This window comes from Panthera uncia, chromosome B1, assembly GCF_023721935.1.
Source record: "Panthera uncia isolate 11264 chromosome B1, Puncia_PCG_1.0, whole genome shotgun sequence".
NCBI lineage: Eukaryota > Metazoa > Chordata > Mammalia > Carnivora > Felidae > Panthera > Panthera uncia.
The window spans coordinates 128,539,660-128,606,933 of record NC_064811.1 but is presented as its reverse complement, the minus strand read 5'-3'; the positions used below and the strand labels follow the sequence as shown (position 1 = coordinate 128,606,933).

At 40.8% G+C, this 67,274-nt stretch overlaps 1 long non-coding RNA gene across 1 annotated transcript; it reads left to right on the top strand.

Annotated features, from left to right (window-relative positions):
• Positions 1-17,896: 17,896 nt before the first annotated feature.
• Positions 17,897-37,438, top strand: LOC125923791 (uncharacterized). Its single transcript, XR_007458163.1, has 4 exons — positions 17,897-18,679; positions 24,353-24,572; positions 35,520-35,542; positions 37,102-37,438. It is a non-coding gene; the product is annotated as an uncharacterized LOC125923791 (long non-coding RNA).
• The last annotated feature ends 29,836 nt before the right edge of the window (positions 37,439-67,274 follow it).

Here is a 67,274-nt window from a genome sequence, read left to right as displayed (position 1 = left end):
ATACACACACACACACACACACACACACACACACACAATGGAATGCTACTCGGCAAAGAGAAAGAATGAAATCTTGCCATTTGCAACAATGTGGATGGAACTGGAGAGTATTATGCTAAGTAAAATAAGTCAGTCAGAGGAAGACAGATATCATACGTTTTCACTCATATGTGGATTTGAGAAATTTAACAGAAGACCATGGGGGAAGGGAAGGGAAAAAAATAGTTTCAAACAGAGAGGGAGGCAAACCATAAGAGACTCTTAAATACAGAGAACAAACTGAGGGTTGGTGGGGGGAGCAGGGGGGTAAATGGGTGATGGGCACTGAGGAGGGCACTTGTTGGGATGAGCACTGGGTATTGTATATAAGTGATGAATCATGGGAACTACTCCCACAGCCAAGAGCACAGTGTATACACTGCATGTTAGCTAACTTGATGATAAATTATATTTTAAAAATATATTAATAAATAAATTAATAAATAAAAAGTTTTGAGGAAAACAAGGAAGTTGAAGATTTCTACATAGGAAAAAAAAACTTAGCTGAAGGAAGTAACTCGATTGAGGGTCTAGGGGACCTCACTTTGCAAATATAAAAAGTGATTTAAATATCATAATTAGTTCTGTGGAAAGGAAAACCAAGTCTAATTTCGGTCCATATTCACTATGAGCCCTCCTTGCCATCCAAAATAGGCAAGATGAGAATCTGTGATAAATGACAAGCTCAGAAGGCAATGCTTCCTTCAGATTTGAATCTTTCCACAGAAATTCTGCTGAGTCTGTTATGAAATTTTCTAGTGTCTCTCATTTTTTTTAAGTTTATTCATTTATTTTGAGACAGAGAGAGAGAGAGGGAGACAGAATCCTAACCAGGGGCTCAAACCCATTACTGTGAGATCATGACCTGAACCAAAATCAAGAAAAACACTTAACTGATTAAGCCACCCAGGCACTCCAGCGTCTCTCATTTTTGTTTTAATTTTTTTTAATGTTTATTTTTGAGAGAGACAGAGAGACAGAGCACGAGCAGGGGAGGGGCAGAGAGAAAGAGGGAAACAGAATCTGAAGAAGCCTCCAGGCTCCAAGCTGTCAGCACAGATCCCCACTCAGGGTTCAAACTCATGAACTGTGAGATCATGACCTGAACTGAAATCAAGAATCAGACACTTAGCTGACTGAGCCACCCAGGCACCCAAGTGTCTCTCATTTTTAAAATAGCGACAACTAGCACCCTTTATTGATATTAGGAGTAATTATTTTATTTATTTAGTTATTTAGTTAGTTATTTGCCTCAAAGAAGCAAATAAGCTCTATGATTAAGAAGGAAAGTTGATCTTAAACCATCTCCTAAAGCTAAGGACCCACAGCCCAATAATGCCATTAAATATTTCATGCAAATGATAAATTTGAAAAGACTTAATTTTGTGCCAAGCCATGATGGAGAACTCCTGAGGTGGTGTCCTCAGAGAAGGACACAAGGTATATCATTGCTCCTTTCTGGAAGTGACTAATTGAGATGATTTGCAAATCTTACTCTACAGAAATCCCTCTCCTTGAGGGCAAGACTCTTCCTCTCTTGCATGCTATGGAAGGAACACAACAAAAGCAAAACCAAGTCTGGTAGGGAGCTTTGATAGAAGGGTGGAGAAGCATGCTGTTCCTATGACGGCCAAAGCCCACCAAGCACCACTGCACCTCCTCTCACCAAAGCCCGAATATGCAGAATCAGGACTTCCAGACCCCACCCAAACAACTCTCCCTTCCCCAAGCCTGGCTTCCCTGCTCCAGCAGGGCCAGGCCCCACAGAGCCCCCTAAACCAGTGTAAGCCTCCTCACCTTTACTTCGCTGTTCCTGTGTCTCCTTTGTCTCGGGACACAGCTGAAACCCCACCTCCTCTGCACAGCATTCTCTAACCTGCCTGTGCACACTCCTCTCATCTTTCTCTCAATTCCATCCATGCCCAAAGTGTGATCTGTGAGCCTGGCATTAAATCTCAAAGTACCTTTTCTGTTTCTCTATATCCAGTATGTTCGTTTTGCTCTCCCATTCAAATGGCCAACGAAAAGACAAGCAGGCATCTCATATCTTTTGTTGTGCTCCTGATCTTAGCATAAGCCTCACTCAGGAATTACTTGCTGAGGTGACTCCATTCAAACTGAACAATGAGGTCAAGGGTGAGGCAAAAGCAAATACCTTCCAGACAGAGGTCAGAACTCTTTCTGTTTCCCAAGCTTGCAAAGGGGGTAACAGACTTCCTCACCAAAGTCCCTCTATGCTCACAGTTGGGGTCAAACAGTAGCATGTGAACATGTGAGAAGTACTCAGGGGGAGTAGAGTTTTGAGAGTGTATTGTTTTCCTCCTAGCTAATGAAGGTCTTTTCTCTCTCCTTGGTATTTCCCAATTTAAAAAATTGTCTGATTTTAGAGAAAACTAAAAGAATGTGTGTGGTTTATTAAAGCCAATTTATAAGCCTTAGAAATCTGATATTTTTCCTTTTTATTCATTCATCATACATTTATGAAAAATATTTAGTTACTGAGGGGCAACTCTGTTCACTACAATAAGTGCTAGTTGTACACCGATAAATAAAACATGCAAGGTTGTTACCGTCACAGAACGTGTTATCTCTAAGTGAGACAGATTCTGAGCAAGTGAACAAACATAGAAACATTGGATGATGTGTGAATTATGTCTCAATAAGACTGTTAACAAAAAGGTAAAGACTACAGAGAGGGGCTTTTAGAAGAAATTTTTTAAATGTTTATTCATTTTTGAGAGACAGAGAGAGACAGAGCGTGAGCAGGAGAGGAGCAGAGAGAGGGAGACACAGAATCCGAAGCAGGCTCCAGGCTCCAAACTGTCAACACAGAGCCTGATGCGGGGCTCGAACTCACAAACCATGAGATCATGACCTGAGCCGAAGTCGGACACTTAACCTACCGAGCCACCCAGGCACCCCAAGAGAGGGGCTTTTATAAGCTGAGCATCAGGGATACCTGTTTCTACCATGTTCTGAGTGCACATGCCCGGTAATTATCATCTGTATGTCCTCACGGGATACCCGGTCCACACTAGGTGCTTCTTAAAATATCTATGGCCCAGACAAAGCATGCTGAGCCAGGATTGAATCTTTCCTCATTGAAGATTATGGAGAACAGAAGGAAACACACATGTAGCTACTACCTCCTGTCACAAACGTTCTGGTCACATTTTAACTTGGCTAATTGGATCGGCTGTTCCTGTGGCCACTCCTCTCCCCCGCTTTTGGGGGATAACTTTAATCTCCAACTGCTTCATTTTCCACTTTGGTGAGTCACCAGGCAGAGGATGGAGAATGTAAGTCATTACTTTCCTCATCTTCGCAGGTAATTTGATACTGTACATGGTCCTTTAGAATGTTTCTTCTGTATTTAAATCTTGGCAAGGGCATGCTACATTGTTTGCAATTCTTCTATTCTCATTGCCAACTTTTTCTGGAAAAATCATAGAAAATAAGATGCAGGATACATCAAGCCACAGCCACTTGGCTCCCTGAAGTTATAGGGTTTTTCTCATTCCCTTGCACCCCTCATTGGTTTCCAGCACTGGCTCGCTCTCTCTCCTCCCCTGTTTTTTATCTCTCCCCCGCCCTCTCTCCCTTTCTGTCCCTCTGTCTCTCTGTCTCTCTCTCGCTCTCTGCTAATGCTTCTGAAGAGACCCTCTGGAAACTCTCCTGAGACCCCCAGTTGTACTCAGGGGCTGCTTGAGAACATGCTAATCCCCTTCCTCTTTCACACCCTGAAAATTAAACATTCCAAAAGTGCCCTTCTTGCAGGTGACATTGACTGGCTTAATCTCTGACAGGTTTTCTACTTGTGTTGACATGAGAGGCAGAGAAAAATTAGGTGTTCTCCAATGGGTTCTCTAAGAATACACTGAAAGGAAGCTCCTAATATAAACCAGCCCAGAATTCCAATGCTTTGGACATGTCCTACAATCTACACATTGTTAGAGCTAGCTCCTTTAATAACAGCAGGGACTTGTTGGACTTCCAAAGGATAAATTAAGTTACCATTTGCTGCCCAGTGTATCATTTAGGGAGGTTTTCCCTTCAGGGCCAAACCCATGGTTACAGACATGAGAGTGTTTCTTTGGTGAACAGATAATGAAACTTGAGAGTTATTTACCATCGTTCATTACTAACTACATTAAAATATAAGCCTTGGCCCTTGAGTCAAACTTTGTTTTCTCAACATTTGGGCTTGAATGTTTTCAATATATTAAACAAGATTCTGCAGTAAAACATTGACTCTGTACTGGTCAGCTTTATGTTAGTCACGTGTCTGAAGTATTTCTTCCGAATAGTTCAACCCAGGTTTATTTGTGGATGGTAGTGGATCTTTATCCCCAATGCATCTATTGAGGATCAGCTGCCGTGGGGACACGCCCAATTTTAAGAAGAGACTGGTATGTTGTGAATAGACAATGAAATAGGGAGTTTGAACCATCCAAAATGGAATATCCAGCAGCAAACTGAATAGCATTTTTGAGCCAATTATCGCAAGAGGGGTGGCATCAACAATTCAAAGATTCAGTCATGTGTTTGGCAACAAACCTGAAAATGCTCAATTCCTTATGCCACATAGGCACAGCCAAAGGATGTATCACTTCAGTATATGTTTAAGACGACAACTCAAGGGGCACCTGGGTGGCTCAGTTGGTTAAGCATCGGACTCTTTGATTTTGGCTCAGATCATGATCTCATGGTTCATGCATTCAAGCCCCATCTCAGGCTCTGTGCTGACAGCATGGAGCCTGCTTGGGATTCTCTCTCTCCCTCCCTCTCTCTCTCTCTCTACCCCTCTCCTGCTCATGCATGCTTTCTCTCCCTCCCTCTCTATCTCAAAATAAATAAGTAAACATTTTTAAAAAGACAGCTCAGCAATTATAACATTAATATAAACACAGTAGGGAGCTCAATCAGGGGGCTGAGCACACAGGTAAATGTTTTCTCTTAAAAATTTTGGAATTTGACAAAATAATCAATTAGATGATTAGGTCTGTTATGTGTGTCTCCTTGAGTCTTCTTTACAGACTTAACTCCAGGAACATGGAGCTGCTATGTGTTGTCACTAGACTGAAAGCTACATATTTTGTTACCTGAAAGTTTTCCTTATATTTCTGAAAAACAAATATGTAACTAACAGGGATAACTGGGCCAGTGCAGACTTGGTTGTTCCTTCCAGTCTCAGGTCAATGGAATCTTCACCCTTACCTCACCTGCAATTCAGAGCAAGCAAAGAAAGGACTAAAGAGCATGTGCCAAAATATAAATGGAGCATGCAGCAGATAGTTATCCCTCTCAGGGATTTAGATCTGATTTCCTTTTAATATAACTTAGGTCATATTTTTCTGTATTAAAATACTGAGGTGTGTTGTGGGTTAAATTATGTCTCCCAGAAAGATATATGGAAGTCCTAACCCCTGGTATCTGTGAATGTGACCTCATTTGGAAATATGGTCTTTGCAGACACAATCTCATTAAAATGAGGGCATCCTGGATGAGAGTGAGCCCTAATCCAATTACTGGTGTTCTAATAAAGAGAGGGAACTTCAGACACAAGGACACAGAGAGGAGGAGGCCATGTTAAAAGAAGCAGACATTGGACCATTGCATCTACAAGCCAAGCAACATCAACAATTACCAGCAACCACCAGAAGAAGCTGCAACAGGCAAGGAAGGCTCTTAGAGCCTTCAAAGAGAGTACGGATCCTTCTGGACTTCTAGCCTCCAGAACTGTGAAGGTACATATTTCTGTTGCTATCAACTACCCAGGTTGTGGAAGGAAACTAATACAGACTGATTTTCATCTTTTTTCTTCCATTTTAGTTACTTAATCTTTAAATCTTCAATTTTAACTTCTACAGGGTTTGCCTATCAGGATTTGAAGATGACATTTTTGTTTAAAAACCTGTATCTGGACATGGCAGTTTTCCTTGATGACTTTGCTGTGGAATGTTTGCATTTCAAGGGGAAAGAAAAGGAAATGCTTATTTGTGTGTTTAAACACAGTGTTCCTGCCAGGATAAAATAAATGTCTGTCCATGATATGACAGTTAAATGGGGATTCATTCTGCCGCAGAAAATCTGCAGAGAATGAGCTTTCCAGCAGCATTGCTCCCATAGGTAAGTGGACACAATTCTATTGCAGGAGAAAACTAGGGCTCACCAATGGGTTTCTTGGTGAATTGTCTCTAGTTCACTGCCATGCATATTTACATAGTTAAGTGCTGATGGAGTGACAAACAGAGAAGATTCGAATCTTCCTCATAAAATGACCCTATCTCTTAGAGTGGTAGTGAGTATTAAACAGTAGAACATAGTTCCTACTATGCCCTGAAAGCCCAATGAAGAGAAACCACTGTCATTATTAGTAACTGTAAAGATACTTAAGGTTTTCTTATTGCAAATTACTCTGAATCTTTTGTGAAAGGAAGCAAACTCTAGAAAAACAGGTAAAGTATATTTAGGAGGTAAAATTTACTAGTTCTTTTTCCAGAACACTTGAAAATTTCTTGATACCCCAAATTCTCTCACTTCTATAGCCTGGCTGAAAATCTGCCCAAACCCCTCCCCACACCCCTCCCCCAAATGATAGCGGCTGATGTTCACCCTAGCTTACACTGATAAGTTTAATGTTAGCTATTGACCTGGACAATGATCTGACCTACAAATGTTGTATCTGCTCAACAATAACCAATGAATTGGAAAATATTCTATTGTAGGGCTTAAGGCCAAGCCAATACTGCATTTCAGCTATGCTCATTCTCTTTGATCCAGGATAACCCTTAAATTCATTGATACCTATAGATACTAAGTTTTAAGTAAGGAAATTTATTTTTTTGTTTGTTTCAAATTTTTATGTAAATTCTAGTTAGTTAACATATAGTGTAATATTGGTTTCAGACATAGTTTCATCACTTACATACAACACCCAGTGCTCATCACAAGTTCCCCCCTTTAATACCCATCACCCATTTAACCTATCCCCCGCCCACCTCCCCTCCAGCAACCTTCAGTTTGTTCTTTATAGTTAAGAATTTCTTATGGTTTGCTTCCTTCTCTCTTTTTTTCCCCTTTCCCCTATGTTCATCTGTTTTGTTTCTTAAATTCCATGTATGAGTGAAATCATATGGTATTTGTCTTTCTATGACTGATTTATTTCACTTAGCATAATATTCTCTAGTTTCATCCACATCATTGCAAATGTCAAGATTTCATCCTTTTTGATGGCTGAGTAATATTCCAGTGTGTGTGTGTGTGTGTGTGTGTGTGTGTATACACACACACATATATATCACATATTTTTTATCCATTCATAAGTTGATGGACATTTGGGCTCTTTCCACAATTTGGTCATTGTTGATGATGTTGCTATAAACAAGGTGCATGTACCCCTTTTAATCAGTATTTTGTCTCCTTTGGGCAAACACCTTAGTAGTGCAATTGCTGGGTTGTAGGGCAGTTCTATTTTTAATTTTTTGAAGAACCTCCATACTGTTTTCCAGAGTAGCTGTACCAGTTTGCATTCCCACCAACAGTGTGAGTGTTCCCCTTTCTCCGCATCCTCAATAACATCTGTTGTTTCCTGTGTTGTTAATTTTAGACATTTTGGCAGGTGAGAGGTGGTATCTCATCATGGTTTTGATTTGTATTTCCCTGATTATGAGTGATGTTGAGCATCTTTTCATGTGTCTGTTAGGCATCTGGATGTCTTCTTTGGAGAAATGTCTGATCATATCTTCTGCCAATTTCTTCACTGGATTATTTATTTTGGGGGTGTTGAGTTTGGTAAGTTCTTTGTAAGTAACGTAATTTCATTTTGTGGAAAACAGTAGTTTGAATTCAGGCACAAAAGCTACGTTTGAGTATGACTGCTTTTAGAGATAACATCTGTAAGGTTTGGTGGGTCATGTGTCCATATGTGATTTTTGCCTGATGAATGACTGTTTGCCCTTGCCAAGACCCAGCTGGGACTGTAAGCAAAAACCCTTGGAGTACTCTGTCTAGAGAGCCTATGCCCTTCTGTGGTTGCTGTTGCCACCTCCTGTCATGATTGCTGAGCCTTCCTTGACTGGGCAAGTTAGACCCAGCATTCCTCGGGGGCCCACAGACCACCAGAGGGTGCTCCCACCTCTGTCATCAGTGTGTGATGTCTTGCCTTCAGTGGTGAGAACCTTTCCCTCCCATGGGCTAGGGCCTTCTCCTTCCTCACTGCTGAAGTGAGGAGACAAGAAGCGCCAGGGATGTTTGCTTTTGTCTTACTTACACAGATGAGTGTATGGTTTCAGTATAACAACCCATAGTTATAGTAAAAGATTTCACTCTGGCTATAAGCACCAAGCAGAGAGTTAAGGAAGTAGCCAGTATGTTCAGATAGAAAGCAAATGTGGAATAGCAGTGATTTTCCCAAGTTGTTTGTCGATATCAAATTAATCAAGTTTATTCTTATAAATATTTTTGTAACTTTATATTTTAAAACGATTTGAAACTTAGGTTATAAAATCAGCACAAGGTGCACCACATATACCCTTTTCCTTGAGTCAACAACTGTTTATTTTATTCCATTTGCTTTATAATTCTCTCTTTTGATAAGTTAGATAGATAAATATGTGTATCTATATGCACAAATGCATGTATATGTATATATACATATATATGTACATTGTACAATGTACATATATGTACATTGAAAAATAATGAAAAATATATGTACATTATTTTTCAATGTACATATTTGTACATTGTACAAATTTTTCATTTGAGAGTAACCTGAAGACATCATATACCTTTGCTCCTTAACGCTTCATTGTATATTTATTGGGAACAAGGACCTTGTTACAAAACCACAGTGCAATTTTCAAAATAGGGATATTTAATTTTGATGTAATTCTATTATTTAACCCACAGCCCTTTTTCAAAGTGTGTCAAAGTCCCCCCTAATGTACTTGATATCTAATTGTTTGCCATTCCAGGATCACTCCGGGAACACATAGTGCATTCGGTGGTCCTGTCTCCTTAGTCTCCTTCAATCGGGAGCAGTTCTCCAATCTTTGTTTTTATAGACCTGATCACTTTCAAATATTACAGGGAATTATTTTACTGAATGTTCTTCAATTTGGGTTTGAATGATGTTTGCTTATGAAAAGATTCAGATCACTCATTTTTGGTGGAAATGTCACCAAGTGGTGCTGTGCCCTTCTCAGTGCGCCATATTAGAAAGCACATGCTATTAGTTTGTCCCATTATTGGTGACATTGATTTTGATCATTTGGATAAGGTCATGTCCACCAGATTTCTCCACTGTAACTATTTGTCCCTATGTAATTAATAAGTAATTTGTGGAGAGATACTTTGAGATCATGAAAATATCCTGTTTCTTACTAAATTCACTCGCTAGCTTTAGCATCAATTGTTGATTTTCTGCCCACCATTCTTTATGTATTTACTACATGGCATTCTGTTTTATTGTTTCTTGATTGTTTGGGTTCTATAATTATTAGTATGTATTTTCCCTTATTTATTATGTTTACTTCTGTCAGTATGAACTTGTAGAGTTTTAAAGTTCTTTTTTTTAATTTCTTTTAACGTTTATTTTTTGAGAGAGAGATAGAGTGTGAGCAGGGGAGGGGAAGAGAGAGAGGGAGACACAGAATCCGAAGCAGGCTCCAGGCTCTGAGCTGTCAGCACAGAGCCCGACGCAGGGCTCGAACCCACGAACCATGAGATCGTGACCTGAGCCGAAGTCGGACACTTAACTGAATGAGCCACCCAGGCGCCCCTGAACTTGTAGAGTTTTTAAAAAAAGTGTTTATCTTTCTGGAGAGAGAGAGACACTGGGGGAGGGGCAGAGAGAGAGAGAGAGAGAGAGAGAGAATTCCAAGCACGCTCTGTGCTGTCAGTACCAAGACTGACATGGGACTCAATCCCACAAACAGTGGGATCATAACCTGAACCAATATCAAGAGTTGGCAGCTTAACCAACTGAGCCACCTAAGAGCCCCTGACTCATAGATTTTTATTTTACCCAATGTGTTATAATCCATTACTGTCATTATTCATGATTATGATTAAATTCACCCTTGTCAATCAGTAGGAGCCCTTTCAAGCTGGCTCCTCTGTCCTCTTGGTATATCTCCATTAATCTTCAAGCACTTCCTTACTTTTTAGCAAAATAAGAGGCTTATGAGCACTTCTAACAAAATAAGTACATGTTTGCACTAGCTACAGCCACAAAAATATACCACTGAAGTCAGCTTCCCTCTTGCTTGCCCTTGCCCTGGAAGGCCTATGGTTGGAAGGGAGGGGCTATACCAGGCAGGGAGGCTGACCCTGGTACCTTGTGTCCTTCAAGGTGATATATAAGCATGTGGTGGCAGAAGATTCTGTATGGGCTTGGGGCTTGGGGGCCACTGAGTAGAAGGAAAATGTGCTTATTTCATTAATTTCTTATTCAAGCATCTTTGAGTGTCCTTTGTCATAGTCTTATGACAAATTCTCTGCTCCTGCTATGCAGGAGGGATGCATAAGAGAAAAATAATCAGATTCAAAATGAATCAAATATTATAGATACACAGTGCCCATGTCTTGGCTACCAGTATGCACAAACTATATTCAGATCAGGCATCTTGGCACCAGGAGACAAGAGCAAGAGGCAGCAACACAGAGCGTACGTGGGTTTTAGAGGGAAGTGTTCATGTGGCCTCAGACACTTCTCAGTTGGCTCACAAGTATAATGGGATGGAGAAGACATGAATCCTGAAGGAAACATGGATGGAAGTTTGTATTTCATACTTAAACCTAAATTCCCATTCCCCTACCACAAAGGGTTAAGGTGGTTAAATTATTCTCCACTCATAAAGAAAAGAACGTTAAAAGATTTATTTTAACCACTAATCCCTGCTCAGACCTTAAAAGAAGATTAATAGTATGAGTGGAGGATCTAGTTCATTGCAAATTTTGTCTTAAGATCACACTGGCCTAGCAGATTATATGATTACAGAGTATTAATCATAATACAGACAAATTACACCTTCTCTTATTGGGAGGCAACAACACAATTGGGAGTTGAGTCCTGGAAAGTTGAGTTCTCCATAATGCTTACTGAAAGGAAAAGGGAGTAGTAAGTTAGTCACAGATTCAGCTAGAAAATCCAATTCTGTGAAATTGTAAACAAATTGCCTCGGGGACATTTCATAGATGGCCTTAAATCTGTATTTGCCAGATATAAACCTTACCCCTGAAAGTGGGAAAACACAGTATCCCAAATCTACACGCATGATGACAGACTTGAGAGAGAAATAAATTATACCCATAATAGCCTTGATTTCATCTTTTGGGCATGGTTAGAGCAAGCATACACGTAAGGCCAAAACATGTCCTCACATACCTCATAACAAAGTAAGCTCTTTTAAACGTCTTTTGCAATAGACAATTTTATGGTTTGGTTAGGCACCGTCACCCTCACCTCTCTGCTTAGAGAGGAATTTCCCCTCAACTGAAATCCAGAGAACGGGGCGGGGGGGGTTGGGGAGAGAAGTGAGGCCGCAAGAACCAAGTGGTCCTTCTGCTATTTGGACATGTGGTGACTTTAAAAATGATGTAGAAATAAATGTGTTAGCATGTGGAAAGTTAGCCTTAACAGAACGTATAAGGGGTCTCTTGGCACTCAAAAGGTGTCTGATAAAGTGTGTTCCAGACCAAAGCTCCAAATTAAGTATTTGAGAATGTCATCCAAAAGAAAGTGGTGGGGGACAGGGGGCCAAAGAGTTGGCAAAAACACAGCTGAATCGTGAAACTGTACCCCAGACTGCCAAGTCTCAAAGAATACTCTTAGGTACAATTTACTAAACCAACTAAATAAGAGGCAGTCATAAATTACCAATGAACGCAGATGTTGGTAGACTCCGCAGTCACCTCTAAGCCTATTAAAACTTTAAACACTCCGGTGCCTGATAGCCTGACAGGCTGGAAATGGTGCTTTGGTGAACTGCTTAAAGACGACTCTGTGTATGTGTATGTGTATGTGTGAGAGAGACAGACAGACAGACACTGAGACAGACAGAAAGGTCTGCTACCGGGCACACATTCTACCCTGCTGGTCCCGCCTCCTGGTACCTCAGAAAATAAAAGAAAAATGCCTGTGGAAACAACCACATGGTGCCAGTGGAAAATGAAAACTGCTCCAAGAACAAAGGTGCCAACAGAGCTGTTGAAGTCACAGACTCAGTGCTTTTGAGAAACAAAATGCGTTCCTTGGGGGCTTATGCGAAACACAATTCCACGGAGATAATGCGTGAGGAAACGCAAGCGCGCGAACCTTACATTAGGAAACCGGCTCCTACACTTCCACCCCACAGAGGTGAGACTCTGTCGCAGGGCCAAGGAGACACTGTTTCCACAGCATGAGGTCTCCTCAGACTAAGAGGTACACCTCTGTTCTATTTGCCTCAGAATAGCGATGATGGTTTTGACACCTGTTAGTGCTACATTTTACAATCTACAGAAAGCTATCATATACATTTAAACCTCTAAAGATCCAAGTCTCTTAAAATGCTGAATAGCTTTTATTCTGAAATATGTGCTTAAGGAATGCAAAAGGTAGTTCCTAAAATGCTGCCTAAAATTTTGGCCGATAGTGAAGTTATGGGATCTTCCTTTGTTGTTTTGAGATGATGATCAGATAAAAAGGAAAATGGTCAAGAAGCAGACAAACTGAATCACTATCTGTCTGGACAGCAAGCACCATTCATGCAACTTGCCTAAACTCTTTCAAAAGTCCAGACTGGGACTCTACATGGCACATCCATCAGATGGGCAGATTCAGTCTACTCAAAACTGACAACTGAAAACATAAATAATCCAGCAAAAAATAATAGACATATAAAGACTGATAAACAAAACAACTTTGAATGCAACATAAATGGCATGTATTTAATCTCATGGCAGAGAGTATATACCCAAGTCGGACAGAATCTCAATTGTATCACATACTAGTACTGATGATTTGGGTAAGTTACCTAACTTCTCTGTGTCCCAGTTGTCTCATCTGTAAAATAGGATAATCATTAAAATACAGACTGGTATCAGTCAGGGTTCACCAGAGAAACAGAACTAGTAAGATATGTATAAATCCTATTTCTATATATAGAAAGAGATTCTAAGGAACTGATTCATGCAGTTCCTTAGCCTCATGGAGGCTAGCAAGTCCAAAATTTGCAGAGTGGGCCGGCAGGGTACGCATGAAAGAGCTGGTGTTGCTGATCATATCAGAAGACTGTCTGCAGGCAGAATTCTTTCTTGCTTAGAGGAGGTCAGACTTTTGTTCTGTTCAGGCCTTCAACTCATTGGATAAGGTCCCCCTCCACATTATGGAGGGCAATCTGTTTTATTCAAAGTCCACTGATTTAAATGTTCATTTCATCAAAAATACCCTCACAAAAACATCCAGGGTGATGTTTGACCACGTATCTGGGCATCCTTGCCCAGCCAAGTTGGCACATAGAATTAACAATCAATCCACCTCAAAAGATTGTTGCCAGAATTGTATCAGTTAGTGTACGTAAAACGATTAGTTTAGGGCTGTGATGGGCACATAAGTGCTATTTAAGTGTTAGCTATTGCTGTTATCATTACCATTATCATTCTTATTAGGTAAGAAGTAATGAGCTGTAGAGAAGCCACTTTGATGACTTTCCAGGAGAGAGAGACATTCTGCTCCCAAGCAGTTAGGAAAAGCCTCATAAAGAGATGGAAGGTTTCTGGAAGTGTGGGAAGAAGGCAAGAGTGGCTGGAACACTATGAGACTAGGTGTGCTTTCAGGGAAATCAGACTCAGAGCAGAGGAGACTGTGCAGGAATAAGAGGAAAAGGGTTCAGAATAGAAGGTGAGACCCTCAGGTCTCGTTTGCAGAACCACTGGAAGTCTCCCTAAGGCCTCTGGGTGGGGGGCGGTGAATGAATTGAGTGAGGGGGGAGCATAAGATAACTTTGGCAGGAAAGTTGGAGGAATTGCTGAGCAGGAGATGGGGACTCTTTTCTGAGAAGAAAAGATCATAATCTTCCCCGAAATAATGAATGAAGAATGATCATTTTCTCCACTGCCCCTAAGGACTATAGAAATGAGGAGGAAGGCATATAATAGAGTTGAAAATATGATCAGGTTTCTTGCTTAGGATATTGACAACTGCCTGCAGATAGATCCTGGGAAGGAGGAAAGCTTGGCCCAGTGGGAGAGTGGCAGAAAATGAAGAAACTTCTTTCAACAAGTGGCATTTTCATTCAGTCTTTTCCCTTATGATGCAACTTATCTCTCACTTTAAATAAACCTACTCTTCTGAACTTGTACTATTAATAAAACAAGACACTAATTTATTCTGCTCACTCAAAAGGCTCAGACATAACACTGCATGTTAGACAGGGACAAATTATGTTCCTGCAGCCTAACTCCATTAAACATTAGAGCCCAAAAGAAAACGAAAGGAAGAAAGTTAACTTATGAGATCAGGACACCAGTAAATCCTCATGTATGGAAGGTTAAGAGGGGACCACTCAGAACCAGGAACTAAGAATGAGATGCAAAATTAATTGTTCAAGACCAAGAAGACTCCCTCCATAGATGTCACTTCAAACCCTTTGTTTGTGTAGTTTTTTGACTTAACCGAAGACTTTTTTCACTTGTGAAAGCCATGCACATCTTATAACAGGTTTTAGTGAAGAAATCAAATTCCTCTTATATAATTTTATATAATTCATCTTTTCCATCTTATTCTCTCCACATCTTAGTGGTTAAAAGAAGGGAACTGTGATCTGAGTCCCACCAAAGTGCCTGAAAACGATGATGGCACTGAAAGAACCAATGACCTGACATTCCAGATGTCATCGTTTAAACAAAATAGTGGTTATCATCCTCTGACTTGTATTCATCTTGGTCTACAACTGCCTAAACTACCTTGAAAATTCTCAAGTGCCCAAACTAGAAAGCAAGGAGGCAAAGCCATAGGAATAAAGGCAGCCACAGCTTCCCTTTCCACCTTCTTTGAAAAAGAAAAAAGAACAAGGTCAAGTTTACTTCTGTTCGATGTATACTTATAAAGTATCTATTATTGAAAAACTAGACATTGTGCAGGAACTAACCATTGAATACCTTCTATGGGATAGTCACTTTTTATCCATCAATTCAAGAAGAAACAAGATCCTTTTATTAAAGAAAACTGATATAAAGATATTGGGACCCCCTCCCACAAAAAAATGGTTAAGTAATAAAGCATATTAGATAGTTGCCCTAACAGGTAGCAGAGATGGCATGTTCAATAGGGTTTCTGTAGATAAGGAGGGGGGTGAGTGTTGGGAGCTGAGAGCTGAGAAAATACATAGGTTTTCAGCTGACTTCCAAAGATAGGCAGTATCTGGATTGACAAAGAAGAGGGGTTATCAGTATTGGTGGAGGAGGAGAGTAATGGAGAGTTGGATAGTAACAGTGAGAATGGTGGGTTTGGGGTCCTTCTAGGATCCCCTGAGATGAGTCTTCCTGAGTAAAAAGTGTGTATCAGTGAGCAATGAAATACAAGGGCAGAGAGGTCATATGGTCACAGTGTATCAGACTGACCTCTGGGGAAACCCATACTTGCTTTCTTCTCTTGCCAAGATCACAGTCCAGCTGAATCACTTTGGTGACTTAGAAGAACTGGCCTTGTGCTCAGCACATAGTAGGTGCTCATTTAATGTTTGCTGAGTGAATGGCCAATGTGCTTTGCTAATGTCCATTTCTCCCATCATGGTGACCCACTCCATAGCCATTCTGACTATGGACATGAAATGAAGAGGTAGGTCAGACCCCTGAAAGCATCTCACTTGCCCAGGTACCACACACTGATAGCTTGGGTTGAATGTGGGAGATGATCACATGCCAACTGTACTCAGGTTTTTGTAGTAGGTGATGATGACAGAGTGTGAATCTTCAGACATTTTTCTTTCCTTGAGGATTTCAGCAAAGCAGGAATTTGGGAAAACAATATGTCGAAAGTGAATGAAGAGGGAGAAACTTTAAGAAAATAAAATACTTCTTCCTCTCACAGTGCCAAAATTCCTTGTAAGAGTAAAAAGGGCCCTGGTTTAATGATTGCAAAAAAATTACCATTAGCCTATTATTTACCATACTTTCTTTAAAACCCAATTCAAGAAAAGGATGAGTGTAAAATTGTAAAAAAAAAAAAAAAAAAAAAAAAAAAATCATTATTTAGAGAAGGAAGATTCAAGAACTTACTAAAGTAGTTCAGCTTCAGAGAACTGCCCTGGCATTACATCAGTGGAAGCTTAAGAACCAGTGCATAATTTGGCCCATTCCTTCCCCCAACAGTGGTGAACATGGAAACACATCAAAATGAAGCCTCATCTTGGGTTTCTGAGAGACTGATGTGCAGCAAACCTCTGCCAATTCACATAGGACATATCATGGCTATGAAAAATAAACTTGTGTTGTGTTAAGCTAAAATTCTGGATTATTAATACAGCAACAACTAGGCTCTATTGAGACAAAAATCTAGAATAAAAATAGAAGAATAAAGAAGGAGAATAACAATCTTAAAATATGTAATAAGTGTCAAATCCTAACATCTACAATAAATTATTTTGTTTGTGTAGGAAACAATAGTGTATCACTATCTGGTTTATTTCCCTTACCTCTAACACATATACCCACAATACTTTAAAACAAATAAGGCAAGATGTTAGGATTCCCACAAACAGTCATTATATATTAAAGACATTGAGCATGCAAAACAAATATAAAAGTATATGAGCTATGAGATATATGAGATAAAGATAAAAATATTGTCTGTGTGCATTCCATTAGCCTACCCTGGAGCCTACCCAATAGCTAATATATTCAACATTTAATATGTGCCAAGCAAGTACTTTGCTAAGTGCTTTATGTACATTATTTTGTTTAAATCTCATGACAACTCTAATATTCCCATTTAAATGGTGAGGAAACTGCAGCTCAGAGAGGATAAGTTACTTGCTCAAGCTCACACAGCTAATAAATAGTAGACTAGAGATGAATCCAGAGTTTGGCCTTAGAGCCCACCTGCTTAAGGTATATGCTATATTGTTTCTTCACTTTTCCCAAATTCAGAGGGATTAAAGAGTTCTCCCAAGGTCATAAAATTAGCAGCAGAGCCTCAACTAGAGTCTAATTTTCTTCTTCCTCTTCATTGCCCTGTCTCACCACAGCCTCTTCCGATTGTCTTTATCTCCTCTTCTCTGCCAGATCCCCTGCCCCTATCCAGAACTTCCTGTTGGAATCCTGGGTATTTCCTAGCGTGTAGAGGAGGGGTGTTACTTTAGAAAACTATCCTTCCCTACTAAAAAAAAAAGAAAGAAAGAAAGAAAGAAAGAAAGAAAGAAAGAAAGAAAAAGAGAAGAGAAGAAAAAAATGGCAGTGGCACAGAAACACCAACTGACTGAATTAAGCCAGTTCATCCTCCCAGCCATCTCCAGGTCCATCACCTGCTGTTGGGATTTATGCAGTTTTAATGATTGTTTTAAGCTTCCCAAATGGACAGTCAGAATAGGGAACGCTGCCCAAAGGAAAGGTAAACACCGAGGAATTAACTATGGTCCACGTGCTCCTCCTGTGGGGAGGCTGTCCGCACTCCGCCAGCTGTGAGGGACCCAAGAGACACTCTCTGGGGCCAGTGGTCCTCCGTGAAACCAGCTTCCACTTTGGGGCAGTGTCGCCGTCCAGAGAGGGTCGGAGAAGGCCTGTCGTGACATGCAGTTCCAGTCAAAGACAGCAGGTAATGTTTCTTGTCAACACTCTTTTAAAAAAAAAAATTTTTTTTTTATTACATTTATTTTTGAGAGACAGAGACAGAGCACAAGTGGGGAGGGGCAGAGAGAGAGGGAGACACAGAATCCCAAGCGGGCTCCAGGCTCTGAGCTGTCAGTAGAATCCGACCTGACCTTGAGATCAAGACCTGACCCATCTGAGGCTTAACGTACTGAGCCACCCAGGCTCCTCTTGCAAACACTCATCTTAAGGAGATTTTAAGGGTCAGGGAAATCCTCTAGAACAACTTTTTCCGCAGTTGAAGACCAGGAAGCCGTGGAAAGGAAGGCTTGGCTGCTCTGTGGCAGCCGGCTCGGAACCGAGGCGAGAGGAGCCGTTGTAAACATTGCCATAGCTCATCGTGGCAAAACAGAGGATGAGCCCGCAGGGCCCGGAAGGATTTGACATATCCTGTCCCTCAGGGTTTTTGTGGGAGGGTTGGGGGTTGGGGAACGGTTTTATTTTCTTTCAGACTTAGGTAACTTGGATGGTGGTTGAGGGAAGGCAGAGAAATCAAGATCTCCATTTACAAAAGAAATTTAGAGCCTGGGAAGGCGGCTTGGGAGTGGTGGCTACCACACTTCACTGACCACGCTACACCCCCTCCCTGGCGGGGCGCCCTCCCTGGCTGGCGTCCCCTTGAGGGGGAACACCCTCAAGCTGAGCCCCTGCCAGGAGCCCGCCCCAGCCTCTCGCTGAGGAACAAGCAAGATGGCCGCCGCCGCCACTTCCGCGCACGCGGAGGGGAAAGCCACACATTTCCGGGCAGAATTCCTGACGGTGCTCTGGGAACGCCGGGTGGGAGTAGGTAAGAAAAAGTGGGTAAAAAACCAACGGTTTTCTCCCTTTGCCTCCCCATTTATGTATGAACCCACAGCGTGGGGATTCCCAACAGACTTCTACCGCCATAGCTCTTCCCCCCCCCCCCCCCGCCCCTCCTGAAAGTTAGTAGATGTGAGCCAAGTTTTCTCTCTTCTTTCCCTGGAGAAAACTGAAAAAAGGCCTGTGTCCTGCATTTTAAAACATCTGGTGGGGCCATCAGGAGAGAAAAAACGCAAAGGCTGTGTATAATTTAACTTACCTTTTGGGATAGTTTTTATTACAATTACACTCTTGGATACACAAAAAAGTTTGGCATTTCCCCCATTAGTTAATGGGTTCGGAATTTTATTAATCAATGTCTAAATGTTCATAAAATAATGCCACCTTTTAAAACCAGGGGCAAGGACCATTTCCAAATGCTTCCAGTCAGAAGGAATAATATTAAAATGCAGGTTGCATATGTGCTAAAACCAGTCTTTGGGGAGTGGGGCATAAGCTCTCAATTATCCCAGCCACCTCCAGAACCATAGATCAAGGCCAGAAACGTACCCTAGGCCTGAGGACCGGGCCTGCAGAGCCCTCAGGCAGCCACGCTGAACGCCTGCCTCACTTCCTTCCACCCAAGCCCTACTCAAAACCCACATCTAGGCTAGCCATGACAACAGTGGGTCACCAGTCACTGGCTTCTAGGGAGTGTGTTGATGCTCAGTGTCATGTGGTTCTCCCTAGAGATCACATGCTGTCCTCTGGGTGCTAGCAAAGTTTAAAGTTCTTCTTACATCTTCCCTTTTTTCAGAGTACTTATTCCCTCTATCATTGAGCACGACTATTTATGTCAGCTTCTCCCACTGGTTGGTAAAATTAATGAGAGCAGTAACCATGTTTGTTTTGCTCACATTTAATATCAAGCACCCAGCACAAACCCTGATACATAGTTGATGATTAATAAATAGTTAATAAATACCCAGTGATTCCACTCCTAGGTAAACACCAAAGAGAAATGAGTGTATTTGTCCTTAAAATATCATGGATGCAAATGTTCACAACAGATCTGTTCTTAATAGCCCCAAACTGAAAACAACCCAGATGCCCACCAGTAGTGGAAAGGATAAATGGAATGTGGAGTATTTGTGCAGTGAAATGCCTAAGAATAAAAAAAAAGAACCTACTACTCCATTCGACAACACAATATTGAAACATAATAAGCCCCCAAAATGTGTGATTGCATGTATATTAAAGTTCAAAACCAAACAGAACAAATCTACAATGGCAGAACTGAGACTAATAGTTACTTCTGCAGGGGGATGGATGGCTGTAAGCGGTTGGGCAGGTGCCAGGGGTGTTGACTGGGAAGAGTCCAGAATTGCTTGAAGAGCTAGAAGTCCTTCCTTCAGACTGAGATGCAACAGATGCTGAATTTTCCCCCATTGAGAATGATAAGTACTGAAGGAAAGCTATGGTTTAGGGCTCTGCCTAAGTATTTGGCCTAATTAATTGCCCTATAAAAAGAGAAAGCTCCATGAAAGCAGTGACTTGTCCTTGTTCATCCTGAATCCCAGCATCTAGAAGAGGGCCCATCAAAGAACGAAAGTATTACATAATGAAGTAAAACTTTGGACCCTTCTACCTTCCATGACCATGCTTCTCTCCCTGGTGCTCCCAACCAGTGCCCTGTTATGCTCATTCAGCCCGTGAGAACCTGCTGGGCCTGGAGGGCCAGCTGCTACCTCCAGCCAGTGTGTCTAAATGGCACATCTCAGATTCCTACCTTTAGCCAGTTCTTTCTCCTGGGCTTCATCTTTCTCTTCCACACTCTCCCACTTACCCAGACTTGATGCTTCAGCTACCTTTAACATTGCCCTCTCCTTCACATAGCAAGCCAAAGCCCATCTCATGCATCTGTTCTCTCTTTTCAGTTCCTACCACTATCATCCTAGCTTAGGCCTTGATTACTTCAAGAAATACCCCTCAGGAGGCTCCAATCCATAGTTACCTCCAGATCAATCTTCCTTGAGCATAGTTTGAGTCCTGGCACTGTCCACAAACTTTCAAAGGCTTCCCACTGCCTATCAGGTAGACATCATATTCCTTGGCCTGGCACTGAATGTTTTCTAAAAACAAGCTTTGGTGCACTTGGGTGGCTCAGCTGGTTAAGGATCCAACTCTTGATTTCAGCTCAGGTCATGATCTCATGGTTCATGAGTTTCAGCCCTGTATCAGGCTCTGTGCTGGCGGTGTCGAGCCTGCTTGGGGTTCTCTCTCTCCCTCTGCTCCTCCCCAATGTGTTCTCTCTCTCTCTCTCCCTCTCCCCTTCCCTCTCTCTCAAAATAAAGAAACTTAAAAAAAATAAAAATAAAAAATAAAAACAGACCTCAAAATACAGTTGACCCTTGAACCACATGGGGGTCATGGGCACCATGCAGTCAGAAACCTACATGTAATTTTTGACTCCCCAAAACTCAATTATAAATAGCCTACTATTGACTGGAAGTTTTAGCAATAACATAAATAGTTGATTAACATATATTGTGTATGTTATGTGTATTATTACTGTATTCTTACCATAAAGTAAGCTAGAGGAAAGAAAATGTTATTAAGAAAATCCTAAAGGGAGCGCCTGGGTGGCTCAGTTGGTTAAACGCACGACTCTTGATTTTGGCTCAGGTCATGATCTCAACGGTTCATGAGATTGAGCCCCAGTGTCAGGCTTCACACTGGGTGTGGAGCCTGCTTACAATTCTCTCTCTCTCTCTCTCTCTCTCTCTTTTTCCTCTGCCTCTCCCCAGCTTGTGCTCTTGCTCCCTCTCTCAAAAAAAAAAAAAATCCTAAAAAAGAGAAAATACATTTACAGTACTCTACTGCACTTATCAATACCATAGTTTTTGTCATCTGTTTACAAGATGAATCATCTGTTAGTACCTACATCAGTATTGTCTTATATGATACCTTTATGTTTATACTATATATCAAGAATGAAAAGATAATGTGACAAAGAAATTCATATTTATAGGTATCATGGTTTATGCTTTGATAATGAAGAAGCAGTATTATGATTGCTTTATGGCAGGCGAGTGTAATCAATATGATTGCTTCATGCTAGCCTATCTAATACACTAACGGATTAATCATTATAAAATTTTTATGGCATACAGTATTATAGTCATATTTATAATGGATAATTAGAAACACTTTTATATTTAATTTTAAAAACCACTTACCTTTGATGATAGGCTGATACACAGTTTCTCCAATTACAAGAGTGAGAGAGATATACTGTGAGGCAATGTAATTCTTTGAAACACAGTACATCTCTCTCACCCTTGTAATTGTCAATTTTATATTAAATATCACTCAGCTTATGCCTATGTAAGGATAGACTATCCACTTCCATACAAGTCATGTACATAATGTTCTACAGGACAAATACTCAAGTGATGATGATAATGACATTTTTGCTATATAGTTCTTAGGTTTTTACATGAAGATGCTCACACACATACACAACAGATAGGTTTATTAATTGTATGTCATTATGATTATTTACAATTCATTAAGTGGAAGTGGATCACCATAAATTTCTTCATCCTTATTGTCTTCACGTTGAATAGGGTGACAAGGAGGAAGAAGATGATTGGTCTTGCTGTTTCTAGGGTGGCAGAGATGGAGGAGGTGAAAGAGGAGGCAGGAGAGGCAAACACACTTTATGTAACTTTACAGAAATACGTCATAATTTCTACCTGACCTTTTTCCTTTTTCATTTCTCTAGAAATGTTTCTATACAGTACCAATCCTTCTCCCACTGTTTGCTTTAGTTTCACTGCCCATATCATGTCCTAAAAGAAGTCAATAGCAGTCTTGAATAATCAGAACCTGTCTACCAGATTGTCTATGTCAATTTGTTTTCTGGCACTGCTTCTGTGTCTTCCTCCTCATCGTCTGGCTGTGGTTCTGAATCACTCATCTCCATCAATTCATCCTCTGGTAATTCCTCTAGCATGGTCAGAAATCTACAATCAATTAGCTCTTGAATTTCTACAAGATCCATATCTTGAAACCCTTCACACCTTCCTCCTCCTCCTCTTCTTCCTCCTCCTCTGTCTCTTCCATTCCTCTGCCCCCTCCTCCTCCTCCTCCTCTTTTTTTTTTTTTTTTTTTTTTTTATTTTACCATATCCACAATCTCTTTCATGATTTCCTTGATTGGCTCTGCTGTAAATGCTGTGAAGTCATGCACAACATCTGGACACAGTTTTCTCCAGCAGGAATTTATTGTTTTGGGCTTGATGGCTTTCACGGATTTTTTCTGTAACAATGATGGCATCTTCAATGGTGTAGTCCTTCCAGACTTTCATGATATTCTATAAGGGTTCTCTTCCCTAGCGTTGACAATCCTTTCCATAGAGTACCATGTGCAATGATCCTTAAAAGTCCTTATGACCCCCTAATCTAGGGGCTGAATTAGAGACATTGTCTTTGAAGGCAAGTAGACCACTCCAACACCTTTGGTGCCAAACTCATGGTATTCTGGGTGGCCAGGGGCACTGTCCAATATCAAAAGAATTTTATTTTATTTTTTTTATATGAAATTTATTGTCAAACTGGTTTCCATACAACACCCAGTGCTCATCCTAACAGGTGCCCTCCTCAATACCCCTCACCCACCCTCCCCACCCTCCCACCCCCCATCAACCCTCAGTTTGTTCTCAGTTTTTTAAGAGTCTCTTATATTTTGGCTCCCTCCCTCTCTAACCTTTCAAAAGAATTTTAAAAGGCAGTCCCCTACTGGCAAGACACTTCCTGACTTCAGGGACAAAGCATCAATGGAACCAATCCAGAAAATGGGTTCTTACTCTCCAGGATTTCTTACTGTACAAACAAAAGACTGGCAGCTAATGTTTATTTTTCTCTTTCAAGGCTCAGGAGTTAGTACTTTCGTAGATAAGGGCAGTGCTGATCACAAACCTGACTGCATTTGTACAAAACAGTAGAGTTAGCCTGTCCCTTCCTGCCTTAAATCCTGGTGTTCGCTTCTCTTCCTTACTAATATATGACCTTTGAGTCATTTTTTTCCAGAATAGGGTACTTTTGTCTGCATTAAAGACCGGTTTAGGCAGATATCCTTTCTCCTCACTGATTTTTTAAGGGCTTCTGGGAATTCATCTCCTGCTTCTTGGTCAGAAGAACCTGCTTTCCCTGTTCTCTTGACATTTTTTTAAACCAAACCCCTCTCTCAAATGATTAAATCATCCTTTATTGGCATTTGATCCTCCATCTTCTTTTTGCTTTAAGTTGTCATGTAATGACTTTGCTTTCTAAAAATCATATTAGAGTCCATGGGTGTGCCTTTCTTATAGCAATCCTGCACCCACATAAAAGCTGTCTTTTCAATATGAGACAAAAAGGTCTTTCACAAAAAGTGCAAGACTTTCATTCCTGATGGCATAGTTCAAGTTGCAGCGATAGCTTCATGAAATTTCCTTCCCCGCCCCCCCATAGTGGTCCTTATGCTGGATTCATTTATCTTGAAATGGTGGGCCACCACAGCTGCAGACTTCAATCTATGGTGTGTATCAAACAATTCCACTAGGTTTTTTTGGTTTGTTTTTTTTTTTTTTTTTGCAATGTCATGATTTCTCTTTGTTTCTCTTTGTTTCTTCCAGATCACCAGTGGCGCTTCATATAGGTCCCGTGGTGTTATTCATTGTTTACAGTATTGCACTTAAACTGATGCAAAATGCATGAGAACTGTCAGAGATCACTTTTTACTGTGGTACGCAATGTCCTGGAGAGATGAACTGCTCGCGTGGAGCATATGCAGTTACGACTCAATACTTCATCTTTATGTTTGTTTACACTTCTCTCCAATGCACCTGGTGCCGGGTAAGCTCTGTGTTTGTGAGCATAGTTTAGGTAACTTTAAACTTGATAAAATAGACTAGTATCTACATATATTTTAGGCACTTGTGACATACCTAGCTTTTTCCTAATTTTTTTTTTGATATTTCTAAGAAAGGCTACATGGTTCATCTGTGAATTTTTTCAAATTAGTGCAGAATTCCAAAAAATTTTCTGTTTTATTTATTGAAAAAAAATCAGTGTATAAGCTGATCCGCTCAGTTTAAATCCATGTTGTTGAAGCATCAACTGTACCTTTTTAATCTTTATCTCCCATTACTCCTTTACACACACTCTATATTTAAGTCAAACTGAACAATCTGAATTCCTCAAATAAATGTGGTGGTTTCCTCCCCTCCCCTCCATCTTTGCTCATGGCTTTCCCTCACCTGTGAACACCTTCCACTTTTCTCTCTCCACCTTGTCCCCTCCCCCTGTAGCACCATTAGTTCGATTTGTAATCCTGATCAGCCTTCAAAACACCCATCCCACATGTTGCCTCTCTCATGCATACTGCTGAAATTCCTAGATGTTTACCCCCAGCTCCTGCTCTCAATCACTTTTAAAAATCTCTTTGTGTTATTCTTATGGTACTTACTGTATGCTGTCTTATACTGACTTAAACTACAAGCTCATTTAGGACAGAGTACAGGTCTTATACTCCTCTTTCAACCCACACAATATTTATCTTGCCCTCACATTAATATTGATTAAAAGAACAAATGCATGAAAGAAAGAAAATCAACCCTTAATTAGCTTTTATATTGAATAAGACTGCATAAATTGTTTTATACTTAGATGTAAATGACTGTTCAAAGGATTATATACACAAAGATTTTTTTTTTAATGTTTATTTATTTTTGACAAAGAGAGAGACAGAGCATGAGCAGGGGAGGGGCAGAGAGAGAGGGAGACACAGAATCCGAAGCAGGCTCCAGGCTCTGAGCTGTCAGCACAGAGCCTGATGGGGGGCTCGAACTCAAAAACTATGAGATCTGAGCTGTCAGCACAGAGCCCAGCGCGGGGCTCGAACTCACGGACCGCGAGATCATGACCTCAGCCAAAGTCGGACAGTCAACTGAGCCACCCAGGCGCCCCTATACACAAAGATCTTTTAACCGTAATTGGAAAAAACCATTAAACGAAAGAGTGGCTGTAATGATGGAATTTCATCTATGCAGTGTTGAGCTTCTTCATCTCTGCAGAGCTTTGTGGCGTACCTCAAATCAGATGAAGAACTCTTCTGCTTTGGACAAAATCAGTCTTAAGGACTGGCTAGGCCTGGATGTTTCAGGGTTTCCAGGAGGTGTTTGTCTCCCACGTAGCCAGGTGCAACCTTACAATACCACTCATCTCCAAACAAGACTCACTGCCATACTCTCTGCCACGCACTAATGTGTAGCTTTGGGAAAGTGACCAACTTGCCTGAAGCTTGGTTTCCTTATCTGTCAAACAGGACTGATAATCCCACTTTGCCAGATGCTTATGAGGAAAAGCGATCCAATGCAGGCAAGTAGGAGGTGCCAGGGTAGCCTTTAGCGGTACTGTTTCTATTTGACCCTCTACCATAGCAGGCACCCTTGTGGTTCTCTCTGGCTCCATATGGCTTTGGCAGGAAAAGGTAATCTGCCTCTCTCGCTCTCTGGACACTGAAGGGAGGTGTTCTAACCTTTTCCCCAGTCCTTGTGGGACGTTATAATAGGAGGAGGTTTGAGGCAGGCTCCTTGATCCTTATGAATTCTTTCACCTCTGAATTCACTAGGACCAAAAGAGCTTTTCCCAGGAAGGAGAAAAACATCCCAGGCTGTTGAAATAAACATGGGATCATCTCAGATGCCCATGGGATCATCCAGAGGAAATCATCATAGGGGAGGGAGACTGAAGAGATCTTGTGGCAGAGGCTTCAGGACAACACAGGGTCACAGGGTCAAGCACACAAAGTGAGAAAAGGGAAATGTATGTGCCAGTTCCTTTTGATGAATACATACTATTAGCACCAGGAGCAAACACGCACACATGCACATTAAAAATACCAAAAAACAAATGCAAAATTTTCCCTTGGAAAGAATTATAGTCTCTGGCAGAAAACCATGAAGTAAATCGTGAGGGGCCAGGCCTGTCCTGGCCCGTTTTTGCTCAGACACTCCATACATGAAAGCTACTGCTCACTCGTCAGGCCAGAACCCCCGGCCAGGCCTTCTGCTCTCTTTGGCTCTCCTCAGGGAGGATTCAGTCCCACTGCCAATTGGCAGTAAATCCGAACAAATTGGCAGGGTCCCACCTTCCTTTAAGTGAATGCATGTGCACCTCTCAAACTCACAGAGGATACCCATTAGCCTGGTCCCCTGCCCCTTTCAGCAAGGTAAGATGGGCCTTCCACCAATGCTGACAGAGCCTAACTCTTACCGCTGGTCATCCCCTGAGGAGCAGGAAAAAGACCTGTGCTCCCCAAGTCCCTGTACATATAAAGACTTTCTGTTCAAGGAGTCAAATGCTGGCTCTTTACCACACATTGGATTTTCCCTATACATTTCTGTGGCTGTGTGCTATGTCCAAAGTTGAGAGAAGTTGGTAGAGCTTAAAAGCCCCCCAAAACTTAGCCAGTGAGCATGAATCGAAGCATGCTCCAGGGAACACAGCCCAGAAAAAATTGTTAATTTAATCTCGGTTGAAAACTCAGTCTGACCACAGTCATCTTGAGTCTAAAATGGATCAGCTAAGAAACAACGAAGATTCATCCTATGGGCACCCAGCTGGAATTCTGTCACTGCCTGGTGATGGGGAAAGTGGACTGTCTGTACTGTCTGCTTGGGAGTACTTGACCCAAAATGGGCAAGCAAGGCCTGAAGTTTGACTGAGGAGTTGAAGAATTTACACTTGGCTCTCTTCCTTTCTGAGGGGCTTCTCTCTCCTTTGGTATGTTTTCTTCTTTGTCACATTCTCTCCCCCACCCCAGTTTAGGGAAACTCTTCAAAACAGTGGATTTCCTATCTGATAATTCTATTTAGCCCTTTGAGAAATGTTGGAAAGGGGATCAATACACAAGCATGTGTCAGCCAGGGTGGGCTAAGGTTGATGGACGGCAAGGTGAGGGCGGCAGACTTCCTGTGTCCCTCCCTCTCCCTCCTAAATAGTTGTCCATCAAGGAGTTGGAAAAAAAAAAAAGGTAGTAAGTGACAAATGTTTAAGGACAGTGGAGAAAGTTTGGAAATCCTTCCACAGAGAGTGGGAAATAATAGCAACCAGAAGGCTGCTGGGGAGTGCGAAGTGCCCAGCTGTGATCCGAGGCCACCTACATGAAGAGGTGTAGATTGCTGCCCATCTATGTGCAGGGCTGTGTGGCTTGCTCCAGCTGCTGTTGGCAACCTGGGTCTAAACATGGACCAAACAGGCGTGATCAAGGCCAGACTGGAGAGTCTAAGGGTCGGTGAGTCAGAGAAGAGAAGGTCATGAAAGGAGAGGGATCCAGCTCATGGGCAAACCAGCAAGTCTGCAGAAGAGGGAACTAAAGGCAGGAGGCAACTGCAGGATAGAACATTCAGGCCTCAGGGGACCAAGGAACATTCTGTAGGTCCCAGCTCAGACTCTGTCTTCTCTGTGGGGCTCTGCCTGAACAAAGATGCCAAAAGGATCTGCTGAGCTCAGGGAGCCTGGAATCCTTGAGTCTGATCTCACTTGGTCTTTAGCATACTCTGGAGGCCTCCCCATTGCACACCGGGTTCAGTTCCTTCTCCACAAAGCACATATTCTTTTGCTTCACTTAATCCTCACACACAAGGTTGGGAGGAGAGGCAGGGAGCAGACTGGAAGAGACAGGAAAGACAGAGCTATGGAAGGCAGGGGTGGGAAGGATGGTGCTATATGGCTTTCTTTCTTTTTTTTTCCCCCAATACCTTGATGGACAACTATTTAGGAGGGAGAGGGAGGGATACAGGAGGTCTGCCACCCTCATCTTGCTGTCCATCGACCTTAGCTCAGGCCACCAAGTAAGGACAAGAGGAGGCCGGCCAGCCAGCAGGCAGTCCAGCCTCTGCTCTCCTCACTTCCCAGCCCCATCCCTCCCTCTGGGAAGAAAAGAAGAGAAGGGCTGCACTTCTGCCCCTTACTCCCACCTTCTGTACCTGCCGCATCGGGCAGTGAATGCTGTGTTTCATACCCATGACACAGAGGCTCTGCAGCACCAGCAAGCCCTCCCCAGGGACTCAGGGCCAAATTTGGTTGTGGTCTGTCCACACACCACTTACGTTCTTTCAGGGGATAAACAAAACAAGCGCTGTGGGTTTCAATTATTTTTTCTGTGTTAATTTTTGAAAACTGACACATAGCACATCTGAGGAAATGCTCAGTAAAACTAAAATGCCATTTGAATGCGATATCTGGTTCCCTGGCTATACTAAACTCGGCTTCGTCTTGCTGATATTTCTGCTTGGCCAGCCTGAGTGTCCTTGGCACTAATGTCTCACCTGAATTGGCCAGTTGATGAAGGTCTAGGGAATTGTGCACTTATTACAGAGGGTTTTGGAACAAAATTGGGGAAATCTTTTGGAAGGCAATTTGATGATCCTGTTCACATGTTCACCTTGTATAACCATCAATTCCACCTCTAGGAATTCATTCTAGAGAAACATGCAAGGATTTATGAATAAAAAAGCAGAAAAGGTATTTATAAAAGCAGAAAAATGTTAAGAAGTAGAAGTAGAAATTTAGTTGGATGAGTTATAGCACAAAGGAATATCTCTAAACCATTAACAATTATATATTACTATGTATCACAAAAAGATGTTCATGATACAGGGGGTAAATAAAGTGGTTACCAACGGTATGATCCTATTTTGGTGAAATAGATAGGAAAACAAATAGGAAGGGAGGAAAGGAAGGAAAAAGTCTAAAGGATATACATCTTAAAATGCTTCTTTGAGTGGTAATTTGACTCTTTCTTTATGCTTATTGTATTTTATAAATGTTCCTTATAAAGTGTTACTTTAATTAGAGGGAAAAATCATGCTACTTAGGCACACACACCTTGTTAGCTCCACTGACTGTCTGAGACCAGATAAGTATGGACTAGCCCCTGCTGAGGGCCCTGGGGGACAGGCTTCATGTCCTCTGTGGCTGGAGCACATTCCGGTGCTGCTTACCCACCCCACCATTCCACAAAGCCAGGCAGCACCAGGTGATGGCAGGAAAGAAGAGCATGGACAGCAGGACGGTAGGATGCCTGGCCATTCAGGTTCTCCTGTTGTAAGCATAGGCAGCATGTGACCCAAACCAAACCTTGGTTATAGAATGTTTTTGGTTTCAGAGCCCAAAATACTGAATCTACAGGAAAAGGAGAAAGTCCTGATGGGCTATGCTGCCCCTAAGTAGGTTATTTCAATCTATAGCTTTACATTCTTGGTCAAAATAGTTTAAACATTTGCTTCCTATTGAGGAAGGGTGGTCATGTGCTGTCCAAATGGTGCTAGGTTGCTAAGTGTCATAGAGCATGGAGCTGAGAGAGCCAGGAGGGCTGCAGGTCGTGGCAGCACCAGCTGCGTGATATTGGCATCTCAATTGATCATCCAGGCTTCACTAATAACCTGTATATTAGTCCATACTTTTCACACTGAGGAGCTCCGTGGTTCAGTGGAGGTACAGGCGGTGGGGGGAGCTCTAGTGGAGGCCAAGAAGAAGCCACACGTGCAGCACCCTGGTCCCCTTGCCCCAGTATAACCAGGGCAGCTCTACTCTTTCTCTTTTATATCTTAAGGTTCCAAGGTAAGATTTCATCAGAATTCTGCTATAATAAGCTTGAAAACCACCAGTCTAATAATGCAACTCTGATATTCTTTGTAACAAAGTATCACCCCTAAGCACAGTGACTTACCAGTATTTTTCAGTTGAGGCAGTCACTGATATCACCTGGACCTTTTTTCCAGTTGTCAGTGTGATTTATTTATCCACATTTGGCCATATTTGGGTACAGCCTCAGAAATAAGATTCAAGTATTCACCAGGCAAGGATGTGTTATTAACTCATCTTCCCACAAAGAGAGTGAAAAATCCATGAAACTGGCATATTTACAAGGCACCTGGCACCAATTTGTCCTGGCCCCGGGTAAGTAGCTTCATGCAAGAGTGCTTAAAAGTGAAGTAGAGCTATTTTGGGCTCTTTGCTTGGGTTTTATTGGGCATTTTCTTTCCAAATGAGGAAATGGTTCATTGCTCTATTCTCCATGGTACCTGCTATTTCACAATGGTGATGTCTATGTCTGTGCATATATACCGTCATGCAATGCCCTTTGGTGGTGGATGTCTGCATTTTAGAAGTGCACTGAACAAGGGAGAATATATGCCAAACTTTATTTCTCAAAATGAAAGCGACCAAAGCAGAACTTTCAAAGCTATCTCATTCTTTGATTAAACAAGATTAAAAATTCTCTACATTCCTGGAAATAAGGAGAGAGGTGAGAGGAGCAGGAAGACAAGAGGAGAAGAGGGGAGGAGGGAGCAAGAAAGAAGAGTAGAAGATAAAGAAATTAAAATTCATTTATTTTGGAACAAGATTTTTAATCTCAAGTACACTAGATTTCAGTTCTGGATGGGCTGGAGAATTCTTAGCTTAAGTTTCCATCAACTTTAAAAGCAAAACCATCTATGGGAACCATGCATGGGGACCTAGATTTGACTGCATTTTGCTCTCATCTCTTGTGTAGTGTTGGTGGTGACCATGAGGAGCATGAAAGTCATGTTGACAGAATCCCAAGCAACTTTTCCAAAACAAAACAAAACAAAAACCCTCACCTTTATCTCCCCTCCAACACACACTAGATTGGTAACTGCTCATGGTGTCATGCTGAACTCCCTCTCCCCACCCATCATGTCCATCCTGCCCAGGCAGTGGTAAAAGTCTGGGAAGACTCTCTGAGAGCCATGCCTGGGATGGACTGGCCTCCCACTAACATGACCAACAGAAATCTAACCCCCTACATTAGAATGTGAGGAGACTGGGAGTTTCCTGTAGTTACAGAGGATTTATATTGAGTTTCAATTAAGATGACTATTGCCTATATTCAGCTTTCACAAAAAGCTGAATGTTTTATTAAGAAACATCTCCGTACCTCTACGGAAAGGCTTTGAAGGATGATAATTTTTTCCAGTTATAGCCACTTTTATAACACAGTGCAGAGAAAAAAAGGCGACTTCAGGATAGGTTTGGGTTTGCACTAGGAAGAGATGCACCAGGAAGAGACTAGATCTGGATTCCATAGTACACCTACTGGCAATAATCATAAAGCTAACATGTGTTGCTTTATGGCAACATGTGTTGCTTTAACATGGCACCATTTTGAGAAACATCTCTGAGGCCCCTCACCTAAACTAGCTCGTTAATCCTCACAACTCCTCAAGTATGGTAGGTCCTGTCAGTGTCCTTATTTTACACAGGAGGTTGGGTAACTTGCCCAGTCACACAGCTAGGAAGTGGTAAGCAAGACTGAACCTGGCACTCAGGTATGAGAACCTAGGATTGAACCCACTATACTCTACCACCTTCTTTCAAAAATGAATGAGATTGGTTCTGCCTTTGAAAGAAAGTACTATCAAGTGGAGGAAGGAAGAAGCAAACCTGATCACATACTGTATGGGGAGTGGGACAACGCTGACTGGCTCAGTGCAGAAGTACAACATCATAGTTCTGAACTGAAGCATTTCCACTGTAGGGAGGCATAAAAACACAGCGACCAGCAGAGCATCTATTTGGTTCCGGGAACTGAATAGAAAGTCAAATATTTTACCTAAGTGCCTTATTTATTTTCTGCATTCCTTCATTGCAGTATTTATATCTCTGGTTACAGTTGCATCAAAACCTGGCAAAATTTGGCTTATCTTTGAGTAAGGAAAGAATGGAAACTTCCCATCAGAGAGCAGCTATAAAACGAGAGATGCTCCCAAGCTGTGGCTTTCCCTTAACCAAGACCATTCCTATTTGTCAGGTTTTTGACCCATCTGTATGACCATGGTGATATCATTCTGACACTCTGGAAAGCAGCATATATCATGTGTGATATATTCTGTTGAAGAAATATATTAATAGTGCAGGGGATCTGATAGCCAAATATGCCATTAGCAGAGATTAATTCATTGTTTTATCTTAATGCTATTCATTGTCACCTTGCCAGAATGGGACACTAAAGGAAATGGGGGAAGATGAGGCAAGACAGATTTGGACTGAAGAACTTCTGAGCTGAAGGGAATACTAGAGCGAGCTATTTAGTGAGAAGGACTGAGGTGGGTGATCAAAACTGGAGCAGGGCAGGGGTACCCTGAGAAACAAGGGCACCCTGTGGCAGTCATACACTAGGGAGCCATAGGGTTGAGCCTGGCACAGAGGCACCCAGACCAAAATGGAGTGGACAGGAGCACTCTGGAAACATTTTACTCTTTTCTATTGGGTATACTTCTTGAAATCATTAAGGAGGTGGGGAGAGAAGGAATGGATTACTTACATATACAAGTCTTCCTTCAAATGAGAAGTAAAGAAAAAATATGAGTTCTAAGATGACACCATGATTCATTCCCAAGAAAAGAGAAGGTGAAAAGTGACCATGACAACTAAGGTGGCTTCTTTTAGCTTTCCTTGGCTGGAAGAATCTGCCTGGACCCGTATTACATGACAGAGTAAACCTGGACTTCCCAGGGTCACAGCAGGATATACACAACCATGGCCTTGGTCCCGAGCCCTAGAAACAAAGAAAGGCAGAAACCTGTCAATGGTCAGAGCTTTCCTGTGAAGGAGTAGTAATAGGTGGAAGACATGTGAGGGGACAGTGGAAGTCATTTATTTAAAAATAGAAGTCTGGGTACAAACTCACTTCTGGGCTCCATGGAACCTGGGCTATTCTTAGAGGAGAGGTGGGAGTGAAGAAATCATAAAAACATTCTCTCACAGGTAACCTGCCAACATGGATTTGTGCCCAGGCCCCAGTCCCATCCTGGAAGAAGATATGATAGACATATCTTGTTGAACCCCATGTCCAACTACTTTATTCAAGTGAAATCAAATTAAGGTGGATATCAAAGGCATCTTCAGGCTAAAATAAGGAGGAGTGTTTAGAACATGGTAAAAATACTACCCTAGTATGAAATAGGGGAGGGAGCAGTAACCCCCCTGTTGCCTAGAAGCAAAAGGCAGACAGAACTGTGTTTAAATCCTGGCTCTACCAGTTATTAACTGTGTGATTGTAGGCAACTTATGCAACCTCTCTGAGCCTCAGTTTCCCCATAAGTAAAATGGACATAAACCTTAGAATCTATCTCAATGGGTTCTTGTGAGGATTAATTAAGATAAGGCACAAGGTCTGGCACTTATTAAGTATTTCTGTGAATGGGGGCTTTTATATAAAGTGTATACAGGAGACCAGGGGTCCATGTGTCATCCAACTCCCCCCGCAACAGCTTTTCTGCTGGGTTACCATCCACACCCAAGATTCACTCAAATCGTGGGTCCTGGGGCATCACTCCTACTTGCTGTAGCCAAAGGACAGCTCCTCCTGATAGTTACCTCCATCTGTGCAGATCATGCTATTCTCAGGCCTGTGCACAGGACTCCAAACTTGCCAAGAGGTTGGATAGTTTCAGTGTCAGTGAAACCATTCCTACTAAAAAAGTTTGGCCAACCTGTCAAAGACTTGCTGTCTAGGCTGGCAAATACATATGGTGTACTGGCAACCCACAGATTCCCTTTGGCCAGTCGACTTTTCCTTGGTGACAAAGCAAGATCGAATCCTCAAGATGGAAGTGTCATCCAAAAATGTGAGAAGGAATATAGAACAAATTCAAAGTTTTCTTCCTCTCTCTCTCTTTGCTTGAACATTGAGGTACTATTTATATATAGTAAACTTTATCCTTTTTAGGGTATACAGTTCTATGAATTTTGATAATTGTCTTCAGTCATATAACCAACATCACAATCAAGATACCAAGTTTTTCCATTACCCTTAAGCCCATTTGTATTCAACACCTTCAACTCCTAACAATCACTGCTAATTTCTTTGTCTTTCCTCAGAACATCATTTACAGAATCCTACAGTCTGGAGCCTTTTGTGTCTTGCTTCTTACATTTATCATAGTGCTCTTAAGATTCACTTATGCAGTTGCATTTTTCAGTACCTCGTACGTTTTTGTGGCTGAGTATATTCCATTGTATGGACGTTGCTACAATCTGTGTGACCATTCACTACTTCATAAACACTTAAGTTGTTTCCAGATTTAGGCAACTATGAATAAAGCCAATAAAAACATTCACATACAGGTTTATATGGAGACATACCTTTTCATTTCTTTTGAGTAAATATCTAGGTATGGGATTTCTGGATCATATGGTAAGTGTGTTTAATTTTATAGGAAACTTAATAAGCTATTTTTTGAGAGAGAGAGAGAGAGAGAGAGAGAGAGAGAGAGAGGGAGAGAGGGAGAGAATGTGAGTGGGGGAGAGGGGCAGAGGGAGGGATAGACAGTCTTAAGCAGTCTCCACACTCAGAGCAGAGCCTGATGCCAGGCTCCATCTCAAGTCCCTGGGATCATGACCTGAGTCAAAATCAAGAGTCAGATACTCAACCAACTGAGCCACCCAGGGGCCCCTGAGCTATTTTCAAAGTAGCTGTAACATTTTGCGTTCCTGTCAGTTGCTCGCTCTGCTTCCTTGTCAGCACCTGGTGGGTTTTTTTTGGTTTTTTTTTTTTGAGCCATTCTAATAGCTGTGTCATGGTACCTCTTAGTTTTCAATTTGTATTTTACTATGATTAGTGATATTTAGCACCTGTTCATGTGCATATTTGGCCTTTCATATTTCTTTCTTAATAAATCTGTTTAAATCTTTTGCCAATTTTTTTATATTGGATTGATTTCTTTTTCACGAGAGCGTTTTTTTGTTTGTTTTTTTTTTTTCCTATAGATTCTGGATCAGTCCTCTTTTAGGTATGTTTTTTGCAAACTTTTTCTTTCCATTTTTAGTCATGTCTTTTAATAAGAAGTTTTAAATTTCTATAAAGTTCAGTTTATCAATATTTCCTTTTATGGTTTGTCCTTTTTATATACTATCTAAAAAAATATTTGCCTAATCCAAAGTCACAAACATTTTCTTTATGTTTGTCTAGAAGTTTTATAGTTTTTGTTTTACATTAGTTCTATGATTTGTTTGATGTTAATTTTATATATAATATGAGGTGTAGACAAGGTTCATTTTTTCTTGCATATGGCTGCCAAATTTTCTTGGCATCGGTTGTTAGAGACTGTCCTTTCCCTATTGATCATATATGTGTAGATATATTTCTAGACTGTACTGCACCACATTCAACTATGTGCCTATACTTTTGCCAATACCAGTCTTGAATACCGTATCTTTATAGTAACTGAGGTATCCTGAATCCTCCAATTTGCCTTGGCTTCTCATCCTTTTTTATTTTCCACATACACTTTAGAACCAACTTGTGTATTTCTAGGAAAAACATGCTGAAATTTTGATTGAGATGATATTGCATCTATAAACTAATTTGGGTAGAAAATTGACATCTTGACAATACTGAGTCATCCAATTCATGAATCCAGATATATTTCTACATTTATTTAGGCCTTTTTGTACATAGTTTGTTAGAATTATCCCTGAAAGTATTATTTCATGATTTGGGTTGTTATTGTTAATGTTGTTTGGGGTGCTATTGTAAATTATACTGTTTTTTTATTTCAATTTCTAATTATGCCTCGCTAGTATATAGAAGTACAACTGATTTTAATATAGTGGATTTGTATCCTGAAACTTAGCTAAATTCATTTATTGGATACAATATCATTTTTCTCAATCGTTTGAGATTTTATATGTAAACAATTATGTCACCTAAGAATAAAGCATTTTATTGCTTCCTTTCCAATATGAATTCCTTTTATTTCCTTTTCTTGTTGCACAGACTAGAATCTCTAGTACAAAATTGAATACAGTGGTGAGAGCAGACATCCCTGCCTTGACAATCTTAGGTGAAAATATTCAGTCTTTTATTATTAAGTATGATGTTACCTATAGATTTTCTGTAGGTGCTCTTTACCAGGTTGGGGAAGTGCCCTTCTATTTCCCATTTGTTGAGAATATTTATCATGAATAAATGTTGAATTTCATTAAGTTCTTTTCCTGCATCTATCAAGATTATCATATGCTTCTTGTTTTCTAGGTTGTTGAAGTACATTAATTTTCAAACATCAAACCAACCTTGCATTTCTGAGATGAATCCCATTTGGTCATGATGTATTGTTATTTTAATATATTATTGGATTCAATTTATTATTTTTTAAAGGTTTTTTTTATATTTGTGAGAGAAATTGGTCTGTAGTTTTCTTATAATATCTTTCTCTGGTTTATGACACCCGAGTAGTGCTGGTTTCACATAACAAACCAGGAGAGTCAGTTCCAAGTGGGTTTTCAGTACTATCAGAGATCGGAGAGGGAATTCCAAGATCTGACCCTAACCTGTGTGCCTTTCCTTTAGCGTTCTCTTATCTGCAGTTCTAAAGTTGGAAAAACTGTCACGTCTGTTTGGTGAACTTCAGCAATTGAAGAGAAATGAAGGTTGATTTTCAAATGACCATTAAGAGGCAAAGAAATAAATTGTCACAGTTATAGGATCTTTTCTTCTGAGTAACAAGGAGACTGTGCCACTTATATAATGGCTGGTATAAGTCTTTACTGACAAAGTGGTTTTTGTTCAGGGCCTTGGTTACCATAAGTAAGGATCATTAGAGAAGCAGTCCTTATTCAATGATTACAACTCTCCAAAAAAGAAAATGAAATGAAGTGCCAATATTCCCATTAAGTTTTCACTTTGTCTGGGTATTTAGATGAGAATGTGTTTTCCCCATGCTGAGGAAGTACATTTCAAAGATTCACATTTCTACAGATGATACCATAGATCAGTGCTATACAAAAAGATTTTCTGTGGTGATGGAAATGCTCCATATTTGTGATGCCCAATAAGGTAGTCACTAGCCATATGTAGCTACTGAGCACCCGAATGTGACTTGTGTGACTAAAAAACTAAATTTTAACTGTATTTAATTTTTTAAATGTAAATTTAAATAACCACATGTAGCTAGTGAATAACAAATTGGACAGCGTGGTTGTAGAGTGCCAATATTCGCTCTTGAAAACTTTTAGAAAGAATAGTTGTCACTAAAGAAAGAGACAGAAAGACTTGGGAACAAGTTGTACAGCTAGAAATGTAAGGTTTAGTGGACAGCCTGCAGATGAAACTTACATCAAATTGCAGAGCAATAGAGTCTCAATTCTTAAATCAATTATATTCTGATTTATTTTGGTATTATTAGTATCAGGCTAACAAAAGGACGAGGTTGACAATGGATAGCAACATGATTGGTTTTCTTTGGAAATAGATGTTCTGATGGTGTTGTGTATTTTTTTATACATATACTCTATAGGAGGCAGCCAACTGAATATTCATTGTGGCTCCTCTGAGGTTTGATTCCTACACATTGAATAAATGTTTTCACTCTTAGGGTTGGTAGCATGAATTTCTGAGCTTTAGATCACCAATAGAAGATTCAAAAAGGAATCAAACTTCATTTTTGATTTTTGGTTCTTGTAATTTAATTTTATATTCTACCTTTCTCTTTCTTTCTTTCTCTCTCCCTCTCTCTCTCTCTCTCTCTCTCTCTCTCTCTTCCTTCCTTCCTTCCTTCCTTCTTAATTACAACTAGTTTGGTGGTTTATTTTTATTTCTTTTTTATTTGACTATAATTGACAATGTTCCATTAGTTTCAGGTATACAACATAGTGATTTAACAACTGTATATGCTATGCTATGCTCACCTCATGTGTAATAACTAAGATAGATGAGGGGAACACTTAAAAATAAATGGCATGCTTTGGAGTGGCATTGAGCTTGACTCCATTTTTATGCATTTCTCAAAGGACCTTTTATGTTAAATCACTTACTTGCTATCAGAGATACTCACAGTGAACACAACTTAGAGATTCATCAAAATGACAAAACTGAGAGTCTCCAGGGCAGGAAAAGGTCACCAGACTCTGTACAGCGCTTGATCTGTTTGAGTCTTTAACAAATGCTCTCAGGATGGTGATGCCTTTGTTCTCCTCTATTCTGGTGGAAATGATTTAGTGAATGCTCTGCACCTTTTTCTCCCTTCAATGCCACCCTTGACCCCTCACCCCCACCCTTTCACATTAGATCTTTTTGCTTCACTGGCCTTTCCGGATGAGGAAGAGTCTCACCAAATCAAGAATGCACCTTTTCAGAAGAGGTCAATTAGTCCTGGGGAGTAATGAGGACTAAGCTGCCCTCTCCACTTTGACCATTGATTTAAACACTATTCACAGGCTCCAGGGTGCTAGTGAGGCAACGCTCTGGAAACTGATGAGGGACTCCATCTCCATTCCCATAACCCATGCCCAGTCACCCCAGAGAATCAGCCACCAGCCATAGCTCCCTCCCACCCAGCTACATGGTAACCAAAACAAGCCCCTTCTGTGTACACTTTCTGTAGCGTGTAATTGCCAACTGGTGAAAGAGATGAATAGAAAGGAAATGTATTGAGAGAGCTTTGACAGAATTTTCGTAACAAGGGTTAGGAGGCCCTAACTCCACATGCCAAGAAGCAAACTTTATGGCATGGCCCATGTCTGGAGGCTGAACAGTGCCAGGATGTGCTCCATACAGAAACTAGTACCTTCACCAGTGCCACACACACTACATAGGCCAGCATGGGCTTCCTGAAACCAGTGACTCTCAGAATTAGAAGACCTCGGAGATTCTTGGAGTTTTACCCATTCACAACATGAAGATTCCCTCTTCAAATCCTCTACAAGTGGCCACCCTAAGACACCATTATTTTCCCAAAATAGATTCAAATTGAACCAAATAATTCATGAGCTATCATACTTTCCTTGATTCTATCATTTCTGCTCCACGTTAAATTTCCCTGACTCTGAATTGTGCTTCATAAGGCATGATTTTGAGGTTATTCCCTGTTCTGGTCACTCTTATAGTCAAGTCCAGTTAGGATACTGAAGCTCAGCTACATCTATACAGATGTCTTCATTGGCTTCTAAATGTTTTATCTGAGGTTAGCAGAGTGGGGTCAAAGGTGTGTGAAGAGTGGGGAGGTGGGAGGTCAGGGGAAGAGGAAGTGGCAGTAGGTTTAATCTATCTCTGAAGCAGCATTGGGTTAGGGTAGGAGTGCATGGAGGCAGGAACAAGGCTTTTCACTGTTAAAGACTTCAGTCTTAGAAATAATTGTGTAACAATGGAATACTACGTGGCAATGAGAAAGAATGAAATATGGCCTTTTGTAGCAACGTGGATGGAACTGGAGAGTGTGATGCTAAGTGAAATAAGCCATACAGAGAAAGACAGATACCATATGGTTTCACTCTTATGTGGATCCTGAGAAACTTAACAGAAACCCATGGGGGAGGGGAAGAAAAAAAAAAAAAAAGAGGTTAGAGTGGGAGACAGCCAAAGCATAAGAGACTGTTAAAAACTGAGAACAAACTGAGGGTTGATGGGGGGTGGGAGGGAGGGCAGGGTGGGGGATGGGTATTGAGGAGGGCACCTTTTGGGATGAGCACTGGGTGTTGTATGGAAACCAATTTGACAATAAATTTCATATATTGGGAAAAAAAAGAAATAATTGTGTAATTTTTGAGCATCTATAAGGAACCATACAAGGCATTTCACATACAGTAATCCTAACAAGAAAGTAAGCCTTACTATTCCCACTTTGTAATGAAAGTTTGAGGCTCATAGAGATTAAATGATTTGCCCAAAGTCATATAGCTAATAAGTGGCAAATACAACTATATTACTCCAAAATTTCTCACTTAGAATTATTTCTCCTGGGCCAATGCCACATCTTAGAATTATGCAACCTCTTGGGGTCCAGATGTTTTCTGTTTTGACCTTTCAGATCTGTCCAGTCACTCCTGTTTGGGTCTGACTTTACTGAGTTCAGCCCACCACCTGCTATGACCTTCAATTCTTTCTTGATTCCTTCTGACTTGCCTGCTCGGAACTTGGATATCTTCCTGATCCCACAAACTAGCCTCAATGCCTAGTTCTCCCCTCATTGTTACATGTGCACATACTCTTCAGCTCCCCCAAGAGAAAGGGAGATTCCAGTCCCCTGAATCACTGAGTCGCAAGTTCTGAGAAATGATACACTTGGTGATCAGAGAAGAAATTTATCTCTTTAGACCTAGGCCTCCAAATGCCACTAGATAAATTTCAAATTCTTCAAATATTTGTAAATCTTGCTAAAAGTTCACAAATTCCTTTTTGTGTGTGATTTTTCCCAAAGAATCTAGTGTCCCATGGATGTTTCCTGAATTGTCAGAGAAAGAAAAAATGGAACGAGCATCCAGTTGTTTAAAGGCTCATTTAGTTGGCTTTCAGCTTAGCTCATACTAAAATGACATAGCTTGAGTCAAATCTCCAGAGACCATTTTTAAGCAATTCTGCTTATAATGCAATTCAGTTGACTGAGAGCCATTAGAGAGTTCACATCAAAAATCCACTGAGGCTGAACATGGACACGGTACTCTTATGGAAGAAACTGGTTCTCATGAACTGGAGAATACTTCATACTTTTAACAATTGTTTATGAACTAGAGCCCCATGTGGTCCAGTCTCTGTAAGCTATAGCATTCAAGTAAATACAGTCCAACAAGTATAAGTAATTAAAAGCAATTCCAATGTTTTCTTGAACATTTTAAACCATGTCAAAGAGAATCAATTTATAACCCACAGTGGTGTTGCTGAAAGCCTCTTTCTCTATTATTTCCCTCTCAGGATCAGTCATATTCCCAACTTTCCCAAAGCCTTTCCCTATATATTTCATTCTCAACCTCCAATCCCCAAATCTACCCCTAAAAACAAGTTGGCATGGACTTCCTCTTTTCTCTTGTTATCCCCCCTCTCCAGAGCTCTTTTGGGAACTCATGGGAACCTGCTCTGTGTTCATACATATGCAGTCCCACAGTCCAAGGTTGTTAACACTGTAGGGCAAAACTTGACTAACGGAGGATAGGAGGTGATTAATAAATGTTCCCTTATTTCTTCCTCCCACTGATTTCATAAGCATTTCACATCTGCCCTAAAGAGGTAGTTTGTGAGATACTTAGTATCCTTTAATAAATTCCTTTGTTTTTGCTTGAAGTAGTCAGAGTAAATTATATTATTTGCAACCAAGAATCATGTCCAATAAATATTCCAATAATAGAGTTAGTTCCAGTTTCTCTGGGCCCTTGACAACTCTGGTTATTATAAATTAAAATAAACAAACAAAATGAAACAAAAATACTTCCTTAGGAACCATACCTATAAGATAAGAAAAGCAAATAAATTTCCACAAAGTACCCGCAGTTGAGCTAGCTCTTACTCTGAGCTACAAATTGGGTTTAGGATTCATGTAAGCCAGGGATGATAGGAATTTAGCTGGAAGGCTATCTCCATCCTTTTATTACTTTGATTATGTCATATCGTGACCTTAGGTTCCATGTGATGCTTGGTGGAAAACATATTTTGCCAAGCATGACTGTTTCTGATTGGTAAATTAGAAGAGGGATGTTTATGACCTACAGACAGATATCATGGATTCCTTCTCAATCAAGGACCAGATTCCCAAAGCATTTATCCAAATTGCCTTGCCTCACAACAGTTTCTCAAACTTGTCCTCTAAATTACCCCTTATAGCAGAGTGTATACATTCCCTCTGGGATTTGGTAGCAGAGTAAGAAGTAGCATAATTTTAATTTATTTAAAATCTTGAAATTTTCCTTCCCTTCCCCTATGTTCATCTGTTGTGTTTCTCAAATTCCATATATGAGTGAAATCATATGATATCTTTCTCTGTGACTTATTTTGCTAAGCATCATATACTCTAGTTCCATCCACGTTGTTGCTAATGACAAGATTTCATTCTTTTTCATCACTGAGTAGTATCCCAGTGTGTGTGTGTGTGTGCATTCATGTGTGTGTGTGTATATGTATATATGTGTATATGTGTGTGTATGTATATATATATATGTATATATATATATATATATACATATATATATACCACATCTTTTTAGCCATTCATCAGTCAATGGATATTTGAGCTCTTTCCATAGTTCGGCTATTGTTGATAGCACTGCTACAAACATTGGGGTGCATGTGCTCCTTCGAATCAGCATTTTTGTATTCTTTGGATAAATACCTAGTAATGCAATTGCTGGGTCATAGGGTAGTTCTATTTTTAATTTTTTGAGGAACCTCCATACTGTTTTCCAGAGTGGCTGCACCAGTTTGCATTCCCATCAGCAGTGTAAAGGGTTCCTCTTTCTCCACATCCTCGCCAACATCTGTTGTTTCCTAAGTTGTTAATTTTAGCCATTCTGACAGGTGTGAGGTGGTATCTCATTGTGGTTTTGATTTGTATTTCCCTGATGAGTGAAATTTTGTTCTTACCAAAAAACTAATTTACATTTTTACTTCTATTCTCTAAAATTTCAATGTCTACTTTTATATAAAAATAATAAAGGAAACTTCCAATTAAATAAAATAGATGAGACAATGTATTTATCTCTGCTCCATCCCAAAATGCCCCTAAAAAGAATTTTCAGTAATAAAAACCTACAAAGACAAAGAGATCATGACAGAGAATGACACTGAAAAAGAGAGGCAACTAACTATGGAAGATGCAAAGCACACTGATTAATCTTAACTGACTTAACATAGTAAAGAAAGTGAGGGCCTAAAATGACCATGATGGGGAACACCAAGCAAAGAAACAAATATCCAGAAAATTTGGGCTGCAAAATTCTAGGGATGTCTAGGAATTTATGCACCAGAATCTCTGAAAACAGAGTTGAAGATTGGGGCTGAAAACAGAAGAAATTGGTTGAAAGTCTATTTAGGGAGCACACAGATCCTCCTTCTTGTACTTCCAGATAACTATGGCCCCAAGACTCCCATTGTAGAAGCAGATAGAAGGTTTATTTTCCGAAAAAACTAAGCCAGAGAAGCTGGGTAACAGAACTTGCATAGTGTGGAAGGGAAGTCCCCTATGGAAAACAGGATTAGGTGAAACTATCAAACATTGAGTACCCAGCCCTCTTCACCAGTTCCCAAAATGCTGGCAGCTATATATATATATATATATATATATATATATATATCCATCAGAGGAACTAGCTGGCCCTAGAGGAAAGGCCTAAAGAAAGTGACCTCTGTGGAGCACCAGGTAAAACCCCAGACCCTGCATCAGTTCATGGCAAGGGCCAGGAATGGGAGCATCGGCCCATAGTGTGAGTAATAAGGGATTGCCTGCAGAGAATTTAAAATCAATAATTAAATCACCTAAATGTTAGTTGGCTTTGTATTATTTATTTTTTATGCACAATTATGCAGCAATTTAAACAACCTTAGTGATAAAATACTTCCCACATAAAACTCCATTCTATATCTAAGTTCCAAACAATTGCTCTGGCTACTGTGGAATATCAATAATATGTATATAAAGTACAAATTAGCACATTTTAATTCTCTACCTGGAAGTTCATTTGAGAAACTCCCCATCACCAAGTCCATTCTTCCACTAACACAAATTCAGCTGTCTGTGTTCCTTTCATGAGTACATTCAAAGGTTCAAACTATCTGGTTTGCTTCAGCACAATTTATGCCCAATCCCTGTGGCACTCCATATTCCTGTGCTTAAACAGTAGATTCAAAAGTAAATAACAACACCATAGAAATTGAAAAGACGGAAGAAAACTCTGAATTACTGAGTTTTGTCATTCTACATAAACACTCTGAGTTTTTATTTATATTGAAAATTTAAAGCAATGACACAGAGAAGTATGAAGAATAAGAGCTTTGTTTGGTAATTGCAAAATTTAGTGTATACATGAAATACTTAATTTGCTTAATTTCTTAAAATTAAAATTCATCCCTTTTAGTGTTAATTGTTTGCAACTAAAAATCATGAAAATAATTACCACTGATCTCTATTATCATTGCTGAAAAGAATTTTGGTTATCCATGCATGATATCCATGCATCATCAATGCGTGCATTGATCTGATCCGGTGTAGATATGCTAGGTACACCTCTACCTTGAACCCTACTGCACTCCTATATCAGCACAGTCAGCCAGTGGCCATCACATACATGAAATGCAGAGACTCAAATTAACAAACCAAATACATGAAGCAGTGACCAAGCTGAGATAAAAGGAAACTTAAACCTCAATCTACAATCCTCAGATAAAAGAAAATATTGCCTTCACAAATAGAAATAAGACTAGAAGAAAAGAAAGAAACTTTCAGAGAACAAGAAAGACTCAGTGGGAATTAAAAATATAAATGCAAAATAAAGAATTAATAGGAAAAGAGAAGGTAAAGTTGAAAAAATCTAAAGTAGAACAACAACAAAATAACAAACTGGAAAATAAGAGAAAAAAAAGATTTTTAAAAATAGATGATCAATTCAGAAGGTCTGACCTCTGACTAACAGGAGTTCCAGAAGGAACACCAAGTAAACAGATGGAAGCAAAAATCAGATAATACAGGAAACTTTCCCAGAACTAAAGGCCGTAACTTTCCAAATTGAAATGGCCCACCAAATACTCAGGACAATAAATGAAAAACAAACCACACCAAAGCAAACCACTGTGAAATTTCTGCATTTGGGAATAAAGAAAAATACCCTAAGAAATCCCAGACAAGAAACACAGGGCATGTACCAAGGGCCAGGAATCAGCATGGCATTGGATTTTCCAAAAGCACTCTGAAATCTAGAAGATGCTGGAGCAATGCTATCTTTAAATTAAAAAAAAAAAAAGTTTTAATCTAGAATTTCATAGGCAGCCAAACTGTAAATCAACTTAAGTGTACAATAAAAGTTTTATGACATTCAAAGGCCTCAAAAAGTTTACCTTCTACATATCCTATATCAGAAAGCTACTAGAGGATGTGTTCCATAAAAACAAAAGAATAAACCGAGATAAAGCAATGCAAGACAGCCAGGAAATGAGGAATATAGTTCTCCAGGAGTGACTATGTTTAGATGTGAAGAGAATTCCTTGAATAACAAAAAATGGAATACCCAAGTCAGCAGCTATCCGGCAAGCCTTGGAAGTCTTCAAGTTCAGATTGGAGCAGGAAAATGAAATATTGCAGAAACAATATCTCCAAGAAAAAAAGTAGAACCAATTCCTGAAGTCATGTTTCCTGGAGAATGTGGAAACTAATTAATGTAGGAATAAGACACTAAGCAGATTTTTTTAAAGACCACTTAAACTCTAGGAAAAACAAGAAGGGAAATGTGATCATAGAGAACTGTGAGTGATATTGACATTGTCCTAAAAATGCACGGGGCGCCTGGGTGGCGCAGTCGGTTAAGTGTCCGACTTCAGCCAGGTCACGATCTCGCAGTCCGTGAGTTCGAGCCCCGCGTCAGGCTCTGGGCTGATGGCTCGGAGCCTGGAGCCTGTTTCCGATTCTGTGTCTCCCTCTCTCTCTGCCCCTCCCCCGTTCATGCTCTGTCTCTCTCTGTCCCAAAAATAAATAAAAAACGTTGAAAAAAAATTTTAAAAAATGCAAACATTGGGTAATAATTTAACAAATAATGATGATTTTACTGCATGGGAAGGATGGGGGGCTGGAGAGAAGTATGTACATGAAAGAGAGATCAATTTCCATCTCTCATAAGTGAATAATTATAGTGAGAAGTAGCACTATTGTTATATTATTTAGAAATATACAGCTAAATGCCAAGGAATAAAGTTAGAAGAAATGAGAGTAGCTGCCTCTGGGGAGTAGGACTTGTGATAGGAAGGCAGGGGACTGCTATTTTGTTTTCAATCTTATGCTATTATTTTATTATTTAAAATTATGGACACATACTACTTTTGGCAAACATATTTAAAAGAGAGAAGCAGGATTTCAGAATTCCAGGTTTAAAGTGTTAAAATTAATATACAATTACAACATAAAATGGTGAGGGCCACTTCATGTTGTAACAAAATACTTCCCTAATTTCTCTATGACAGATCAGGCCTCTGGGCCACAGGAAGGATTTGAAGGGAAAAACAACACTTATTTAGCACCTACTGCACACTAGTACCATTGTAGAAAAGTTTCAGAGATCGTTGTGACTGATCCTCACCACACCCCTGAGGAAATGAGGAAGTTATTTCCTCGTAAGATACTACATCCTTAGAGGACAAAGAAGTATTGCAGGTATTTGTTTATATCTCTGCGTGTGAGCCCCGGGCTGTCTGTAGCCTGATGGAACCATTGATGATCATCACAACTTGGTGAGATATGTGAACCCATTTTAGAGATGAGAAAACAGAGTCCTGAGAGTCAAGTGGCTTAACCGAGTCATTAAAATAGTAAGTGGCAGAGCTATGATACGGCTCCAGCCTCCAGTATAACTCCCCACTCTCTGAACTTTTGGAGAACAAAGACTGTCTTCTCCCTGTTTGCACCCCCAGCACCAAGCACACTATGTCTGGCACATAGGAAATATCCAACCAAAATATATTGTCTAAATCAGGAAAGGCACTGGTTTATCAGCCTAGGAGAATTTCCAGCAGATCCAAGCCCCCAAATGCTTCCTCCCTTTACCTGCCACGCATGTGACCTGCACAAGGTCTGTCTGGATACAGCTCCCGAAGGGACAGGTCCTCCATCAAAACAAGAGGGAACTATTCAGCTCTCCTTCAAGTAATTCAACGAGTTGGTTTACAGGTCTAGGACGCAGGCTTTCATACTGAAATGTCACACACTTCAAATTGCAGGACAGTGACAATTTCAGTCTTTAAAAATAGCAAAATCAGGGGCGCCTAGGTGGCTCAGTCGGTTAAGCGTCCAACTTCGGCTCAGGTCATGATCTCACAGTTCGTGGGTTCCAGCCCCACGTCGGGCTCTGTGCTGACAGCTCAGAGCCTAGAGCCTGCTTCAGTTTCTGTGTCTCCCTCTCTCTCTGCCCCTCCCCGGCTCACACTCTGTCTCTCTCTCTCTCTCTCAGAAATAAATAAACATTAAAAACAATTTTTTAATGTTAAAAATAGCAAAATCAAACCTTTAATGCAAAAGAAAACGAAATTGTGGAAACAATTTTGAGCCCCCAGAACTTTTGAAAATGTCATTAACAAACTGTGAAATTGAGAGATAAAAATCAGATGCCCTGAGGGGGAACAGCAGTGCCCCCAGTCCTGCCTCTCACCCTGAGTCATGGAAAGCCTAGTTTCCACTCTGCAGGTCCAGGAAGCAGGGGGTAGGGAGCTAATTCATGTCTCCTGCTCCACGCTGGCTCCCAGGGTGGCGGCATTTGGAAAACACAGAATGACTGAACTCTTCAACATGTGAAGTTGGGCCTGCCGGAGACTGAAAGGATAATACATGGAAACCATCACCCCTGGGAGAAGGCCTGGGAGGCGGAGAGGAGCTCTTCAAAGAATTCTGGAGAAGTGCATTCATTCTCCAGGCTTCTCTTTGCTGATTCCACACGTCTGTGAGAGAGCCCAAATTACAGAAACTATCTCTAGGGCTTCCGTAATAATTTAAAATTATTCTTGGGGGGAAAGTACTTGCTGTAAAGTGCTGTAGAGCATGCAGAGAGAGCAGGGTAGGATACAAAATATTTTCAAAAGATCCTTCTTGTTCTCTAAGAACTTTACAGTCCTTGTAACATTAGCAGAATTTATGTTCTGCTCTGGAACAAAAAAATTCAGAACTGGCTATCTTTATTAGTCACAGAGATGCTTCACAGGACTCAAGAGACAGTGAAAGAAATATGGAGAAGTGTGTTTGATCCTCGCAGGTTGGTAGCCTATCTAAATTCTCTGCCACAGTTGCCAGACTCAAGAGAAAGGGAGCCTGAAGAGAGGGAAAGTGTCAGTGAGACACCAGTGTGGTCTCTGAGCCCATGTACAGAATCTATGAGTGTGAGGGGGCTGCATCCTGGAGTCCAGAAAATACAGATCTAATGCCCACCCCCTCATCCTCAGGAAAAGAAGCACACTCAAGCCCCCCAGAATAGAATTCAGGGATAAGAAACATGGGAATATTTCCATGAAAGTTCACATATGAGACCACAGGTCCCGCTTTCCTTTCCACCTGCCACCATGACTTTCTTGTTTGCTTGATCCCTGGCTCACAGGAATTTCTGAAGAACTTACCCCAGCCCTCTGGAATATCACACTTTCAGGCTCTTCCCTCTGAACACAAAGTTGCAGAAAATTGCAAGAGTAGAAGAGTGCTTATAATACCAACCCTGGGTGTTAAACACTGGGAGGACTCTGTCACAAGACCAGGTGCCTACTAGACCTCCTTGGAGCCAGCTTCCCAGGGCAGAGTAACCCACCACCATCCTGCTTCTATTGGATGTCCATTAAAAACCAACAGATATCATACTACAGAAATGCATGCTTTTTTAAAATCAGTCATTCTTGGCATGGGCATCTTTCATTTTAACAATAGAAGGGAAATTACTGGAGAGTGGGGGCCAGCTTATCACAGGGAAACATGTGTTGGCAAGACTAAATTGCCTATCCTTACCTTCAGGAATATTGTCCAACCATCTTTGTTCCAGGAATCCTTGAAACCCTGCAGTAGTATTTCCTGGAGAGCTCCATTTCCTCCTTACCCAAACGTACATTGGTGTAACCATCCCACGTTAGGGCAGAAACACAGGCTTTACAACATGATTTGTCTTACAATCTTTTTGCCCACTGGTTGGAAGAAGCATTATTGGTCTGCTGCTTGGCTTTGAGGTCTGTCACTACTGTGCAAGTCAGTAACCCCAAAGTGCACTTATGCTTCACATCAAAATGGTCTCCATCACATTCATCATACTTACCACCCCCCGAACATTTTAAATGCTGCTGAGTATACTTCACTTTTCTTGGGTGCTATTCAAGTTCGGTAAATGAAATCCTGCTCTCTGCCTTCAGAATCTTTCTATATATAAAACACAAGCCTTGCAATAAATGTTGCCTCGACACTGATGGTGGGATCAAAATCAGTGCAACCCCTCTGGAAGATTATCTGATATAATAAAACCCCCAAGATGAACATACTTAAAGTCATATGTAACTTCCAACAACTTATCCTGTGGTTATATTTAAGGCTGTTCCTAAAGATGTCTGTGTCAGTTTTTAATAATTTGAAAAAAGTTGAAATTAGTCTGAAGGTCCATTAATAAAACATTATTTCCATTAATTATTGTGCATCCATTCACCATGCAAAGATCTATTGTGCCACCAATAAGAATGTCATGAAAGTCTATTTACTGACAGAAAAAATTCACACAATGCAATATAGAATGCTTCAGTGGCGCACAAAACAATGCATAGTATGATAAAGTTTATAACATATATATATGGATAGAGAGGATGTCTGTTCATTCATCCATTCACCAAACACATGTGGAGCATTTCTATGTTCTTCCTGTTCCAGGCACTATTCCAGGCACTGGGGAGACAGCAGTGAACAAAACATCCCACGCTCACACAATTTACAATCTAGAAGGGCGGAGAGAGAGCCAGTAAACAAATAAATATAACTATAATGTCAGAAAGGCGTAAGTGCTGTGAATAAAAGTAAAGTAGGGTAAAGAAAGTGTAGAGGAGGGAACTATTTTAAATAGTGTGCTTGGGGAAGAATTATCTGAAGAGATGTCATGTGGATAGAAATCTGTAAGAAGGGACAGACAGCAAGGCCCTCCCTGGATGAAACCCATTTCAAATGCTGGGAGTAAAGCATGGTAGGCATAACCATGGCACAGCAAGGACCCACGGCTGGGAGCTAGTGGGAGGTGAGGTGAGCTTAGCAAGGGTTTTGGGAAACCACTGGAGGGTTTTGAGCAGGAAAGTGACAGAGGATTTTGACTGCAGGGTGGGGAACAGTCTGTAAAGGAACAAGAGTGGAAGCAGAAAGACCAGTTCAAAGGTCATTGCCATAGTTTAGGCAAGAGATGCCGATGGCTTGAACAAGGGTGGTAGTAAGGGATCTGGTGAGAAGTAGTTAAATTAAAAGTACAATCACCAGGTTTATCTGTTCTACAGGATTTGGCATGAGGTAGAGGGAGGAGCGAGAGAGATAGCAGTGAAATGTTTGGCCAAATAAGTTTTTAAAAATGAGAATGCCGCTTATTGATTTGGGAAATACTGAGGGGGGAAGAGTTGGGAGGGGAAATCAAAGGGATATACACCAAAGTATATGATAATTACCATAATTAACACCCTCATTTGTGCTTGCTTGCTCTGGGCCAGGCACTGCCACTGCATTTACATCCACTCATTTAATTATCAGAGGAACTCTTTGAGATAGGTTACTATTATTGCATTTGGGAATACAGTTTACTTTTATATTTATCTAAATATACTCATTTATTTGCAATGAACATGTGTACCTTACATAATAAAGGAAAGTTGAGTGTGTGTGCACATGTACATGCACAATAATCCCAGTGAGAAAGAAATTATATATTTATAAATTTTCATTCTTGGCGAGTCCCTGGTGATTGCTCAATATAGGTTGATGTCAGACTGTTTCACAGCTCAGCATATTTTCAACTTTTTTTCCTGCCAGGTCAGATAAGTTCATATGCAAGACCCAGTCTCATCGACACTCTCAAGGGAACACACAGATCTCTGTATCCTAATTTTAATTCAGTCCTTTTCACCCTCGACTTCTAAAAACACTGGAGTCCAATGAGAGAAAAATAAATATTAAAGGAATAACCTTGACTCTGCTTTCATTTTTTATATGAAATTTTGCAAATGGGTTACTTTAAACTATTACATTGGGACGCCTGGGTGGCTCAGTTGGTTAGACATCTGACTCTTGATTTTGACTCAGATCATGATCTCATGGTTCGTGAGATAGAACTGTGTGTCGATCACTGACAGCACAGAACCTGCTTGGGATTCTTTTTCCCTCTCTCTCTCTGCCCCTCCCTTGCTTGCTTTCTCTCTCTCTCTCACAAAATAAATAAACTTAAAAAAAAAACTATTACACTTAATATATCCTCACAGACTATTTTCAACAAATCCCAAATGGATAGAGACTTACCAGTGGATCCCCACACCAAGCTGAGAGCCTCTGGTTTAGATGATTACATGAATCACGTTGTTGGAGGGCATTGATTTTTTTAAATTTCAACATTTCATAAATAAGAGTTCTCATTTAGTTTTGTTTTTCCTCTTTAATCCCTAGTATTTAACCACAAATTTTGTTTTCTCCAACAATTTCCATTTCTGTGAATGTATTCAATGAAGTATAGGGAGCAGGGTGATTGTAGCTCTGGAGGTAGTCCACTGGGTGAACAGGGGGACACTTGGCTCAGGGGTCCCTGTGGTTATCATAGTGACACTCTCTTGACTGGAGAATTGTGCAACACTACCTGCTATGGGAATAACGGATTTCCATGGAATTCTGACTGTACTTTGTTATCTGATACTTTCTGGGTACACGAGTGCTTTGAAAATGAACAAATCATCTCCAGTTTAAAATGAAAAGCCAGATGAGATCCTCTGCTCATTCTGCTCCTCCATCAATGCTTAGTAAACCCCTTGATGCTGGAATTTTACCAAAAGCAGTCACGTTCAATTACTGTTACTCCAAAACAAATATCTATTTTTATTTTCTTTTGAGAATGTAGAAAGGAACCCCATCATAACATGAGTTTTATTAAATGGAATTGGATATGCCTTGGATCTAATTGAGTCTCCTGAATCATGAACATTGGAACTGGAAAGGAATTAGATATTGTATGGTCACTTAATAGATGAAGAAAAAGATGTTCAGAGAAATTAGGGTATCTTCTCAGGACCACACAGAAAGGAAGACCAGAACCCAGTTGACCTTGTCCTGAGCACAGTGCTCTTTCCACCCACTAGACCATGCAGTCTTTCTTGTACACAAACACTTGCCAAAGCCACTGCTGGTGGTCTCAGTTGGACCCGCAGTGGTCCCGGATTAGGACTCGGGAACTGCCTCCCACAACCACTCCACGTAACTCTTGTCTTCCACGGCAGCAGAACTGGGCCGTCCAGGAAAGTGGAAAACCCACTTGGGCAGCAGAACCAATGCTCTAGCACCTTCATGGTTGGAAGCCATGGAACATTTGGCCTTACCTTGAATTCCAACATTGTAAAGGTCATTTGGAAGGACTAAAGAAGAGGGAAAGGGAGAGAAGATGGAAAGAAAGCAAAGAATACTCATGGACATGTAGAAAAATAGGGGAACATAGGTCAGAAGCATTTAAGAATCAAGTCTTTACCTTTTAAAGGCCATTTCCAATAACAGCTATTGTCAGAGAGCTTCTACTTTGCTTATGAATATTTGCTCAAGTTCTGAACAAGAGAAACTTCAGATCACAATTATTTTCTTGATTTATACCTTCTCTTTCACCTCCGGCTACACTGCCTTTAGCAAACCAGCTAGTAACAAGATCTCAGCTCGCACTGTGGTCAAGAGCCAAAAAGCTTATGACAGGAATAGTTTTAAAGATGAAAAGCTGGCAGTGCCACCAGTTCTGCAGCAATCAAGAGCAACATAGTATTAGCTGTGAGGATACATTTAGGTGTGGAAACACAATCTAGACTTGATGCCAACTGTAGAAAAATAGCATTTTCCTGCCTCTAATTATTTGTCACAAGCTAGTAACCAACCACTGACCTTCACATACACTGCAGGGTATTAGAAACAGGCTGGGTTTGTCTATGGCCATACCACTCTGAACGCGCCCGATCTCGTCTGATCTCGGAAGCTAAGCAGGGTCGGGCCTGCTTAGTACTTGGATGGGAGAAACAGGCTGCGTCTACCTAATGAAATACCTTACCCTCTGTTCTGATGACAAGCGTGACAATTCCCAGCTAGCCACTCTTGGCAAAGATTTCCTCAGAGTGGTGATAAGTCAGACTGCCACGTCAGTTATGCAACTGGCACTGGAGTGTCAGGTCCAAAGGAGCAGGTCTGTCCTAGAGTCGCACTGTTGAACTGTCCTGGCTTGCTCAAACTCCTGCTTAGCTATCCCTTGAATTTACTGATTCAGTGGAATGTGCAAATAATCCTAATACGTCACATGCAAATGAATTCACAGAGAAAAACTACCTCTCTGCTCTTATATTAATAATGACTGGGGCGGGGGGGAAATAACCGTTGGCAATCTTTCAGGACACAGTCTGGATCACTGCTGTTGGCTACATCACCTTGGATAGGTTCTTGCCTTCTGGGCCTCTGTTCTCAAATCTATAAAATAAAGCAGGGAGGAAAGAGGATCCCTGCATCACCTCAGGCTCTAGCATTCTGTGATTTGGCTTTGGAAAAAAGCATCTATCTGGATGGGGGGAGGGGGTCAGAAACAGAGAAACATTTTTTTGTAGCTACAAACAGCCAGCCTTGAGAAGTTACAAGGAGTCTTCTTGAAGGCCAAGGCAATCCTTTTCTCATGATAAGGCAAGTGGCAGCCTGGCCTAGAGGAGAGAGTGTTCATTTGGATGTCTGGATGAGGGTCTGCAGGAGCATTAACATCTAAATAGGCATTTCTGTTCGATAGGGGAGTATACCAAGAGCTTTACACGTATGTAACCAAAAGCTGGTGTTCCTTCACAAAATGTCCCCAGATTATGTGTAATTCCAGGACATAGCACATGGTCAACATCATCCTCCATGGGATTCACAAAGTGTCAGTTGGTCAGATACAGATTTCATTAATGTAACCTAATTCTTTAGACCTGCACGCTATGGTCCAGCTCTTTTTATAAATTTGGAGTCCTGATACTTCATGATTTCTGACGCTCTGCTAACTGTCTGCAGTCAGCTGCCTTCATGATTCTAAGACAACAGTCCTGCCCTGCTTAAAGTACCTGCTATGGCACATAACACTTCTGAGCCCCAACTTTTCAAATAATCTCCAGAAAATATTACTGAGAGATGAGGTCATTGCAGTGATAGACTAGACAGTGTGCAAAAGCTATATCCCATCCTAGTACTGGATTTATGTGGAGAATTCTATAGCAAATAACTGTCGGAGAAACTGTGCCATATTTTATTCTGTATAGATTTACCTTGTTTGAAGCAATCTTAATCTACAAAAAATCTGGCAATATTAAGTTTGCAAATTATAGAGTAGTTGTTTTACAAGATGTTTATTAACCTTTTCATGAACAAAGGAATAAAATTAAGTCAAACATCTATACCTGAAACCCCAGAGAAAAAAATCTTAGTAATTTACAAATGGATCCAGAATAGCACTACACCCAGGAAGTACCTGCTATGGGCTAAGCATTATTTTAGATGCTTTACCAATGTTAACTCTTTTACTGAACCCCAGAACACTTCTATGAGATAGGTTTTATTACTATGTCTCTGAGACACTGACAGAGTAAGTTTGCGAAAACATCTACCAAATGAAGAACCCAGATTTGGGCACTCTGAATCCATACTCCATGTTTCCAATCTCTCTACACTAGTGACATTTTAAAATGTTAACTTTACTTAATACATATACCATGATTTTTTTTTTCTTTTTAAGTCTTAGTTTTAAAACCAAAGTACTTTGATAGTTCAGAATCACAGCCAGGTCTATGAACACTTCTTCTCATGGATTTTGAAGGAGAGACATACATTTGTCACAAATCTCTCAGTTGCAATGACAGAAATGCAACTCAACTTTAAGTAGAGGACTTATTTTAGATATAAAACAGACATAAGGTAGAGTTGGCCTCAAGGACTCCCAAGGACTTACAATATGTCATCAAAGCTCATTTTTTTCTCTCTCATGCTCTCTTGCTTCCTATCTCTCTCATGCGCGCACGCTCTTTCTTCCTCTGTGTGTGTGTGTGTGTGTGTGTGTGTGTGTGTGTTTGTATTCTTAAGGGACGGGGGCATGCCTGTGAGCAGCCCCAGGCTTACCTGATTCCTGTGTAGCACTCCCAGTGTGAGTGAGGACCTCTGGGCCAGTCATGCGGTCAGAGGGCTTCTTGACCATCAACAGCCAGAATTAGGGCTGTCAGGTGGTTCCACTGGCATTCATTTAGTTTTCCTTTCATTCATGGGTTCTGTTGAAAACACTTCCCCCTCAACAAGTTGCAAGAATGTAGTTGACATACTTTGGTCTGCCCAGAATTCTGTCTCCCCTTCTTTTACTAGCACCACCTGTTCCTTGGAGAACCACTCCCCTTCAACTGTGTTTTGTTTGGGCGGGGAGGCAATGACTCATCACATTCTGCCTCTCTGCCCATAATGAGAGTCGAGAAGAATAGGCTTTGCAGACAGTGATCATGTTCAGAAAACAAGCCGCTCTTGGGGTGTATAGAAAACATCTATGCATGTGGGCAGTAACTGAAATGACTGTTAATGCAGAGCTATGAGTGCAGAGCATCCCCAGTATCCATTCCCCACTTTCCAGAGTATTGAAACCCCACTTGAAGGCTGGACATACCCCAACTTTTCTTATAGCTAGGAGTGATCATGTGCCTAAATTCTGGACAATGAGTAGGAAGATGAAAGTGTTTTTATGTTTCGTGAAAAGACAGTAGGGAATGTCTTTGCCTATTTGTTTTTCCTTATTCCTCCTTCATTTATGTTAGCTGGAATGGAGACATGGTAGCTGGAGCTAGAGCAGCCACCATGGATCATGAAGTAGCTTGGAATAGAAAGATGCACGATGCAGGAACAAAAGGAAGTTTGCCTCAGTCCCAGAGGATTCATGTACAGAACAGCCATCTGCACTGTCTACCCTTAGACTTCTGCAGAGAAATAAATTCCTACCTTGTTTAAACTACTACTATTTGGGGTCTGTATTACTTATAGACACACCCAATCTTAACTGAATTTAGAAATACAGGAATATTTAAGCATGCCACGACATAGGAGCCTAGAGAGAGAAGTGGGACTACTGAAGGGTGCTCACTTGGTTAGCAGGTAGAGGATAATAGTGAGCTGCTGGGCCTCACAAAGAAGACCTCCCTGGGGCCAGGGACCACAGCGAGCTTCTGGCCCGTGTTACATCATTTAATCCCCCAGCATCAACCCTCTGAATTTCTCTGTAGTTATCCTCATTTTACAGCTGAGGAAATAGAGAGTCAGCTAGATCCAATATTTTCCCTAAGGTCACAGTGCTAGTAAATGAGGAAGGAACAATTTGTGTCCAGCCGGAACTGTCTCCATAGCATCTGTTGTCTCCATTACTGGACCCCTGTCTCTTTGCTCCCTGGTCGAGGGGCTTCACTGTGGGTAAACCCAACACATGGAAACATAACACAAAAATTAGTCAAGTGTGCCAATCTAACTTCGTTCAGTTTTACAGTGGAATATTTTTCAGCCATCAATGGAAGGAAAGCCTGCCATTGTCAACAACATGGATGACCTCGAGGGCATGATGCTAAGGTGAAGTAAGTCAGACAGAGAAAGACAAAAACCATGTGATCTCACTTGTGTGTGGACTCTAACAAAAGTCAACCTCACAGAAACAGAGAATCAAATGGTGGTTGCCAGGGATTGGGGTGTTGGGAAAGTGAGGGAGATGTTGATCAAAGGGTATGAACTTCCAGTTATAAGATGAATAAGTTATGGGGATGTGATATACAGCATGTTGACAATAGTTAACAATTCTGTGATACACACACACACACATATACTTATATACTTGAAAGTTGCTAAGAGAACAGATCTTAAATGTTCTCACCACACACACACACACACACACACACACACACACACAAAAGGCAACTGTGTGAGGTGATGGATGTGCTAACAAACCTTACTGTGGTAATCACTTCACAGTATACATATATTAAATCATCACATTGTATACCTTAAACCTACACAATGTCATGTGTCAATCATATCTCCATAAAGCTTCATTCAATTCTTAAAGTTGACTTACACCCAGCTTTCAGGAATATACATGTAACATCATTCTAACCACTCCTCAACTGAGGACATTCTCCTGGTGAGACAATCCCCTTCTCCCCTGGGTGGAGGAGACAGCAGTTTTGCCTCGTAAAATATCCCAACCAAGAAATGAAGTTCGGAGATGCACCACCTCTTCCCACACTGCAGAGCACATTAGTTTAGTCAGACTCTGACCTTTTTTGCGCCAGGGTTGTTTCCTTGTGAGACTCGCCTCCTCTGTGAAAGTCCTCTGGCCCTGCAGAAATCCTGCAAGAGTTCAACGCCAGCACTTGGTCAACCACTATTATGGAGCTGACAGATTCTTGGCTCTTCCACATTTTCTCTTCTTCTTCTTCTCTTATTTATTTTTTGGGTGAATAAGTAGATCTAGTTAGGTTTATTATAGGAACAAAGTTCTTCTGGAAAGCTAATTCTTTCGAATGGTTGAAATGAAAAATAATACCCCCTCCCCACCCTTCAGAGCCCACTCTGATTTAAGCAGATGAAAACGCTAGCATTTCTGAACCCAGGGCTTTATTTGGGACGTAGAATATAAAGTGCCTTTTCTAGCCATTGTGACAGGAAAGGAATGCGCAGGTTTCTCAAGAGCAGATTGCAGGGCCCATGCTGATCTAATTTATGGATCTTCCTGCCAGGAATAAAACCTCATGGCTGTGGCACTTATTCAATGATTATTTGATATTTTATGTATTCAGTGAATATATGGAAATATTTTTAAATTGGGTTTTTAAACTACCTATTTTTTTTAAGTAGTTTTCCTCTTTAACTTCTGGGCAGCCACATTGAAAAGTCTTCCTCACATGATGAAGGAGATTAATGATTATCGGACAATGCATGAAAATGTGACAATGATTAAGCCCAGACAGATTATAACATTAGTCAATGGGAGACACGTGGTACCGAGCCTAGCATTGGATTTTGATGTTAGCAACAATCATTTGGAATAACTTGCTTAGCAAGCTAACCGCCTCTTATTTTTGCCCTTTATCTTAATGAGAGAGGAACAACGAAATTCAAACCCTGACTGGAGTGTGTGCCCACAGACAGGCAGATGTGTGTTCACCATGAAAGAGGGCAGAAGCTGTGACAATAACTGAGGCACTGGTCAAAGAAAAAAAGACCTGAGTGCAAAAAAAATCTGTTTTGTGAACATAACATGGTCAGGGTAAGGTGGTTTTTAAAAAGTCTTTCAGTTGAGCTGCTCATTTTCTCAAATGTTAACCTATTTAGAAGACACATTATTAGCAGGGCTTTGGGGGGGGGGGATATAAGAAAACAAAATATTTAAAATATTTTTTTAAATGTTTCAACGGTTCTAAAGATGTGTTTTATTTATCTTGCCATAGTACTATTGGGTCAGTTTCCTAGGGCTCCTGTAAAAAACTACCACACCCTTGGTGGCTTAAAACAACAGATTCTCTCACAGCTCTGGAGGCCCAAAAGTCTGAAATTAAAAAGTGTCAGCAGGCTTGGTTCCTTCTGGAGGCTCTGGGCAAGAATCTGCTCTCTGCCTCTCTTCTGTCATCCAGTGGCTGCCCACAACTTGTAGCTTCGCTCGGCGTGTACATGCGTCAGTTAAATTCCTGCCTCCTGCACACCGCCTTCCTGTCTGGGTGGCTGTGCACCTCTGCCTCTTCCATCTCTTATAAGGACACCCACCATTGTGCTTAGGGCCCACCCTGATCCAAAATGATCTCGTCTCGAGATCCCTACCTTAATTACAATAGCAAAGACCCATATTTCAAATAACGTCTCATTTGCAGGTTCTGGGTACACATGGTTTTCTGGGGCAAGGGGTCATTATTCAACCCACTGCAGCAATAATGGTGTCCTTCTCCTGGTAATCCCTCAGGTTCTTAATCTTACTATCATCTCTAATCTCTTTCCTTTTCGCTCTCTTTTTTTAAGTTTATTTATTTACTTTAAGAGAGACAGAGACAGCGTGAGTTGGGGAGGGGCAGAGAGAGACAGAGAGAGAGAGAGAGAGAGAGAATCCCAAGCAGGCTCCAGGATGCTGGGACAGAGCCCAACATGGGGCTCAAACCCATGAAACCACAAGATCATGACCTGAGCCGAAATCAAGAGTCAGACACTTTGACTGAGGCACCCAAGCACCCCTCTTTCCTCTTCTCTCTGCTTTGCTCCACTTTCTACTTCCCTTCTCCTGTGACACACAAAATACATTTTGTAACTTGATTATTCCTATTGCATCACTGTGTTGGACAAACAGGAGGAAGGTATAGAAACCTATAAAATAAAAGACCCTCATTGTTGAATTTAACCATTTTTAATCTTATTTAAATGTGCACAGCATAGAACTGGGTTCAAAGTTCTATGGCATACCATTCTCAGCCAATCATAAAACAAAAACAAATCTACAGATTAATACAACAAAAATATAAAACCAATAAAATTTTTACAAAATATTCATTTATTTTGAGAGAGAGAGCCCTCACGTGAGTGGGGGAGGGGCAGAGGGAGAGGGGGAATCTCAGGCAGGGTCCCGGCTGACTGGCTGTCCGTGAGGAGCCCAACAGAGAAGACCAGGCCCAGGGCTTGAACTCATGAACTGTGAGATTATGACCTGAGCTGAAATCAAGAGTCAGATGCTTAACCAACTGAGCCACCCAGGTACCCCTAAAACCAACAAAATTTAAATGTAAACACTCCAAAAGGTTTGTATTGAGGTTCTATTATGTATCAGGCGTAAGAGGTGTAACAGGTGGGGGAGACACAGCAATCAACCAAACTGGCAAAAATACCTGCCCTGGTGGATTACACTTCAGTATATTAGCGACCAAATGGGAAGAACCAGGTATTAGTAATATGCCAAAGCCAAACTCTATTCACAACATGACTATATGTGACTAATTGCTACAGGGTGACATCATTTGAATCCAGCATCTATGCTACTGTTTTCCATGTGATGAATCAGCTCTGCAATCTCTTTTCTCTTTTTTAACAAATGCAAACATTTCCTCCACACAGTGAACTACATCATTTGGCAGACCGACGTCATTTACATATGAAGCCTACCTTTTTCTTCTCTCATTAGCCTCAACAATTAAACACCATTACTCGGACACACGATTCCACTTTCTTGTTTACCAAATCAACATGTCAATACATTAAACAACTTAAAAAACCAGAATCCTGCCCTATGGAAGCTCCCTTCAAGTGCAAAATTCACTGCAAACAAGTAATTCTGTCTGTGGAATTGATTAAAATAATTTGACATTCACAGTCTGAATCTGGTTTTGTGGGGGGGTTTTTGTTTTTGTTTTTTTGGTTTTTTTTGTTTTTGGTATGTCCAGACGTGTGGCTTGACTGAGATTCCCTCTATTTCTAGAGCCTTAAATCCAAAAGCATACTAGCATGGAAAAAACACTTGCTCCACTGCAGTATTTCATGAATGCATCTCGTTCTTTTTTTCCCCAGTATTTAGGTTAAGAAATGGGATATGTTAGACGTATTTGTCAAAGTTCTACTTAATACTTTAAATTTAACACTTTGGCGCGGTTATTACCTACCAAAACATGAACAACCCAGAACCACCACTAACCCATCTCATTCACAAGGCAGAGAGAGAGAAGGAGGGATGGAGGGAGAACAGCAATGATTCCACAGTGACCATTTGTGGCCATTCACATATCCTTTTGCCCCATGCTACCTGGCCCTCTGAATTCTCAGACCATTCACTAGAGCAAACACTCTAGAGCTAATCATTCTTTATTGCCATAGAGATATTTTTTTAAACATTATTTTAAAATCATTTAGGACAATTTTGTTCTTTGGGCACTTCTAGTGTTTAGACTCCTGGGTCAATAAACCTTCTACTGAACAGCAGTTGAGGAATGGGTGAGGAATGGTTATTGTGATTTTCACATTAGAAGTTGCCAACCTAATAGCAGCCAGACGTGCTTACCAGCATATTTGAATGTTAAATGCTATCATTTTGGTAATTACGTGGTGCCAACATTCAACCACAAATGCCAAGAAAACACAACACCTAAATCACATGGTGGGGTTCAGTTAAAATGTGGTCATCCAGATGATCAAAAAGAAAAGGCAGCATTTTCAAATTCTTAGTGAGAATTTGCTGACCCTAAGAATATAGACCCTGATTGCAAAACCCTACAACATGCTTCAGACCTTCTGTGTCCATTCCCACTGCCCCCGTCGTGCCCACTCTAGGCCCTCAGCTCTTACTCATGGCCACATCTTCTCTTTGCCTTTGTTCCCATCCATTCCAACCTACTCCTACCTGAGTCACATCTTCCATTAGCTCTGCTTGGCTCCTTCTGTTCTGTTTATGTTTTATCGTCTAATAGGTAAAATGGGCCAAGTTTTACATACTGGCTGCCTGGGGTGATTCAAAAGCTTTGTAACTCCCATAACGTCCAGAAGACAACAAAGTCAAAACCATCTGAACTGCCCAACAAAGTAATGCATAAAATAGCCCATGACTCCAAGCAAGGTAATTTGCAATAAGAGAGAGCAAATGAGCTATAGAAACACTCACTTTAGTTCATCACATCCCAGAAATCATTCTCCACGGGTCTAGCCGTGGCATGGGAACACACACAATAATAGCAGCAAACACCCTTCTAAGACCCCTCCATATAACTCACTTACCTTTGTAACATCCCTATGAGCTAGGTACTATTATTACTCACATTTTGATGAACGTGGAGATGTGTCACCAAGATCCCTCTTCAAGGAAAACCTGCCCCTCAGTCAAGGGAGAGAATGGTCTGCAGACAGCCTCCAGCCCCCTGTGAGTCCATCAGCTGCAGAGTTGCCCTGTGTATGGTCATGCTCTTCTCTCAGGCAGCCTGGATAAGGGGGTGAGTCAGGGAAGAAGGGTCAGCCACATCAGCCTGCCCTGGGATTGTTCTAATGGACACTATTCCCCGCAGGGCTCCCCACTGGGTCAGCCTCCACATTGTGGGGCTTGCATTACTGTTTGAGCTCTCCCTCTGTCCAGTACACTTCCTTCCCTCTTCCTTTTGCAGGTGCTGACTTCTAACCAATGCCCTGTTCTTCAAACTATTCCTCCTCTGCTTCTGCAGATCCCAACTCATGACAGGCCCCCAGGGATTCCCTTCCCTCCACTTCTCTAGGTTAAACCTTCAACACTCAGTCCACATCTCCCCTCCTCCATGAAGCTTTCTCCAATTCTAATGAGCTTGATCAACCCTTCCTCTGAAGCCACACAAGCCTTACATGCCATGATCCTAATTTACACCTTGTTTTATAAGTCTCCTTTTATCTGTGTGTCCTGAATCCTCACTACAATAAAGGCACCTTCAGCACAGGAATCAGTGTCTTCCATAAATATTCTTTTTTTATCATATTTTTAGAAATTTAGAAAATGCAAAAAGACACAAAGCATTATAGTCTTAGCACTCAGAATTAACAAATGTCCCCCTTTCAAGAAATTGTTTCCAAAATCTTACCACCACCCCCCATCCCATCACCCTCCCCATGGACCAGGAGGCTCCATTCACATAAGGCTGATGTGTCGCTTACACATATGCAACATCACATAAATGTTATACAGCATTTTGTGTATGAATAGTTACACTTCACACAGGGAGCATCCTATTCTGCTGTTGTTCTGAAGTTTGTTTTTTCTACTCAACACTATGGTTTTTCCACTAATTAACTGCATTCCTGATACACATATTGGATACCCCAAAATATTATTGATAATAACAATGATGGTGAAAGACACACTGAGTCAAGAGAGTAACTAGAAATTCATGACCTTAAATTTTTCATGACCTTAAGAACTGAGAGCTAAATGTATACTATCTATATCCCATGTCCTCAGTTTCCTAGCTGTGTGATCTACAGCAAGTCACTTAACTGATCTATGTCTCATCTATGTTTCCATCTTCAAAATGGAAAAAAACAGCAGCTACTTCACCTACTTCGCATAGTGATAAGTAATTTAGTTAGTGCATTTCAGGTTCTTAGAAAAGTGTGTGGCGCATAGTGGGCATTCAAAACACTGTATTTAAGAATAATCATAACTGGGGTGCCTGGGTGGCTCAGTCAGTTAAGCGTCTGACTTCAGCTCAGGTCATGATCTCACGGTCCGTGAGTTCAAGCCCCACATCGGGCTCTGTGCTGACAGCTCAGAGCCTGGAGCCTGCTTCAGATTCTGTGTCTTCCTCTCTCTCTCTCTCTGTCCCTCCCCTGCTCACACTCTGTCTCTCTCTCTCTCTCTCTCTTTCTCTCTCAAAAATAAATAAACATTAAAACAAATTTAAAAAAAGAATAATCATAACTATTAATATTATCATAGCACACCAAGGATGTTAGCTCAAGAGATCTGAATGATCCAGATTTTGAACCTTGAGAAAATACAGAAGAGAAAAAATCATTGAGAAGTTTCTTATATTATAAAGAGTAATTAATTCTACCATTAATATTTGCCCCAACAGCCCAACTCTTAAAAGCCGAGGCATTTTGCTTCTTTTACCCAGTTAGCTTCAGGCTTACGGCCAATCGTTTGTCAATTATTTTAACCTCTTAACCTAACTCCGCAGAACAGATTATTCTCAGAGAAAGCTGAAAAGTGAATTTGGCTACATCTTTGCCTGTAGTTTCTCTGCTTGCACTTTAAAGAAATCTTAGTTGGTAAGAAGAAATCCCCTCTAAAGCCACTGTGACTAAGTTATTCTAGAGCTTCAGTAGTTTTTCTTTCTTTAAGCCAGGTTTTAAAAAAAAAATTGTTACCCTTACACTCTCTGTATTTATTTATTTTGGCCTCGGTGGACTAGACCACAGCTAAAACTTTATGGACCTCATAAAGTTCCCAACATTCTCAGACACGGGTCGTGATGTTTGTGCACTGGGCAGAAAACAAAGGTGCATTTATGAGGAGAATGGACATGCTCAGAGATTAATGAACTGAGGTCAGGCATATAGGCTTAGGCTACAGCTACACTGCGTCACAGGCAACACATGGCTTAAGTGTGTCCCTCTCTTTCCAGTCTCCCTCTCCTGTCCTTTATTCCCTACAAATGACATGGGGCCCTGGTGCCGGGGCTGTTCCTCAATTACCAGGACCTCCCACCATGTCACTGCCCATGTCACTGTCGAGGGCTTGTCCTGACCGAAATTAACTATGTCTGGAACTTTCCATCCTACCCTCACTCACACAGTCATCTTCAAAAATTATCTGTCCTGTGTCTCCTTTCCTCACAGTTTGGCTTCCTTATAGGTGAAAGTTGGTTAATCTGATAAAGAAAATTAACTTGTTACCTCTACCACATAGGGAAGGTCTTTCAGCAGAAGCTTTCTAGAGCCAGTATCTCAGTCCGAAGCACTGGTTCCATTGTAAGGAAGTGGGCCAAGCTTGTGGCACTTTTGAAATTACACCACACCAGTGGCTGCCTAATTTATCCACTGCTATGGACTGAATGTGTGTTTCCCTTAAAACTTTACATGTTGAAACTCTATCTCCAAGGTGATGGTATTTGGAGGTGGGAAGGTAATTAGGGGTCGATGAAGTCATGAGGGAATAGCCTTCATGATAGCATTGGTGTCTCCCTATGAAAAGAGGAGACACTGGATCTCTGTCTGTCTGTCTCTCTCTCTGTTCTCTCTGTCCTCAGAGAGAGAGAGAGAGAGAGAGAGAGAGAGACAGATCCAATGGAAGGCCATGTGAGGATATAACCAGGATGAGACTCCTCACCACAAACTGACCCTACCGGCACACTGATCCTACTTCCGGCCTCCCCAACTGCGAGATATAAATGTTTGCAATTTAAGTCACCTAGCCTGTGGTTATCTTGTTTTGGTAGCCAGAACAGACTGAGACAGCTACCCACAGCACTGGCCCCCAAAGCTTGCAGGAGTGTGCAATATGGTATTTCACTCTACTTGTGCACAATCAGACATCATACTTTCACCTTGAACTTTATGTGCTTTATAATTTTCAATATACTTTTATATCGCTTGATCCTCAGAACACCTTGCTAGGTAACACAGGTCTTGACAAATTAGTTTTCTTTTCCCCATACCAAACAGAAATTCTCTTACCAAAAGGCTTGCATGATATTGATTACTTAGGAGACTATATTATATCAGCTCAAAAGCACAGAACTTCCTTTCGATGGTTAATGTTGAAAAGAAATAAGAAGTAGTTCTTCTTGTTATTTAGGTAAGAATTACTGCTCCTGAAAGAAAGTATAAATCCTCAGATGGTCAGTGCATATGGCCTTTCCATCTTTTAAGATCTAAAACTCAGTAGGAATATATTACAAGATTAATTATGCCCAAAGAAAATAAGCATTGCTGTCAATCTTCAGATAAGATTAGGGTTTTTGTTTTGGTTTGGGTTTTGCTCAAAAAAAATCATCTATGTGCTTTCTATCATGCGTGATGTTTTTAAAAACTGCTTTTAGCATTAACATCTTGCCATACTTCCTGTCCCTATATTTTCTCCCTTGTTCCTTATGTCTGCACAAGTTTTCAATTTAGATTATATTTCCAGCAGATGTTATATCTTTTAGAGTGTTTGCTTTCTCTTCATTAAAAAGGACGTGTAATACATTTTATTATTTTGAAAGAAAATAGCCTGAGTAAAGATGTTCAGAAATCTTGAATTATTGCTTCTCAATTTTGTGTTTGTGTGTGCGCGCGTGTGCACGTGCACGCTGTTTCTGGGAACAGGAAAGCTATGGGAAAGAAGGCTTGTGTTTCACAAACACTGAAGGAGAATAAGACTATCTTCCACTAGCTCCTAAAAATGTAATATAGACAAGCATTTAAAAACACAATAAAAACTTCTACTGGAGAGCATTTTCAATATTCAAAACCATATATGTGTAAAATAGGATGTTCATATTTTCTAAAGCATTCTTGATGCTCAGTATAAATATCAGCTCACGATGCTAATGAACAACTCTGGGGATTTTAAGCATGTAAAAATCTGCATCTAGCTATATTCACACAACTTTAACTACAATTCATTTTAATAGGCTGGTAGCTCTTGAATGAAACTGTGGCTGCATCAAAAAATTGTCTTTTTCCCTTTAAAGTAGAAAATTTCTCCCAAATTGTCAGTGCCCTCCAGCCCCTCTCTCCCCCCTCTTTTCAAAAAAGGCAAAGATTTCAGTTATTAACACCCTTTTTAGATTTAACTCTATATTATCACTCTGGAGTAATTTGGATTTTCAAACATCCCTAAAATATGTAATGACCTCTGTTTCTATTAGTGAAATCCTAGACATCAGTAAGCAAGGGTGGGGCAAATTTGGAGAGGCAGGAAAAGGGCACTTTCACTCAGCTCCTGAGATCACCTGGGTTGCTTACTCATTTCCCAGCAAGGTTGACCTTGTTAACTGTAACATAAATAGCAAAGAGCACTAAACGACAACAGAATCTCTATGGCACTTGGAGACTATAAAAGTCTCTTAGTCTGTGAAATTGGCACACAGAGTTATTCTTGGTTTCTCACCTCTCTGGAGCAGGGAAGCCATTTTCCATGCATTATGGGGTATGTTATCCTGATTATCTTACTTTCAACTAGGTGATCTCTAAGTCACCAACAGTTAGGAAATTCTAGGATTTCACTCAGCTCAGTACTCTGAGAGTTTGGCACAGGGATAAAGGCTGACACCCAATAAATATGAATGCTAGAAAGAAAGAAGGAAAGAAAGAAAGAAAGAAAGAAAGAAAGAAAGAAAGAAAGAAAGAA